Source organism: Dipodomys spectabilis, unplaced genomic scaffold (genome assembly GCF_019054845.1).
Source record: "Dipodomys spectabilis isolate Male_0828 unplaced genomic scaffold, ASM1905484v1 ptg000227l, whole genome shotgun sequence".
Lineage (NCBI taxonomy): Eukaryota > Metazoa > Chordata > Mammalia > Rodentia > Heteromyidae > Dipodomys > Dipodomys spectabilis.
The window spans coordinates 2,128,931-2,201,019 of record NW_024870904.1 but is presented as its reverse complement, the minus strand read 5'-3'; the positions used below and the strand labels follow the sequence as shown (position 1 = coordinate 2,201,019).

The 72,089-nt window shown below is 38.8% G+C and overlaps 2 protein-coding genes, 1 long non-coding RNA gene and 1 pseudogene across 3 annotated transcripts; 1 reads left to right on the top strand and 3 right to left on the bottom strand.

The window, feature by feature from the left end:
- Window positions 1-14,308: 14,308 nt before the first annotated feature.
- LOC122123306 lies at window positions 14,309-68,649 on the bottom strand (annotated as a pseudogene).
- LOC122123255 (SS18-like protein 2) lies at window positions 18,551-18,973 on the top strand. Its single transcript, XM_042697630.1, has one exon. The coding sequence runs from the start codon at window positions 18,585-18,587 to the stop codon at window positions 18,816-18,818; it is 234 nt and encodes a 77-aa protein (XP_042553564.1). The 5' UTR covers window positions 18,551-18,584; the 3' UTR covers window positions 18,819-18,973.
- Window positions 38,380-39,401, bottom strand: LOC122123267. The gene is made up of 3 exons (XR_006150372.1): window positions 39,335-39,401; window positions 38,658-38,662; window positions 38,380-38,491 (listed from the first exon to the last, which is right to left on the bottom strand). It is a non-coding gene; the product is annotated as an uncharacterized LOC122123267 (long non-coding RNA).
- Window positions 55,955-66,317, bottom strand: LOC122123276 (zinc finger protein OZF-like). The gene is given in 4 exon segments (XM_042697640.1): window positions 55,955-56,007; window positions 58,640-58,676; window positions 64,832-64,967; window positions 65,032-66,317. Coding segments are annotated over 4 exon segments (1,512 nt in total).
- Window positions 68,650-72,089: the final 3,440 nt, after the last annotated feature.

Sequence of the window (72,089 nt, the reverse complement as noted above, 5' to 3'; positions counted from 1 at the left end):
CTGAATAGCGTACCATACTTGTACCTTCTACCTCAGCAACTGGAACAGTCAATCATTGAGATGAATGAAGGAAGAGGATATAATATTTGTATAACAAATAATGAGACTTACTCTGTGAGCATTGAACAATTCAAAAATAATGTAGGAAGTGAATTCTATTACTACTAGTACAATGAACATAATACTTAGAAATGAATGTTTGAAAAATGTACCCTTGAACAAAAACTATGTGACATAGCTAGTCTGGGAAGCACCGATTTATACCTGATCTTTACCTCTTTGCCTCTCAGGAACTTTTAACTTTTACAGAAAGAAAGTATTATTTTTCCTTCATATTTTACAGTTGCTCCAAAGTTGACATCTATATAGCCAAATGTGCCTCATGATCTCCATTTTCATGAGGAATAGCTCAGGTCCACTAAAAGAGGCATGGAGAACCCATGCACGGGAGGACTGAATATCAGGCATGAATATTTCCTACACAATCCTTCCCAATCATGATGTGGGGAAAGGATCATCAACAATCACAACAAATCCTTAAGAGAAAAGCTTAGGATGTCTGACATGAGGGAGGGAGGTAAAAGGTTTATTCCACAGTGTAATGGATACAGTTGGAAAGACAATTCTGAGGACCCCTAGCAGGGAGAAACTTCTAGGATCAGAGAGCAGGTAGAAAATCAAAACAACAGGATATGCAAAACAGAAATGTAAAAACAGACTGGTTTGGATCAAGTTATCAAGCTTCACATGAACATAGACCTACCCTGAACTCTATCTCCACCCACATTCACCATGATCACCCTAGACAACCATTTTTGGAAGAGTCTTGGAGGAAGAGTACCATTTTCTTAGAAACCCTGGGAGGAAACTTTTCACTAGTTTCCTGAAGCAATTAAGAAAAGAAAGGCAAGTAGAGCACAGCAAATACTCAGAGACAGTGCCCATGTTCTGAGTTCAAGCCATAGGACCAACAACAAAAGGAGGGAAAAAATATTAAAGGAAAGGCAAATTTCATATGCAAATAACCAAAAACTCCTTAAAATTGCATAGAGGGAATTTGGGAGTTTCTGGAAAAATAATGGGTAGAGTTTGACCAATTTATTTAATTCTAAGATTATAAAGTATGTCTACCTTAAAATTCTGCTATTTTATTCATTTATATGTATATATATATATATATATTATAATATATTAAAATATATATTATATATAATAATACACACACACACACACACACACACACACACACACACACACACACACACACACACACACATATATATATATATATATATATATATATATATATATATATATATATATATATATATATTACAGAAGGGGGAAATGATCCCAGAATCAATCAGCTAAGTGTATGTAAATACCTGATCTTGTGGCTTGAACTCTGGGCCTGAGCAGTATCTGTGAGCTGTTCTGCTGATGGTGAGCTCTACACCACCTGAACCACAAGGCCACTTCCGTATTTTTGGTGGTTAATTGGAGAGAAAGCTCCTGAATGTTCTTGCTCGAGTTGGCTTTGGACCAGCATCCTCAGATCTCAGCATCCTTAGTACATAGGATTACAGGCATGAGCTACTGGCACCCAGATGCAAATACCTTTTTAAAGAGAGAGGGGAGATATTCAAATTTTTAAGGCAAAACAGTGACCTAATTTATATTCAGAGGAAAATACTTTTGAATAAAAACAAAATCAATAAGCATGGAGTCTCATAACCTCAATTACATTAATAAAACTAAGAATTAAAAAGCCAAATTATCTAATGATCCTAATACATTTCTTTGTTTTGGTTGATCTCACAATGATTCAGGAGGTAAACTGATTTTTTCAAGAAGAAACTCACCTTAGTTCCCGCAGTTGGGAGAGAAAGGTCCCCGTGCATCCATGCACACTTAGGACAACGTGTCTGGTGCCAGTCCAAATCCTGTAACAAGCCTACTTCCTCTAGTTGAATGCATCATGTTATGGGAATTGTAGTTTCTATTGAGGTACAGATCCTTTGAAAGAGTGGAGGGGGGCCGGGATAAGGCTCTTGAACCTACTTGGCCACTGTTGGTGTTTTTAGTTTGTAAATTCAAGTTTCTTTCCTTTTGCCTTGCTGCTGGAAGTGCTCTGAAGTACAGCTTTGCATTCCATAGTCAGCCAAAAGGAAGAAGCCCAGTGTCTCTTCTTCAGAGGAACTTGGGAGCTGTAACTTGAAGCAATCTGAATCGCCAGCCAAAGTCTGCCCTTCCCATCTTTCCCCAGTCTGAGGTTGATGATATTCTATGGCCTAATGGAATTGTGCTGCCATTAGCACTTGTTCCTGCAGGTGCAAGAAACTGGCTGAGAATCCTCTGGCTCTCTAGACAAGGAGAGTCTACAGACTGAACCTAGAGATTCTGGTACTCACCCATGTGGCTTTATAAACTTGGTTTTTGTGCTTTGAAGCCAATGAATGGTAAACATTCCTTGAATATGTCTTACATAAACATAGTGATCTTCTTTTCACCCTCTGCACTTCCTATGGTGTTTGAAACTTTCAAAATGCACCTGGCACAGATATACTCCAATGATTGTGTCCTTTCTTGACAAATTACAATTTCTCCATTAATAAAATTAGTCTATTTTACATCACTTAAAATGAGAGAGACTGGCTGGGCAGGTGGTTCAGTGGTAGAGTGCTTGCTTTGCATGAATGAGACCCTGAGTTTGATTCCTCAGAACCACAGAAGCAGGAAAAGCTGGCAGTGCACTGTGGCTCAAGTAGTAGAGTGCTAGCTTTGAGTTTAGGAGCTGAGGAACAGTTCCCAGGCTCAGAGTTCAGGCCCCACAACCAACAAAAATGGAGAGAGAGAGAGACTTCTTATCTATGTATTCCAATTTAATTGTTAAAATATAATTTGAATACAATACAATGACCTTGATATGTGTGGGCTTGTCCTGATACTTGAACTCAAGGTCTGGAAAATGACCATGAAATTATTTGGTTCAATGATAATATTGTACCACTTAAGCCACACCTCCCCTTCCAGCTACTTTGGCTATTTTATTGGAGATTAGTCTCTCAGACGTTGTTTTACCAATGGCTTCATTTTGTGATCCATGTAGAGATCCATCATGTGCATCCCAGGGTACTACAAGCAGGCACAGGAGAAAGATTATTATAAGGTTTAGTAGAAGGACCATATTTCCTAGGAGAGGGAGCACATGCATGTGTCTGTCTTCAGGTAGCAACAGGAGCTGGAGACAAGAAGTTAGGCAGGTACATGCTCAGGTAGGTGTGGGTAGAAGGAGGGAGTGGTCAGCAGTATGGAGGGAACTCTAGGTCTGGGAAGAGCTCAAGTCTTGGTGGGGCTGAAGAGCAAAGGTGGGGATAATATTAACTTTCCTCAGATCTCAGCCTTCTGAGAAGCTAAGATTACAGCCATTAGACATGAGAGCCTAGTTACAATGTCCTCTTTTAAATTCAGATTATATTCTATAATATAAGATGAAATAGAAATAAGATGAAATAGAAAACTTGACAATTTTAAGGCAGATTGTTCAGTCACTAATGTGGATGAGGACAGTCCAAATCCCAAAACACACAGAAAATATCCCACTTTGAAATTTGTAACACTCCTCATCTTAAGTATTGTGAATATGAACACTTAGGCTATAATAAATTCACTTTACATTTTTCTCTTCTTTTTTGGGGTCTAGTCGTGGGGCCTGAAATCTGGGCCTGGGTGCTGTCCCTCAGTTCTTCAGCTCAAGGCTAGCCCTCTACTACTTGAGACACAGTACCACTTCCGGCTTTTTCTTTTTGCTTATGTGGTGCTGAGGTATCCAACCCAGGGCCTCAGGCATGCAAGACTAGCGCTTTACCACTGAGCCACCTTCCCAGCTCCACTTTAATTTTTCAAAGAAAGAAAATATTCTTATGATCTAGAAAAACCCAGTACTAATGTGCAAACACTGCTTTTAAAAGATTCATATTGTGTTTCCTATCAAAAACAACCTCACTGAAGTAAACAGAATAAATTTTCGCTTTTTGTAAATGTCACTGCAAAGTTCATGTATTTTATATTAACAATTACTATTCTGGGTAAATGGGAAAAATAAATTGAACGCTGGATAATAGAATTTCCTGTGTCATCAACCAACAAGTATAAGCAAAAGCACATACCTAAATAAGTTGTGGTTTTTTTCCATTTTATGGATCTACATTTTGGGGTGTATTTTCTGTTAATAGTGTTTAGTAACACATAAGGCTTTAATCTTCTGTGGATTTGTCATTACCGGATACTTTAATATTCTACTTGATTCAGGAATGTTTCTTCTCCCAAAAGAAGGCTTTATGTTTTTCCAACCCACCTATCATGGTCTGACCAGGAACTTCTAGGGTAAAATCACACAGGTTCTTTTCTGACGCTCTCATTTGTCTTCTCTCCTTGCCATGGTTCCGGAATCTTTATTCATTGTCAACAGCAAGAAAGAATGGAAGGATCTCTGATGAGATTCTTTTATTTCTCACTGTTTGACATTCCATTTTATGAACCTAAGGGTGTCCAAGATTGAAGAACAGAAGAAAAAGATTCAGCTTCAGAAACATGTTTCTAAAAAAGCTAAAGATGGCTTGGAGATTTAGCAGATTATCAAAACTTGCCTTCTAAGTTAAGTGCAGGTTTGCTTTAGTTTGTTTCTCATTTTTGAATGTCAGGACAAAGTCGTTCCACTTGTTATGTGATTCAATGACACCTAGGAGGTAACTTCTCATGGAAGTAAAGGTTGGCTAGAAACTGGTCAGACATCACATCCTCATACACAACATTAGACTATCCTAATGAAGTTTTACTGGATTTGCTGAAATAGTGTGTTCAAACATAACTTGATTGCTGTACAGGCCTGAGTGTGTTATAAGTACTTCAATTGTCTCTGTAAATACTCTTGGACTGCCTTGTGGTATTTGTCTTTCTTGAAACTTAGGCTGTATTTTTGATGGTATTTATAGAAATCTCTGTTTTTCTCTAAGGTACGTACAAGTGTAGAAGTGCTGGACCATATTTCTATGTAATTGTATATTTAGTTCTTTTTAGGACTCTTTGTGCCATCTTTGATACTTTTACATACCTGAGAGAAATGCATCAAGGTTCACATTGTTGTCACAACTTTCCTAGCTTTTGTTGGAGTTTGGAAGGATTTTTGGTGTTTGGTTGAAAACTACGGCCATACTAACATGTGTAAAATAGTTATTTTATTGTAATTTTGATTTGGATTATTCTCATGACCATTGATACTACTTTTACATTTTAATCAGCTATTTGTATACGTCCATTTTAGAAACGTCTCTTCAATCTTTTTCCTATTTTAAAATTAGATTTTGTTGTGTGGGGTTACTTGTAGGATTTTCTTTATATTTTCTAATTCAGATTTGTTAGGAATCTATTTAAAGACATATGCAAATATTTTCTCCTACCATGCTTTTGCTTCTTCGTTGATAGTTCTTTTCATTATACAAGGTTTTGATTATGTGCACTTAATCTGGTTTGTTTGTTTTTTGGTTTTGTATTTATTTTTTAATTTTTACTTATGATTTATTTTCTTGGCTTTGTTTTGTTTTCTTTTTTTTGGTCAGTTCTGGGGCCTGAACTATGGGCCTGGGTGCTATCCCTCAGCTATTCAGCTCAAGGCTAGCACTCTACCACTTAAGCCACAGCACCCACTTCCGACTTTTTCTACTTATGTGGTGCTGAGTAATGGAACCCAGGGCCACCATCCCAACCCTTATTCATTAATTTATTTATTGTCAGTCATGGGGCTTGAAATCTTGGTCTGAGCTTGTGCCTCAGCCCATCAGTTCAAGCCTAGCACTCTACCACATGGGCCACTGCACCACTTCTGGCTTTCTGGTGTTTCATTGGAGATAAGATTTCACAGGTTTTCCTGCCCAGGCTGGCTTTGAACCATGATCCTCAGATCTGGTTCTCCTGAGTACTTAGGATTCTAGGTGTGAGCCACCAGAGCCTGGCATTTGTTTGTCTCTTTGTTGCATGAGTCACTTTTGGTGTCTTATTTAAGATTTACTGTCAAATCTAATGCCATAAGGCTTTCTTCCTCTCCTGTCTTCTCCTCCTCCTTTCCCTTTCCCTCTTTTTCCTTTCTCTCCGCTACTCTCTCGTCTCCTCTTCTTCCATCTTTTTCCTGACCTTTGGCTTCCCTTCTCTCCCTCCTCCACTCATTTTCTTTTCTCTTTATGTCTGAGATGAAGACTTGCCAGTTTTCACAACAATTAGGTTTCTAATTTAGAAACACATGTAATACACATACCTCAGACTCCACCATGGCTTTCTAGAGCTACTATTGGTACTTGAACTGCAGGTCTCACAGACAGTCAGCTTCCTCACTCACTGTTGGCACTATCACTTGAGCCTTACCTCTAACCTGTTCATTAGCTGCTTAATTTGAGTTGTCTATCTAGGCTGACTTCCAGACCTCAGTTTCCTCCTTAATAGTTAGGGTAAAATGACAGTCTTGAGCCAGAAGTGCTTGTCTTGTTTTTTTATTACCTCAACATTTAACATTAACACTTAATTGGATACCACAATGAAAGGATTATTGTTACTGGTTTATGTAGAGTTAATATTCAACCTAAACTGAAATAGTTTTTGTTGCAAATTGAGTGCTGTGTTAGATTTCTAAAAATTGCAACTGTTCTTCTAACTGTGGTAGATTTTCATCACCAAGCAAATCGTTTATGCTGGAGGTATTGTTTTATTATTAATGTAATTTAATATTATTATGGAGATGATGCATACAGAAATTAATAAATTCTTTTCATACAGTATCTTCCATTCCTTCACTCTCTCCCAATCCCTCCCTCTTGTCTTTACTCCTGAGTTGTATACTATATTCTCATCACCCTATTTCCCCCAAATTCTGTGGCTCTACCACATCCTCCAGAAGATATTCAAGTGAATACACCATACATAATTCAAAGCACTTTTTATGATTTTACAACTGACCTAAGACAGTTGCTCCCTTTAATATTCTATACATTATAGTAATAGCATACATTTGATACAGATCTATTCTAGTTTCCATCTGTTTTACTGCTAGCTTATGAGAAATATATTATTGAATTTTATTGTGTTTATAACAGATTCCTTTCTCATACTGATTTCTGGACAATTTGTCTTCAGATCTATTCTCAGTGTGTCTGTCTTGGTAAATATAACAACATTGTGCTCTATAAAGAGCATTTAGGTAAAGATAATGCCTTCCACATCTTGTCTGTTTGTTTAGTCATTAAGAGGAGTATTAGAGGCCGGGCACCAATGGCTACCACCTGTAATCCTAGCTACTCAGGAGGCTGAGATATGAGGATCACACTTCAAAGCCAGCATGGGCAGGAAGTCCATGAGACACTTGTTTCCAATAAAGCACTAGAAAACCGGAGGTGTCGCTGTGTCTTAGGGGGTAGATCACTCGCCTTGATCTCAAGAGCTGAGGGATAGTACCCAAGCCCCAAGTTCAAGCCCCACGGCCGACAAAATAAAAGTGGAGTACCAGTTCTCCAATCATAATGATAGATTAAAGAAATCATCATTCTTTGGCCTTTTAACCATGTCTTTGTAGACTTTACTTTTCAGCATAAAATTTTTATTATACAGATTTATGATATACCTGTTATTACCAATGCTCTGTATCTGTGGTAACACAATTTGTGCTGATGTTTATTTCCTCTCATATTATCAGTATTTGTATTTTTCATTATTGATTTTTGCTTAGGGTATCCTTATATTGATTCATTTTGATTTCTTGATAATTAATGTATATCTCCTTGAATAGCTTATTGAGATTTATGAGTGTATTTTCTTCTGTTCAAATCATACAGAACCTGATATATTTACTATTTTTACATTACAATATAAACATGGTTTCATTTTAGTAATTACTTTGCTATTTTTTTGTTTGTCTCATCTGATACTTCTTTCTCAGTTTGCTTTCATGTAACCTGCACACAGCCTACAATACAGTGCAAATCACCTGTTATATAATCTCCAGGCAATCTTCTATACACTCTAAATCACCTCTGATACCTACTACAATTTAAATCCTACTAAATAGTTGTTATACTGCATTGTTATTAGGATAATGCCAGTTTTTTCAAAGACTGCATGTTTACAATAGGTGGCATATTTTTCAAGTATTTTGGTTCTATGGTTTGTTGAATCTGTGAAACAAACAAATAGGTAAGGCCTAATAAACTCCTATGAAAATGCTAGTACAGGGGCTGCAAGGTGGCTCAGTGGTACATTGCTTGCCTTGCATACATGAGGCACTGAGTTCCATTCCTCAGCAACACTTCAGCAGAAAATGAATTGTGACTTATCACCAATTAAATGGGAGAAAACTAGAAGTGACATTCTGGCTGGAAGTGGTAGCATGCTAGCCTTTAGTGAAAAGCTTAGGGAATATGCCAGGCCCTCCCTGAGTTCAAACCCCACAGCCAACAATTAAAAGGAAAAAGAAACAATCCCAAACAAATAAAAACCTCATTACTTACTCATGGCCTTTGTTCCTCTTTTTCTTTCTATTTGTAACTGAATACTTCATGTCATTCCATTTTCAACTTTCTTTCACATTGGGGGTTGAACCTTGGGACTTGCACATGGAAGGTGGATGCTACATACCAACCTATTGTTTCTTCTTTTAACATAATAAAAATCTGCTTATAGGACAGGGAAGTTGGCTAAGTGGTACAGTGCTTGCATCGCAGGAATGAGGAGCTGGGTTCTATTCCTTAGGTCCACATACACAGAAAAAGCCAGAAGTGGTGCTGTGGCTCAAGTGGTAGAGTGCTACCCTTAAGCAAAAGCAACTCAGGGACTGCACCTGAGCCCTGAGATCAAGCCCAAAGACCTGCAAAACAAAAAGTCTGCACATATAAATTAGTCAATGCTTCCTTTGCAATCTAAAAGATATTATTTCCAATCACTTTAGATCACTTTCAACAGTATTGTCTTCCTTTCCAGTGAGTGCAGGAGCCACACACAGAACAGACCTTATGCCTCTGCTGTCACTTATAAACTAGCTGTTGTACAACAGTAAGAATCAAAAGATACATTTCTGCCCTTATTATTTTGAACATAATGGAATTTGTAAGGTTATGTAAAAATTAGTGAAGGAAACCCTTCCTTTTCACTTATTTGTTGTGATTCTCATGGATATATCTTGTTGAACACTCAAGTCCCACACTTGTCATTTGAGTTCTCTCTGAACTACTTTTCAAATTGTTTTCTTCTTAGGATATACACATACACACACATGCTCAAGAATTTTTACTAGGTCATCTAACAATTGTTTTATTACCAATTCTTCTTATCCACAAGCAATTGTATCATCTACCTAGGACAAGAATATTACATTAGGCCACTAACTTCTCTTACAGGTCTCTGTGTCAACAGTCACCCTGCAGGAAACACCTGCACACCTTGGCCCATGGTGCAGGGGCCATGCTGTGTTGGTGGTGGACTGATGGGTAGCACATACCCTGCTCTGGGCTGCTCACTTCTGGCCATGGGGCTTGCATGGTTTGCTGTTGCATAAAGATTTTGGCACTGTCCTCCTCTCCTCAGCTGGCTTCTTACCAAACTTTTCTTTTGTGTACCTTCCATTTTGAGTTCTGGCATAGACCATGAGCCCAACCAACTTTCACTACACCAGATGAAGTCTCCACATCAAACTTTTGGTAACAAATATTTAAGTTAAAATATACATACAAAGTTTTGGCTGCTTTTGTTCAGACTCCATATACAAGTGAGGCAAAGATGTTTGGCTGTGGATGCTCCAGGTAGTCATCTACTCAAAGTACTGAGACCTCTACAACAGGGACTTCATACAAGGGTTTAAGTGATCCAGAAAAATGAAAGACAATTTTCAAAGAACTTCTCAATTCATTGAGGGAACAGAAAAAATGTACACTTAATGTTAAGCTAATTATGGGAGGAAAAATGACCTAGAGCTGGAAAAACATATAGATATAAGTCCTCAACTTAATGCGAGGGGGCCTTGGGTGGTCCCTGAGGGTCTAGTGAAAATCCTATGATAGCTTTGTTCAGTTCCCACTGTGCTCAGTATCCCAGCTTCTTTCCCTTCCAGTCACTCTATGGTGTATCATTCCAGGTTAACCTGAGGAAGAAACAAGGTTTCACCTAACATCATGTTCTCTCATTGGGATCAAGATTGATTGGGAATTGGAGGTTCTTAGTTAAATACTTAGAACTCTGGAGAGCAGACTCTTCAGGGTCCTGACTTTGAATCATATTAACTGCCCCTGCTGATGATATCAGAATTTTCTCTAAAATATATATGACTTTATTTGTATATTTTATCCAGTAACATTCACTGAATGGCTATTGAAAATAATCTAATCTGGAGCTGAAATCTTCATACAAAAGCAGAACTCTTCTAAAGCCTAATTTTGAAAAGGGCTACAGGATGAACCATGTGGTAGGAACCTTGACATTCTGAAAAATTATGTAACTTAACCCACTCTTCATGATTGTGTCTAGGGTGAATATGTACCTAAGTCATGGTTCACCACTTCTCTTCTGAGGACATAACTTTTAGAATGATCTGAAACTCAATATCCTGTCATTCACCCCTGGGAGTGGCCTTGAAATAAAGTGCAATCAGAAAGGGAAAAACAACAAAAATGCTTAAACACATCTGAAGAGCTCAGATTGAAAAGAGGTTTTCTCCTACATCTATGTGCACACAGCACAAGATCACAGTCTTCTCATTCAAATATATTGGTATTCTGGGACCTTAAATCATCACTACTTGATACTTCTTTTCTTATGATACTATTTCAAGTATACTGAAATATTTGGCCACATTTTACATGTTGAGATCTCTCTTTGAAGGTCTCATACTGCACTATACAGACGTGGACCACATTGTCCTGCATAGTATCTTGAACCTCTACAAGGACTTATGAACTAGTCAGAAACATAAAGGTATGTGCATGTGGATTCACTTGACAAAAGAAACCAAAATATTCATACAATCTATCATTCCCCTGGCTTATAAGACATTTCAATATCAACCTCAATTGAGGACAATGACTATACCCTATCGAGGACTTTAGGCTTAAACAAGAATGGTAACTTTTCTGCACAAGGGCCAAAAACCCATTTTACAAAATATCTTCCCTGGCCTTGGAGTTCTTTCTACTCAGGGCCTGGGTACTGTCCCTGAGCTTTGGTAATAAAGGAACAAAAGTGTTGACAGTCTATCAACTTCATTCACAGCACTACTTGTGGGAAATTTGGTGATAATTGGCCATAACACTTTTACAGCTATTCCTACCTAGTTTGCCTTTCAATTGTGATCTTTAAACCTCATGCTCTTGAGCAAGTAAGAATCCCGATGTGAAGCACCAGTGCCCTGTTAGATCAGGAGATCTTAATTACTTGATCCAAACAGGACTCATGGTGTCCACATAACAGGATATAAAATTCATAACATCATATATATAGCCATATGCAAAGGTCCTTTTGAAATCACTTGGTAAAGGACTGTTTACCTATCATTGGGTAAACCACACCCAAATTCTTCCACTAAATATTTGGAAGAATGTATTGGTTACACGTATCTTATTATTGGTCCTCAGGTTGAATTCAGGGGCAAAAATTTGTGAGGCTTCCTTTACCTTCTATGCCAGGTGCCCTTTTGTATCACTGACTTTTCGCATTAGGGTCTTGCATCTCTGCCTGGGCCTTTCAACACACTAATTTTATAATTACATATCACAAGTAGCAAAAAAGATAGGCACATATGCCCAGAGCCATGCTTTTATTGGCTAAGATACCATTTTCATGGAGCTTTTGCATGGGATGGCCTACAAAACTATCTAATTTCAGCTTCCAGAGTAGTTAGGATTCCACACATGAGGGAGTGTAATTGCTCATTTTTAATTGCTGGTCTGAAATTAAAAGAGGAAAGGGTACTTTACCAATTCAGTGAGCATTAAGTCCCTTTAATTGTGAATTCAAGCAAAGTGTTGGCCAAATGATAATAACAAAAATAATACAAAACATTAATAAAATATGTTATCATCAGGCATACTTTTAATGAATGTGGTATGTTGGTTCATAATTTGAGGTATATAACAGGTCTAGGTAGGACTCCAGTCTGTGAACCATCCCTTCTCAGAAAGCATACAGTTTGTAAACATGGGAGAATGAGCGATTTCCAAATGGATAGAGAGTGTGTGTGTGTGTGTGTGTGTGTGTGTGTGTGTGTGTGTGTGGTACAAATAGGAAGGCCAAGGGCACAGGTGCCTCCCAATCTCATTTTTTTTTAACTAGGCCTCTGTAAATAAGCAGAAGGGTATGCCTGGGAAGGTGGCTCTGTGTTAGAGCACTTGCCATGCATGCATGAGGTCCTGGGTTCAATTCCCCAGCACCACATAAGCAAAAAGAAAAAGCTTTTATGGAGGCCAAGATGAGAGAATCTCCTTTGAAGCCAGCTCTGGATGGCTTCAACTCAGTTCCTGAATTCAACACCTCATATTGGCACAAAAACATTCCTTCATGAAAGTGTGAAAGTAGAGCTCTTCATGTAACCAAACAGCTCTGGACATATCTAGAATGATTGGCTTATATAGGAACTGGAGTCTTGGACTTGGTTTATTAATTGAGCACTTTTTGATGTAACAAACATTTTTTTCTAAATGTTTCCAGGATATCTTTAATTACATAACTATACAATGGCATCTATCTTGGCTCTAGAAATTCTAATGTTAGATCAAACTTTGTGTTTCTGTAAAAGAAAACAGTATATTTGTTGGAAGCCACATTATTTTAGATGGAATACTGGAGTCTATTACACAGCTAGCAGTCTACAAGCAGCCTGTTGTAACAAAGACATGCAGTCCACAAATACACTTAGACAGCTTGGAAACAGGACAGAAAGGGGGGGGGGGGGGAATAAAAACAACACCAAGAAACCAATCAGCACCAAGAGAGTGCTGAATAGGGACACTAAGATGACCAGAGACAAGTCAGGAGACGGCACACAGGACATGATTAAAGAGACATGTGGCATGGCATCTGGTGCCACTGCTGGGCCAGCCTAAATAGGGCCTAAGCAGGAGGCAGGTCTACAGGAAATTCCCAGTCCCAGGCACTGGACTATCAGTTTGAGTAACATATCAGCCAAATGCCCATGCCTGCTTGCAGGGATCCAGCCACACCCATCAGTTGGGAGGCAAGTGATGGATGGGTCATTTCCTTCCCCTGCATGAAAACAAGATGCCAGACCCCACCATCTACCATGTGGCCAATAGTGCACCAGCCACACCTGACCTCCTTACTTAATATTACTGAATTAGTAAATCAATTTATAAAATGTTACATCCTCTTTATCATTTTGTAAACATTCAAAAATTTTCTTTTTGTAAAAGCCATATTTCTTGAGCTCCACCTCTGAAACAATAATTCTCACATTCACCAATAATTAAACATTCTTCTTTTGAATAGTTTATTTCTTCCTTCTTCCTCATTCCTTCCCTTCCTCTTTCCTTCTCTCACTTCCCTACTCCTTCCTTCCTTCCTCTCAGGGTCTAGAAGAGATGCTGTAGCTCAAGTGGCAGATGGTTTTATTTCTTTGTTAACTTCAATTTTTGTGAGAGATTGATCAATATCTTTGTGTGCTTGATTATTTCTCCTAATGTCATATCTACTTTGGCCCTCTATGAGATAACATGGGTGTTTTATTATAGAAAACTGGTGTTTTATTATAGCTCACTCAGCAGAACAACTAAATGTGCTAAGAGTGAATCAATCACAAGTTTTTCATCACCAGTGATTAATTAAAGAAAAGTGCAAGCACTGAAGACACTTTGGGGTTCTCCCCCAAGACAAAATGCAGAGATTCTAGTCTTTATTAATCCATCATATTTTTTAAATATATATTTTATTGTAAAGATACAGTATAGATTGGTTATACCATTATATGAGTTAGGTCATGAATACATTTTCTATTGAGCATTGTTACCCCTCCAAGATAGACTTTACTACTGTTATGACTTTTTCTAGAAAACCTTTCCATTTTTTCTACATACGATTTTTCTCCTCTTTGTGTGTGAGGGTGTGTGTGTGTCTGTGTGTTTTATGTGTTCTATGATGAACCCTGAGCTGTGTCTTGTAGTTCGAGGACTCCACATCTGCTGTATCACAAGGTCTCTATCCTGTATTGGTTCTGTATTGCAATTTTAATTTTCTTACAGATCAAAGACTTTCCCCATTTGGTACAATCCTAAGTTATTTCATTTATGTGAAGCAACTTATGTGTGTTAAGCTGTGACCTCCAGGTCTTTCCACACTGGTTGCATTCATAAGGTTTCTCTCCGTGTGTTCTTTGATGGATGTTAAGGTGTGCCTTCCAGGTGAAAGAATTTCCATGCCTGCTACATACATAACATTTCTCTCAGGTGGGTTTTTTTTCTGATGGACAGAAAGGTGTATGTTCTGGATGAAAGACTTTCGACATAGGTTACAATCATAAAATTTCTCTCCTGTGTGTGCTCTCTGGTGGATAGAAAGTTGTAGCTTTTGGCTGAAAATCTTTCCCAAATATGACATTCATAAGGTTTCTTTCCTGTGTGTATTATCTGATGGACATTGACGCTTGACTTCCAAGAGAAGGACTTTCCACACATGTTACATTCATAAGGTCTCTCTAATGTGTGTGTTTTCTGGTTCACAGTAAGGTTTCTCTTATGGGTGAAAGACTTTCTACACAAGTTACATTCATAAGGTTTCTCTCTAGTGTGTGTTCTCTGGTGGACATTAAGATTTGATTTCTTGATGACAGATTTTCCACACATCTTACATTCATAAGGTTTCTCTCCTATGTGTGTTCTCTGGTGCAGAGTAAGATATGCCTTGCAGGAGAAAGACTTTTCACAAATGTTACATTCAAAAGGTTTCTCTTTTGTGTGTCTTCTCTGGTGGCAAGTAAGCTTTGATTTCTCGGTGAAAGAATTTCAAAACACGTTACATTCATAAGATGTCTCTCTAGTATGTGTTCTCTGGTGACGAGTAAAGTTTGATTTCTTGGTGAAAGATTTCCACAGTTGTTACATTCATAAGGTTTCTCTCCTGTGTGTGTTCTCTGGTGGAGAGTAAGATATGGCGTCCAGGAGAAAGACTTTCCACAAATGTTACATTCAAAAGGTTTTTTTGTGTGTGTGTTCTCTGGTGGCGAGTAAGGTGTGTCTTCCAGGGGAAAGACTTTCCACAGTTGTTACATTCATAAGGTTTCTCTCCTGTGTGTGTTCTCTGGTGTCTAGTAACATATGCCTTCCAGGAGAAAGATTTTCCACAAATGTTACATTCAAAAGGTTTCTCTTTTGTGTGTGTTCTCTGGTGAACAGTAAGCTTTGATTTATGGATGAAAGACTTTCCACAAAGGTTACATTCATAAGATTTCTCTCTAGTATGTGTTCTCTGATGGAGAGTAAGCTTTGATTTATGGGTGAAAGACTTTTGACACATGTTACATTCATAAAGTTTCTCTCCTGTGTGTGTTCTCTGAGGGACAACAGGGTGTTTCTTCTCAGTGAAAGACTTTTCACACTGTTTACATTTGTCAACTACAGAAGACACATGAGTACTATGTGCAGCACACATCTTAGCGGGTTCACTGAAAATACCCATGCTCTGACAGCCAGTGACCTTTTCTATCCTTATCCCTAAGGAGTTCCCATTATTCTTAATCAGTTCTGACTTCTGTATGGAGCTCAAATGAAAACTTCTTATAAGTCTCACTTTTTCCTCCCCTTGCTTACTATTCAGGATTGCTACTTCAGAGAGATACTTCTTGTGACTTTCCTGGCAGGTGCTAATCACATCCTCCATTTCTGGGGCATCTAAAATGAATAATAGAAAAATAGACAAAAACATAAATAAGACCCACAAATTCCTTACTATAATGATATTTTCTCAAATTCTGTTACTAGATTTTCAAATATCAAAGCATTGCTTTATACAGAATATATACTTTTCTCTGCAATGTAGTAATTAAGAAAGTAGTACTGACATTTTACAATGGAAAATAATGTTTTTCTGTATTTCAGATTTTTATATTTTTCTCAAGGAAATATTTACTCAAATTATTCATCTCCATACTCTTAATGCTTCCATTCTGAATCTCCCTCTATGACAGCACCACTGATAAGAAATTGTCCTGATCCTATTTTCCTCCTACCTGCAAAATACTAGTTTAAAATAAAATGAGTTCTCCTTACTACATTTCTTATTGTCTTCTTCACTTTATGAATAACTTCTCTACAGATAAAGAGAATTGCTAACATTAACTACGTGGAACATCAAATTCAGTATGTCTCCACGAGAATTCTGGATTGACAATTCCTTGAGACAAAAGATCACCTATTTCTTTTCCATACATGACTCAGGGCACTAGGAATCCTATTGCTTTTACAGCTCAAATAAACAGACCCACTGGGCTCTGGACCCAACATCACTATTCAAGATGCTTTAACTCACCTGTGAAATTCTCTTCTGAGCCTTCTCTTGTCCATGGTTCTGCACCTTGCTCCAGCTTCACAATCAATATAGGTTTAGGAACACAGTGCCCTGTGAATAAGAAATAGTGGAGAACTATTGCTCTTGCAGGGTCATCATTAATGTAATGTTGCAGACATCCTGTTCACTGGGTTGCTCCTAAATCTGGTTTCTCAATTGTTTTATTTTTGGGGAGTGTGATCAGTTGTGAGGCCTGAACTCTGAGCCTGGGAGCTGTATCACACCTCCTAAGCTCAAGGCTAGCACTCTACCACTTGAGCCACAACGCCAAATTCTGTCTTTTTTTCTGCTTTTTTGGTGTTGAGGAATCCAACACAGGGCCACAAGCATGCAAGGCACGGGCTCTACCACTGAGCCACCTTCCCAGCCCATGGTTTCTCAATTCTTAACAGCTCCATGGTGTACTTTCCCCCAGCTTTGGGTTTATTTTGCCCATGTGTGGCTTGAACTCAGCACTTTTGCTCAAATCTAGCATTCTACTAGTTTGTGTCTTGGCTACATTTCTAGTTTTTGAATGGTTAATTGGAGATAAGAGTCTCATGTTCACTTTTCTACAGTTGCTGGCTTCAAACCAAAATCTTCAGATTTCAGCCTATAGAGTATCTAGGATTCCAAGCTTGAAGCAATGAAACCTATGTCAGGTTTGGCTTACAAATACACACTTTCACACTTTCAACTACTGACTTCCAGATTATACTGACAGTAGTAATGTATATTCTATCTAGTCTGTAGATCCAACTATAATAATCACCCCAAGTCTGGGAAGTCAGTTTCCTGTTAGTGGATCATAGTTTAGAACTTTTGTCCAACTACTAATTTGCCTTCTTAACGAATGAGAATAAAATTAGGTCTTGAGTTACATATAATGAAGTTGAAGTTTCCCTTAGAAAGAAATGACACTTCTCATGCACTGGAATCTTTTTTTTTTTTTTAACAAAATGTAATGGTCCAAAGGCTTACACTTGTAACCCTACATTTAGGAGGTCAGATTAGAAGAGGCAGGCTTGAAACCATCCTGGGCATGGAAATTAACAATATATCCCAAAACAAAATCCAAAATGGAGTTGTGTCTCAAGCAGTAGTGTGAAAGGCAAACAATATCAAGCTCCCCAACCTGAATTTGGCTGGCTTTTATACTAGCAGTTTTTCACCTGGGAATGGACTGGAATCTTATACCTAAATACCATAGTCAAATGTCTACTAAAATAAAAACACTTGATCTTACAAATAAAAGTGACCTTTGCTCACCCAAGGACATTAGGTTGCTATAAGTCTCCAGCATCACTTCTCTATGAAGGGCCCTCTGACCAGGATCGAGATCTTGCCACTCCTTCCAGGTGAAGTCCACAGCCACATCATCAAATGACATCAGCTTCTGTAATGGCACATATCCATCAAGAAATTAGATCTGGGTCATGAGAATTCCAACCTGGAATTTCATTATGCTGCAGGTATGCTTTTGTCTTACATTAAATGTTTGCAGCTGGCTATGTTATTTTTTCACAGGGAAAATTAAATGGCAAATTAGAAATATTTGACAATACATAAATGTGGCCATTAAAATACACAGATTTGCAGGGCATTGGTGGCTTATGCCTGTAATCCTAGCTATTGAGGAGGCTGAGGTCTGAGGATCAAGTTTCATGGCCAGCCCAGGCAGGAAAGTCCATGAGACACTTATCTCCAGTAAACCACCAGAAAACTGAAAGTAGCACTGTGACTCAAGTGGTAGAGCACTCACCTTGACCTGAAGAGCTGAGGGACAATAACCAGGCTGAGAATTCAAGCCCCAAGACCAATAAAAATTACAGATTCCCTAATGTATGCAAACACATTTCTGCTGCTAGCAATAGAGACAAGATAAAAATTCTAAGGAGACAATAATCTGGCATGATGACATTAAGTCTAAGGTGGTGTCTAAAAAATTATATTATTGGCAGGGACCGAGCGCGGTTGGGCGGGCTTCTGCCGGGGAGTTCTCGGCGATGTCGGTCATCTTCGCGCCGGACTGGCTGCGAGGGAAGGCCAAGGTGAACCAAGAGACGGTCCAGCGGCTCCTGGAGGAGAATGACCAGTTGGTGCGTTGTATCGTGGAGTATCAGAACAAGGGCCGCGCGAACGAGTGTGTCCAGTACCAGCATGTATTACATAGAAACCTCATTTACTTAGCTACCATCGCCGATGCCAGCCCAAATGGCACTCCAAAAACAATGGAATAATCCTCTCTGGGTTGACTAGTAGGTGGAGTGAGTGGAATAAAATCCATTTCCCATGAAAGGCAGACTGCATCTTCACCACAAGTCTGCTGTGGAAAACACAAATGAAACTTCTGTGGTTTTTTTTTTTTTAACTGTGAAGATAGCTATTAACTTGCCCTCCTTCTCAATGCCATTATTTATTTTAACAGTTAAGTTAGACCTCTCACTAAACTTTGAAGGACTCAAGGCCTAGGACAACTAGCACTATTCTTTCCAATAAAAAGAATGATTTCTTAGTTATTATCTGATGTCACTTTATAATAAATGACGTGCTTTTGCCCATTTAAAAAAAAATTATATTATTATTTTTTATAAAATTTTAGTACATATAAGCGTAACAATGAATTAAACAAATATTTTCTCTTCATTTACATTTACTGCTTCACTGTAAACCCTATTTAGACCTTCTATTAACAAGTACTCTCATAAGCAAGCAGAACACATTCAGGATATCACATGGTATACAGAACATAGAACATTACTAGATCAAAGAAAAGCAGTGTCCACGTGAATATTATAAAACAGTAACAGTACTCCAGAAAGTAGCTAATGATTTATTGGGCCCTTATAAGATTTGATTTAGTTCCCACATAAAAATATCCTAGGTTATCCATGTTTGGTTTAAATACTAAATATTGAAATGTGGTCTTAGATACCCTGATATTTCCTTCCTATGTAAAAAAGAACTGCTACCATGAAGTTTTGTAAACTTTCTCTACATTCTACAATACAAAATATAGGTGGGAGGGGAATAAAATGTTCCTTGAGAAGATTTTCATTTTAATAGGACTTCATGGAAGGTGAAGGCAAATTGATAGAGACTAAAGGAACACTCAAGATGACAAAAATGATAAATATGACCAAATGGTCAAATGTGTTAAATATTCCTGAGTCATTTCTCCAGTAGATCCCTAAAGATATATTTCCACTTTTGTTAGTTAATAGTGAAATTTCTGAGATCAAAATCAATTCCTGAGCAAACATCTGTGAGATTTTGCAACAAATGATATTTCTAATAGAGAAAATCTCATCACTGTATTTTTTTTTTTTTATCAAAACTACCTATCTTATACTGGCAGTGAATGAAAATATTTAAAAGTAGTGGTATGGAAAAAGAAAACTGAGTACCACGACAAATGAAGTTAGAGCAAAGATAACAGAATCAGGTGAAATCAAATTTTCTTGTAGTTTATCAATTGGAGGAAGGACGTCCTTTTCTGTATGGATCTCTGAAGTTGAGCTGAAGGGGGAAAAGGTTTGAAAGGTTGGAATTCCAGCCTGACAGCATTGAGAGCACTAAGAGCTGGCTGCAGAAGGCGTAAAAGAGAATTCTGGAGATGGTTAAGAGACTGGAGGGCAGGCCTTTTCCTTACTGTTGGAAAGATAGCATCTGAAACTGAGCTGCTGTTCACCTTGAAGGCTAGGTAAGGTGAACTTCATGTCTGCATTTTCTCTGGGCACCAGTCTTCTGTCTCAGGAGAATAAGGAAACATGTTTTCCTCACAACCTGTTGTGGCTCAGATTGTAATATTAATATAGATACTTCAATTTTGCATGTTATCAATGGTAATCTTCCCTGTGTGAACTCAAGGAACTATGCTTGCTTGCTGGCAACCAGAGACCAAGTGCCAGAGAGCCTTTAGAACCCTGATTTCCCCTAAGTCTATCTGTTTATGTTTTTGTGTTTCTCTAATTTTCTTTGTTTCTGGAATCCTGTAGAACTCTAGGCAACAATTTTCCTATACAGTGGGTAAGAAAAATGTCAATCTTAAGAGCAATGTCAGCAACATAAAGCTGATCACTAAGAAAAACTAGTTCCCAGATGGATCATTGAAGAAAAAAAAAACTGAGAGACATATGGAGGAAAGAGAGAATGAGAAAAGTAAGAAAAAATGATTCAAAGATAGATACAAAGAGAGAGAAAGAGAAAAATAACCAACACAAGTGAGTAGAAAACCAAAAGTAGAGAGAGATTATAGAGGAAAGAAATCTTGTGAGGATACTTTAGAAAACAAACAAGATTTTGAAAAAAGACCATAAAGTTTAGCAACACATATAGCCTCAGCTTCAAGTAAGACCAAGACCATGAAGTAGTCCAAGAAGTATATATGGAGAGTAATTTAAGCACATATAGGTTAATCATTCCTTAAGAACACACGAAGGTGCGTATGACCACACTATTTCAGCAATTCCATGAAAATTTCATTGACATAGTTGAATGTTACTCATGAGAATGAGATCTGGTTGCAATCTACCCTTCACCTTCCACGAGATGTAACCTGCTCCGGGGCACTACATCACGTAACAGGTATGACTACATGTTATGACAAGATGAAACCTAGACATTCTGAAGCCAATCTGAATTCAATTTAGAAAGAATATAACCATTTAATCTGCTAAACCTACAAGTAATCTTTATCTCCTAATCTACAAGCCATCTTTTTCTGATTTATGAATACATTCCTGAGGCTGAATCTGTGTCGTTGGCATTGTTTGTAATTCTTGGAAATCTTTAGGTTCATATAATGGAATGGAAAAAAAATGAGAAATAAAAAAAAACTCACCAGAGATCCATTCATTCTGTCTTGCTGCTGACAATGAACAGAAGACTCTAGAAGCACGGCTGGGATATAAAGCAAATGACATATTCAGAAATAAATCTGTGAGATTTGGGGTCCAGAATTTTCTCTTGCAAACATGATACATGGGCTGCAAAACCATAAAGTTGTCCTAGAAGAATCTTTAATATCTCAGGCTGAGCATTAAAGTTTCCAAGAAACACAAATGCAGTCCATTTCCTGACAGATAGATATTATTAAACAAACTAATTTCTATGTTTATGTACACATTAAGTTCGAAAAAATGAATGTTCCCACAAATATTATTGAATACTTGAAAGCAAAAACATATCACATTTCCACTAAAAGTATTTATTACTGAATGTACTTCGGTATGTAGGAACTGTTTTTTTTTAATACAACGGTATCCTAGGCATCCATTGGAATTTGTGTTCTACCTCATTCATTTACATATTTTAACACCAGGGAAAGCATGTATGATGTAGTTTTCACACAATTTAGAGAAAAAATGTCTACAGAAGATATTTATTGTGTTATAATTTTTCAACAATGGTTGTCAAATGGCACATTTCACTGTACCCATTGCACACCTATGCAATGACTTGCAATTTCCGTTTAACATGCTTTGGCCAAAGGGACATGAGTAAAGATGAGGTAAACCCAGGTTTGAGAAGTCCCTAATGTTCATTTCCCTAAACAGTCTTAGAAAGAACCTTGACCATCCTAAAGATACAACATAAAATACTCCATATAGGAGTGACACACCTGAAGATAAGCAACACCTACAAAGCATACAACCTTGAGTAAGACATATTACCTCAAGTTTTCTTCTGTGATTTTTCTTTAAAGGCCAAATTTCCCTGACCAATACTTTCTGTACTACCAGGCAAAAACAACCAATAAGAGCTAGCATTAGCAAATCCTTAGATGGGACATTTAACATAAGTTTGCATGATTACATACAATCATAGTGGTAACAGGCTGAATAAATTAGCAAGAAGAGGATTAGGGATTACTACATTAATAGATACTTTGTTATAACAATTACCCCACCATCCCAAACCACAGCCTCAGGTACCCTCTCATAACTTGGCTCTGGTTTATTCCTCAGTCCAGCGCATCACAATTCCTGGAAATTAGTTTAAATCTTGCAACAACACAAAGTGATTGACAGTGGTATAGGAAAGAGTACCACGTGAATCTGGTGCTAAGGGAAGTAGCAACAATTTTTGTAATAGGCAAGGGAAGCTAGCAACATCTTCCCCTTGCTGTGCTTTTCTTCTTCTTCCTTTTAGGGCCTCTCAGAATTGACAAGGTCTGTCCATTTAGGATGGAGATTCCTATTCATAGGGTGCTCTGCTTCAAACATTGCTAGGCTTCATTCCTAAAAATATAGGACAAGCACTCACTACTCCAATATCCCATGTACAACTGTCTCTAGAAACAGGGTCATGTACAAATACTTGTGAGATCCACCCAGGAGATTAAAAACTCAAGCCAAACAGATTAAATTATCTCTAGGAGAAACAACACAGAAGCCCCAAATACAACTGCAATGTAAGAGGACTCAAGGCAGGCATACATCTCACAATTTCACTAGAATACTTCCTGTACTCCTCTTACACCTGGGCAAAGCAAATAAAGTCACATGGGTTAATAGAAGAATCCCTTGGTCTTGGAGTAGAAATGCACAGCTCTTGTGCTCTCCTCGTCTGGACAATGACCCAGCTTGCTCTCAGACATTTGGAAGCCAGGTTCTTACATCTGAAGGCCCAGAGGCTAATGGCAGCACAAACTCCTGAACCTCAAGCAAATTATCAACCCCAGACTGGAGAAAATCCTGGAGAGGGAAGTAGGCACTTTGGCTCAAGTATAAAGCTCTCCCTCTGAGCTGAGGAGCTCAGGAATGCTGCTTGCAGGCCCAAAGTTCATGCCCCACCAAAGAAACAGAAACAGAAAAACAAACAGAAACCAGTGGAGGGGAGATTCCCGCGGCAATCACACATTTCCTACCTGACATCAGTTCCAAAGCCTGAGATTCCTTCAAGTTACAGCTCCCAGGCTCCACTGCACAGAGCTGGGCACCAGCCTCCTGGCTCCCACCTGTGGAAGGCCAAACTGTCCTTCAGGGCACTTCCAGCAGCCAGGCAAAGGAAAAGAATCCGGAAGAGGCAGACTTAAAATGCCCATGGTGGGCGGGAAGGGGGGGGGAGACACATGGGCAAGAGCATCTTCTGCCCCACCTCCACCCTCCAAAAAACAAAAACAACCCAGGACTTTCAAAGAAAATATCCTCCATGGAGACTACAATTCCCACAATGCTCGGTGCCACCCTGCTGCAAACCTGGGAACAAGTGTGCTCTTGTGCATTGGGACTTTTCTCTGCCTGCTGTGGGAGTTAAGCTCAGTTTCTTCTTGAAAACCACTGTTTCCTCTTGAAATACATAAGACCAACCAGAAAATGGATATATATGGGGAGAATTGGATACATTGGATTTTTGATTCTTAGTTCTAATAATGAAATTGAGGTTATGAGACTGCGTTGCTTATTCCTTTCTGTTTATTCAATGCCTGTGTTCTGGTGAATGTAAATTATCTCTGTTTTGTCTTAATTTTTTTTAATATATCCCCTCCTACTTTACAAAGATATTACCGGGCGCCGGTGGCTCAAGCCTGTAATCCTAGCTACTCAGGAGGCTGAGATCTGAGGATCCCTGTTCAAAGCCAGCCCGCCCAGGAGAGACCATGAGACTCCTATCTCCAATAAACCACCAGAAAACCGGAAGTGGTGCTGTAACTACAGTGGTAGAGTGCAGGTCTTGAGCTGAAGAGCTGAGGGAGTAGCGCCCAGGCCCAGACTTCAAGCCCCACAACCGCCAAAAAAAAAAAAAAAAAAAAGATATTCACAACCATAAATTTATACCTGTGTCATTTCCCATTGCTGTAATGAAAACACTGGCATACAATAGTGAGATTGTTAGGTAAGTATGCAGCATAATACTTCTGGTGATTTGGATTTCACAAAATCTAACAATTAATTTTCCAGAAACTCCCCAATTCTATCTATTAAATCAAATGAATTTTTGTTTTTTTCTGAATTTTGCATTTCTTTTAAGGATTTTGTTTTGTTTTGTTGTTGGTCCTATGGCTTGAACTCAGAGCTTGGGCACTGTCTGTGAGCATTTGCTGGGCTCTATTTGCATTCCCTTTAATAATTTCTTCAGGTATCTAGTGAAAAGTTTCCTCACAGGGATTCTTATGAACATGGAACATCACCTCCATTTCCCTTCAAAGAGATAGTGGTTTGGGGGGTCAGGGATGAATGCAGGAGGGATAGAAGAGTGAAGTTTAGGCTAGGCTATGTTGATGTGAAGCTTAATCACTTGCAAACCAGTCTGCTTTTGTCTTTTCATTTTACATGTGAATATCTCTTTAGACTTCTTACCTGTTCTCTGATCCTAACAGTTCCTCTCAGTAGCGTTAGGCTACATATCTAAGGGACCTCGGACTTGTCTTCTCAAACCTTTACCATTAAAATGTGCAATAAATCTTTTGTCTCCTGCCGCAATCCCATCAGAGCACAAGCAAGGCTCTGAGAGCCAATGGGATGATAATTAAGGAGACAGAGTGATGGCTGATGACACAGTTCAGCTATATTTCTCAAATGCTTGAGTAATATTGGTCTAGACCCACTGTGCCCAAAAGTGCAAACAGCACACATCTTTCCTCATTCTATTTCAATACATCTTTTCCACCCAAGCCTCCAGACAGGTAAAGCCCCAGGCCAAAAAGCTAGAACACACACTTCCTCAAACCAATAAAGGGCAAGGACTTGCAGTGCTGAGCGTGGGAGTCAATTGTCCTGAAGCCTTTGCTCACATTTTGTCTGCTCCTGGCAGGCACCCCAGGGTCTACAACAGTTTCCCTCTCTCTTATCAAAGAACCTACCCTTGTCTCTTACATGTTTATTGAGATTTTTTGTAATCCCTTCCATAAAAAATAATTGGGAAAGATTGGATTGGTAACTTTCACTTTTGATTTTAGTTCTCCAGTGTATGGGTTCAACATGTCTCTATTGTGGACCAGAACTATTCCTCATGAAAACGGGAATCAAAGAGCATATTTGAATGTATAGACTTCAACTTAAAAGCACCTCTAACAATATAAAGAAAAAATAATTTCATTCTTTAAAACTAAATTCCTGGGAAGTGGCACTGTGGCTCAAGATGTCGAGCGCTCACTTTGAGCTGAAGAGCTGAGGGATAAGTGCTCAGGCCCAGAGTTCAAGCCCCACAACCAAAAAAAAAAGTCCTCTCTAAAACTAAATTCCTGAGAGACAAAGAGATAAAACTGGGGTGCTTCCAACAGTACCTGTGAAATGTAGTTTTCTTTTCTTTTCTTTTCTTTTTGTTGGTCATGGGGCCTGAACTCTGGGCCTAGGTACTGTTCCTCGGCTCTTCAGCTCAAGGCTAGTGCTCTACCACTTAAGCCACAGTGCCACTTCTGGCTTATTCTGCTTATGTGGTGCTGAAGAATCGAACCCAGGGCCTCATGCATGCAAGGCAAGCACTCTACCACTGAACCATCTTCCCATCCCTGATATATAGTTTTCATTGTTCAAGCCTACATTTGTGATGGATTTCTTTATTCCTTTATCCTTTTGTTTTGTTTGGTTTTGTTTTTGGTTATGCTACTTGAACTGTGAGCCTAGGAACCATCCCTTAGCCCTTCAGCTCAAGCCAAGTGTTCTACATTGTGAGCTAAAGCACCAATTCTGGTTTTCTGGTTTTTATTGGAGATAAGTGTCTCACAGACATTGCTGCCCAGGCTGACTTTGGACTGCAATCCTCAGGTTTCAGCCTTTTGAATAGATAGGATTAAAGACATGAGGTACCAGCACCCAGCTTGCATTTCTTTTCTTTTATGTCCCAGCCTTGGGGCTTGAACTCAGTGCGTGGACACTGTCCCTAAATTTTTGCTCCAAACTAGCACCCTAGTACTGGAGCCACAATTCCACATTCGGCTTTTTCTATGTATGTGGTACTGAGGACTTGAACCAGAGCTTCATACATGTTAGGTAAGTACTCTACCACTGTTGTGGGACAGCCACAACACCAACAGTGTTTTGGAAGGGCAATGGGATGATAATGGAACAGACTGAGAGAAGGCCAATGATGAATCTCTCTTTATTCCAGCAATAACCTTAGCTATAGACACTTTCCAGATCGGTCCAGTGCTTGCATCACATTGTTCTAGTACTCACTGAGTCAACAAGTGCATACCATATGCATCTTTCCTCATTCTAGTTCAACCTTTGTCCAACAAACTCCTAGAGGTAAGCTCCTAGGCCCAGAAGCTAAAAGGAACACTCCCTCCTACAAAAAGGGCAAGTACTTATAGCCCTGAAGGTTGGAGTCTGTGGTTGGGGAGCTTTTGCTCACACCTTGCCAGCTCCTGGCACCTCAGGGTCTGCACCACTTCTCCCTTTTTCATTTTGTAAATTGAGCAAGTGTCTATCAGCCTGAACCTGGAAAATCAGCAGATCATACATCTCAGGAAGAATGGAAGAAAAAAGAAATACCAAAACAATAAACAGGAAAATGCCTAAGAAATAACAAAAAGAGTGCTATTTCCCCAGGTGAATCCCTTCAGGTAATGGAGAACTGATACAACTAAGCCTGCGTGGTAGAGTGACCAATACCAGATATCTGACCCTGAAGATGCATAATATCTAAGCTTATATTATCAGAGGGCAAGATTCTTCAAATATGTCACTGGATATGGGTCCAAATCATATTTCCATCATATTCAAGATGGATAACACAGATGTACTGACAATTAGCATGACACATTATTTTTAACTTTGTCTTTAGCAGGTCTATGTGATTATCAACATACATTATTGCTGTTTCCAAATCATAAAACATATCACAATCATTTTATCTACAACCACCTGCATATCAAGGGTACCAGAAACATTTCAAACTAAAGTATTAACATGTTGTTCTGTATATATGGTTTCTACAATGATCACAGGAGAAGCAGGAGCCCTAGCAAAACAGTCAGGATAGCAATAATGATGGCAACCAATATTCCCCAAAATCTGCACCAATGGCTAAGAGTCCTCTGAACCTCAATAGCAAACCGAGACCCAAACTTATTATACCATGGTTCTATCAACTGAACATGCAATGTAAGTTAAGGGGATTGCATAGTAAGCTAGGATTACTCATGCAGTTAGTGAGAACACAATTGTTCCTGCAAGAGGCATGAAATACCACCCCACCCTTGAAAACCATACCCAGCCCAACTACTAGCATATATGGATACATAACACAAGCTTGCACAGTAAATGATACACAACTGTGAAACAGGACAGGTCTCTGAAACAGAGGTATGGGATGGTGAGAGGCATTAGTTCAAATAGGCCTCATGGCAGCAGCCAGGCTCAAGATGTCAGGGTGAGCTTGTCCACACAAACTGACAAACATGGGAGCAAGCAAGGTACCACTGATCATGTCACTCCTCTGAGACCAGTCCTGCCTTACATACTGGGAGACTCCTACCACCAGAACTGTGGACAAGGTGTGAAATCCAGAGGCCCTCAGGGCGATGGATCATCACAACCATGGGAATCGCTGGGCATAGGGGAAGCCAAGAGGGATGCACCACATCTCCTGCTAAAGGAATTCTACAGGTGTTCCGCTTAAGCTCCAACTTTTTCCATTGGTTCACCTTTTCCTCCAGAGGAAGTCAGAACCATGATCTATCCCTGAATACCTTACCATACTTGTACCTTCTACCTCAGGATCTGCAATAGTCAATAACTGTGATCAATGAAGTAAGAGGATATAAGTAAGAGGATATTTGTATAATAATGAGACTTACATCTGTGAGCAATGAACAATTCAAACATAATGTAGTAAGTAAATTCTATTTTACAAGTATGTAACCAAGAACAATGACAACTATGGGACACAGCTAGTCTAGGAAGCACCCATTTTTATCTGATCCTTATGTCCTTGCCTCTCAGGAACTTACTTTTAACTTTTACAGAAAGGAAGAATTATTTTTCCTTCATATTTTATAGGTGCTCCCATGTTGCCGTCTATCCATCCAAATGTGCCTCAGGATCTCCATTTTGATGAGGAATATATAAAGTCCACTAAAAGAGGGATGGAAAAACCTTACATTGGAAGACTGAGTATCAGGCATGAAAATTTCCTACACAATCCTTCCCAATCATGATGTGGGGAAAGGATCATCAACAATCACAACAAACCCTTAAGAGGCAAGCTTACCATATCTTATATGAGGTAGGGAGGCAAAAGATTTATTGCACAGTGTAATGGATACAGTCTGGGAAGACAAGTCTTAGGTCCCCTAGATATGTGACCTAGACTTGCTGACAGGAACTTCTAGGGTCAGAGAAGAGGTAGAAAATCAAAACAAAATAGGATATGCAAAACAGAAAAGTAAAAACAGACTGGTTTGGAGCAAGTAATCAAGCTTCACATGAACATAGACCTGCCCTGAACTCTACCTCCTCCCACATTCATACTGATCTACCTAGACAACCATTTTTTTTTTGAAAAGTCTTGGAGGAGGAGTACCATTTTCTAAGAAACTCCTGGGAGGAAACTTTTCACTCGTCTCCTGAAGCAATTAGTAAAAGAATGGCAAGTACAGCACAGCAAATGCTCACAGACAGTGCCCAAGCTCTGAGTTCAAGCCAACAACAAAATGAGGGAAAAACTTTATAAGGAAAGGTAAATTTCAGACACAAATAACCAAAAACTTCTTACAATTTCGTACATGAAATTTGGGAGTTTCTGGGAAAGTAATGAGTAAAATTTGACAAATCAATTTAATTCATAGATTATAAAGTATATCTGTCTTTAAATTCTGTTATTTTATTGCAGTATATATATTAGAGCAGGGGAAGACGATGCCAGAATCAATCAGTTTACTGTCTGCAAGTACTTTTTTTTTTAATGTACTCAAAGTGAGTACATTAAAAATTGAACCAAAGGAATACTTCCAACATTTTTGCTTATGTGGTGCTGAGGATTCAAACACAGGGCCTCATGTATGCTAAGCAAGCACTCTACCACTGAGCAATCTTCCCAGACAAGTTACTGTCAAATCTGATGCCATGAAGTATTCCTCCCCTTCTCTCTTCTCTTCTTTTCCCTTTCCCTCTGTTCCCCTCCTCTCCACCACTCTCTTCTTCCTTCTTTTCCCTAACCTTTTGCTTCCCTTCCCCACCTTCTCCACTCATCTTCTTTTCCCTTTATATCTGAGATGAAGATGTGCTAGTATCACTACAGTTAGGTTTCTAACTTAGAAACACATGTAATACACATACTTCATGGGTTTCTTGAGCTACTATTGGAGCTTGAACTGCAGGTCTCACAGTCAGTCAACTTCCTCACTCACTGTTGGTACTATCACTTGAGCCATACCTCTAACCTGTTCATTAGCTGCTTAGTTTGAGTTGTCTATCCAGGCTGGCTTCCAGAATTCAGTTTCCTCCTTAGTAGCTAGGCTAAAATGACAGTATTGAGCAAGAAGTACTTGTCTTGATTTTTCTTACCTCAACATTTAACATTAACACTTAATTGGATACTACAATGAAACACTTTATTGTTACTGGTTTATGTAGAATTAATATTCAACCTAAACTGAAATAGTTTATCTTTCAAATTAAGTGTTGTAATGTGTTTCTAACAATTGTAACTGTTCTAACTGCAGTATATTTCTTCACTAAGCAAATCATTTATGCTGGAGGCATTGTTTTATAATTAATGTAATTTAATGTTATTGTGGAGGTGATGTATAGAGAGATATAATGACATGAGTGAGGTAAAAAATACCCTTCCTTTCATACAGTGTCTTCCATGCCTTCATTCTCTACCAATCTCTCCCTCCTACCTCTAATCTTGAGTTGTATATTTCACTTTCATCACCCTATTTCCCTCACATTCTATGGCTCTGCCGTACACACCAGAAGATATACACGTGAAAACACCATACATAATTGAAAACAATTGTTTTTATTTCACAAGTGAAATAAGAAAGTAGCTCCCTTTAATATTGAATAAATCACAATGAGAGCATACATATATTTTTACATATTCATTCTAGTTTCCTTCTGTTTGTTTTACTGTTAGATTATTAGCAACATATTGTTGGATTTCTTTGTACTTATATCATAGATTTATTTGTCATACTGATTTCAAGACAATTTGTCTTCAGATCTATTCTCAGTGTGTCTGTCTTGGTAAATATAACTGAATAGTGCTTTATAAACAGCATTTTGTAAAGATAATGCCATCCATGTGTGTATTTCTATTGACCGTTTGTCTAGTTATTCAGTCATTAAGAGGAGTATTAGTTCTCCAATTATAATGATAGATTAAAGAAATTAACATTCTTTGTCCTTTTAATCATGTCTTTGTAGACATTACTTTTCAGAATAGAACTTTTGTTATACAGATTTATAATTTGCCTGTTATTATCAATGCTCTGTATCTGTGGTAACACAATTTGTGCTGAGGTTCTTTTCCTTTCCTATCAAGACTACTTGTATTTTTCAGTATTGATTGTTGCTTATGGTATGTTTATAATGATTTACTTTTATTTCTCAATAATTAATGTATGCCTCTTTGGCTTATTGAGTTTTTTGAGTATGTTTTCTTCTGTTCAAATCAGACAGTACCTGATATATTTACTATTTTTATCTTACAATATTAACATGGTTTCATGTTAGTGATTACTTTGCTATTTATTATGTTTGTCTCATCTGATGTGTATTTCTTAGTTTGCTTTCATGTAACCTGCACACATCGTTCTACACAGTGCAAATCACCTCTAATATAATTTCTAGGGAATATATTATATACACTGTAAATCACCTCTGATACCTATTACAATTTAAATTCTACTAAATAGTTGTTACAATGCATTGTTCATCGGATAATGACAGTTTTTTCAAAGGCTGCACGTTTACTATAGGTACCATACTTTGTCAATTCTTTGGGTTCTATGGTTTGTTGAATCTGTGCAACAAACAAATATGGAAGGCCTAATATATTCCTTTGAAAATGCTACTGTAGGGGCTGGAAAGGTGGCTCAGTGGAAAGTGCTTACCTTGCATGCATGAGGCCTTCGGTTAGGTTGCTCAGCACCACATAAACAGAAGAATCTGAAAGTGGTGCTGTGGGTCCAGTAGTAGAGCATGAGCCTTGAGCTGAAGAGCTGAGGGACAGAGCCCAGGCCCAGAGATCAAACCTCATGAATGATGAAAAGAAAAAACATACCACAAATAACATAGTGTATATAATAATATTTAAAGGTGCTGGACACAAGTGTCTCATGGTAGCAAACCTGAGACCCAAGGATTGAGATTTCATCCAGCCCTTTCAGAAAAGTCAATGAAACTCTTATCTACAATTAATCACCTAAAAATCCAGGGGTAGAAATTGATAGATGGATCCAGTGATAGATCCTTAAGATAAAATGGTCAGGGACAGCACCCAGACAATGAGATCAATACCTAATATTGGTATATTTTACTGTGTTATATGGAAATAAACGCTGCTTTCCAAAGGAGATGGAATTGTGCAAAATGCATTTCGTTCAACAAGTTATGAAAACAATGAAATCAAGTGAGTAATCAATCAAGTAATGAAATCAATACCTGGCTTATGGAACTTTAACATACATATATACCTCTCTCTCTCTCTATATATATACACACACACACACACCTATGTATATATACTTAGGTGTATATATGTATATATACATAGTGGTATATGTATACACACATATGTATATATACATAGATGTAAATATGTATGATATACATACATATGTATATGTATGTACATACATATGTATATATAGACATACAGATATATGTATGTACAGATGTATATATATATATATATATATATATATATATATATATCACCTTTACAATAATTTTTTTTGGGGGGTCTGGTCGTGGGGCTTGAACTCGGGTCCTGGACCATGTCCCTCAGGTCTTCAGCTCAAGGCTAGCACTCTACCACTTGAGCCACAGCGCCATTTTCAGCTTTTTATTTTCTTTTTGCTTATGTGGTACTGAGGAATTGAACCCAGGGCCTCAGGCATTCAAGGCAAGCACTCTACCACTGAGCCACCTTCCCAGCCCCCACAATAATTTTTATAAGAATGCAAAAACAACAGAAACATACAATAAGTTCTCCTATGGATGTAGGTAGCATTTGGAGCCCAGAGGGTGAGCACACACAGTAAAGGAGGTGAATATGGTTTTAAAAAAAAAGTGTGTGTGTGTGTGTGTGTGTGTGTGTGTGTGTGTCTGTGTGTGGTGTTTATCAATGAAACTTGCTGACACTGGGTTTTTTGTTTTCATTTGCTCATTTGTTGCTGTTGTTTGACATTCCTGGGGCTTGAACTCAAGGTGTGGGAACTGTTCCTGAATTTCAATATTCTGAAGGCTACCACTCTCCCACTTGAGCTACAACACCAGTGCTTCTAGGGGTGTTTGGTAGCTTTTGTTGTTTGTTAGGTATTGAGATATCAAACTTAGTGCTCCATGCATGGTAGGCAAGCATTTTATCACTAAGCCACATTGCCAGCCCCAACCACACTATTTTCAGAAAGGATGCAGGGCTGGGAGTGTGGCTCAGTGGTAGAGTGCTTGCCTTGCATACATGAGGCACTGGGTTCCACTCCTCAGCACCCCATCAGCAGAAAATTCATTGTGACTTATCATCAATTAAATGCCAGAAAACTAGAAGTGACATTCTGGCTGGAAGTGGTAGCATGCCAGCCTTTAGTGAAAAGCCTAGCGAATATGCCAGGCCCTCCCTGAGTTTAAACCCCACAGCCAACAATTAAAAGGAAAAAGAAACAATTATGAACAAACAAAAACCCTAAAAACTTGCTCATTGCCTTTGTTCTTCTATTTTTCTTTGTTCTTGTATCTGTATACTTCATATCATTCCATTTTCTACTTTCTTCCTTTCACTTTGGGGGATTGAACCTTGGGAATTGCACATGGAAGGTGGATACTCCATACCAACCTATTCTTTCTTCTTTTAACATAAAAAGTCTACTTATAGTACAAGCAAGGTAGCAAAGTGGTATAGTGCTTGCATCGCATGAATGAGGAGCTGGGTTCTATTCCTCAGGTCCACATGCACAGAAAAACCTGGAAGTGGTGCTGTGGCTCAAGTGGTAGAATGCTACACTTTAGCAAAAGCAGCTCAGGGACAGCACCTGGCCTCTGAGGTCAAGCCTAAGGACCAGCAAAACAAAAAGTCTGCTCATTTAAATTAGTCAATGCTTCCCTGCAATTTAAAAGACAAACTTACAAGTGACTTTATTTCACTTTCAATACTACTGTCCTCCTTTCCAGTGAGTGCAGGGCCGCACACAGAAGAGACTTATGCCTCTGCTGTCACTTGTAAACTAGCTGTTGTACAACAGTAAGCATCAACACATACATTTCTGTTCTTATTATCTTGAACACAATGGTCTTTGTGAAGGTAGGTAAAAATAAGTGAAGGAAACCTTTCCTTTTCACTTATTGGTTGTGATTGTAAAGGATCCATCTTGCTGAGGAATTAAGTCTGACACTCTTGTCATTTGAGTTCTCTCTGAACTACTTTTCAATTTTTTTTTAGGACACACACACACACACACACACACACACACACACACACACACACACACAAATATCCTGAAGAATTTTAACTAGCTCATCAGACAACAGTTTTACTACCAATTCTTCTTGTCCACAGCAATTGTATCATCTACATAAGACAAGACAATTACATTAGGCCACTGGCTTAACTTGACTAACAGGTCCCTGTGTCAACAGTCAGCCCTCCTGAAACCTGGGCACACCATGTCCCATGCTGGAGGTGCCATGTGGTGCTGGTGGTGTACTGAATGGTAGCACAGGCCCTCTTCTGGGCTCCTCACTCCTGTCCCAAGGGGCTTGCCAGGCTTGCATATTGCATGAAGACTTTGGCACTGTGCTCCTTTCCTTGGCTGTCTCCTCACCAATCTTTTCTTTCCTGTACCTTGCATTATGAGACCAAACAACTTCCAACACACCTGATGAAGTCTCTACATCAAACTTTTGGTAACAAACATTTAAGTTAGAATGCACATATAAAGATTTGGCTTGGTTTTGCTCAGACCCCATGGACAAGTGAAGAAAAGATGGTTAGCTGTGGATGCTCCAAGTAGTGATTTTCTCAAAGTACTGACAACTTTATAACAGGGACTTCATACAAGGATGTTTCTGATCCAGAAACATGAACAAAAAAAATTTAAAAGAACCTCAGAATTCATTGAGGAAACAGAAAAGAGAGGTTAGGGTAAGATGTTTCTCAAAGGAGCAGGAAAAATGTACACTTAATACTCTGCTAATTATGGGAGGAAAAATGACCTAGAGGTGGACAACACTAAAGATATAAGTGCTCAAGGTAAAGGAAGGAGGCCTTGGGTGGGACCTGAGGTTCTAGTGAAAATTCTATGAGAGCCTTGTTCAGTACCCACTGTGCTCAGTATCCCAGGTTCTGTCCCTTCCAGTCACGGTGAGATGCATCATTCCAGGTTAACCTCAGGAAGAAACAAGGATTCACCTAAAATCCTGCTCTATCATTGGGATCAAGATTGCTTGGGAACTGGAGGTTTTGGGTTAAACACTTAGATCTCTGGAGAGCAGACTCTTCAGGGTCATGACTTTGGGTCATATGAACTTCCCCTGCTGATGATATCACAACGTTCTGTAACATAGAAGTGACTATGTTTGTATACTTTATCCAGTAACATTCAATGAATGGCTATTGAAAATAATCCAATTTAGAGTTGAAATCTTTGAACAAAGGCAGACCTCTTCTAAAGCCTAACTTTGGATATTGCTACAGGATGAACCTTGTGGTAGGACCATTGACATTCTGAAAAATTACATAACTTAACCCACTCTTAGTGGTTAGGTCTAGGGTGGATATGTACCCAAATCATGGTTCACCACTTTTCTTCTCAGGACATAGGAGTTTTTAGAATGAGCTGAAACTAAACATCCTGTCATTCACCCCTGGGAGTGGCCGTGAAATAAAGTGCAATCCATAAGGGAAGAACAACAAAATTGCTTCTACACATCTGGACAGAATAGACTGAAAAGATTCTTTCTCCTACATCTGTGTGCACACATTAGAAGACCATTGTTTTCTCATTCAAATATATTGGTATTCTGGGATCTTAAATGATCACTATTGACTCCTTCTTTTCTTATGATACTGTTTCAAGTATATTGAAATATTTGGCCACATTTTATATGTTGAGATCTCTCTTGGAATGTCTAATTCCTACAGATGTGGACCACATTGTCCTACATAGTAACTTGAACCTCTGCAAGGACGTATGAACTAGTCAGAAATATAAAGGTATAGGTATGTCTATTCACATGACAAAAGATACCAAACTATGTGTGACAATTTATCATTACCCAGGCTTTAAGACATTTCAATATCAACTTCAATTGACGGACAATGACTATACCCTATGGAGTATTTCAGATTCCTATAGGAGTGGAAACTTTCCTGCATGAAAGCCAAAGAACCCATTTTAAAAAATATCTTCCCCGGCCTTGAAGTTCTTTCTACTCAGGGCCTGGGTACTGTCCCTGAGATTTTGTAATAAAGGAACAAAAGTGATGACAGTCTATCAACATGATTCACAGCATTACTTGTGGGAAATTAGGTGAAAACAGTTTCAGAGCATTTCCTACCTAGTTGGCCTTTCAATTGTGATTTTAAAACTCATACTCTTGAGCAATTAAGAATTCCAATGTGAACCACCAGTGCCCTGTTAGATCAGGATATCTTAACTACTTGATCCAAGCAGGACTCATGGTTTCCACAGAATAGGATAAAAAATTCATATAGACATATGCAAAGGTCCTTTTGCAATCTCAGTAAAGGTCTGTTTACCTATCATTCTGTAAACCACATCCAAATTCTTCCACTAAATAATTGGAAGAATGCATTGTTTGCACAGATCATATTAGCGGTCCTCAGGTTGAATTCAGGGACAAAATTTGTGAGGCTTCCTTCACCTTCTATACCAGATGCCTTTTTGTATCACTGATTTTTCACCTTAGAGACTTGCTTCTTTGTCTGGGCCTTTCAACACACTAATTTTATACTTACATATCACAAGTAGCAAACAAGATAGGCACATATGACCAGATCCATCCTTTTATTGGCTAAGAAACCATATTCATGAAGCTTTTGCATTGGATGGCCTACAAATACTACCTTTCTAATTTCAGCCTCCTGAGTAGCTAACATTCCACACATGAGGGAATGTCATTGCTCATTTTAATTGCAGGTTTTAAATTAAAAGAAAGAAAGGGTACTTTACCAACTCAGTGAGCAGTAAGTCCCTTACATTTTGAGCTCAAGCAAAAGTATTTGCCAAATGATAATATTGAATGACACCATCCCCACTCAACAGGATGAGAGGATGAGAAATGTTGGCTCAAAGAAAGCTGAAGAGTGAAGAATGGTTTCCCTTCACACCCAGCTTACCTCTGCCATGAAGGATTTCTCTGTATAATTTACAGAGGTTTTCTGACAAAGATTTTCCTACATTGGGCTTCTTTCCTGGGTGAATGTTCTAATACTTGCTGAAGGTTGGCTTCTGGTTGAAAGACTTCCTCTCATGTTTATATTTACAGAGATTCTGTCATGTGTCCAGGTCTCTGATACCTGTACAGATGGGACTTCGGGCAAAATGTTTTCTATACTCATAATTTCTTTCCTGTCTCTGCTCTCACATATGCTGAATACTCAGTTCTGATTGAAAGTCATTTCACATATGTTCTATGCACTACTTTCTTTTCTCCTATGTGAGTCAGTTCTCTGATAAACATGAGGTATTTCTTTCTGATCAAAGGATTTCCACATTTTTGATATTTTTCATTTTATTTTATTTTTTTGTGAACATACTTACAGAGGGGTTACAATTACATGGGCAAGATAATGAGTACATTTCTTATCAAGCATTGCAGCCTCCTCCTTTGTTTACCCTTCACATCCCTTCCCAGCCTCCCCCTGCCCCACCACCCTATTCTCCCCCCCCCACCAAAGTTGTAAAGTTCATGTTCGACATGACAACTTGTACTTCTCATTGTTGCAACAGGTCCACCTGTATGCTTAAATGACTTGTTTTTCCCCTTCTCCTCCAGAAATTATACTGACATCAAATATAGTGAAAGCAGGGCTTATACTGTGGGGGAGGGACATACAAAGCAACAAAGAAATAATCTTATAAATGCATTAGAAAGAAATGCATGAAAGAAAAAAACAACATTTAAATACATAGCTAAGGGTTCATTTTCCTAACACCACATTATCTGACCTTTTCTGCTTGACTCATACATATACTTGATATTGCAAAAAATAGGTCCCATGGTTTCCCTTATTCACATTTGTCATATTTTTAAGATTACTCCGCTGTGTGTGTCCTATGAACTTGGATCCATGAATACTTGCTAAAGGACTTTCCACAATTGTTACATTTTTATTTTCTCGCCTGTGTCTGTTCTCTGATGCAAACTGAGTTAGGACTTTTTCTTGAAAACCTTTCCATTTATTTTCCCTACATAGGATTTATCCCCTCTTTGTGTGTGAGGGTGTGTGTGTGTCTGTGTGTCTCTGTGTTTTGTGTGTTTTATGATGAACCCTGAGCTGTGTCTTACAAGTCAAAGACTTTCCCATTTGGTACAATCCTAAGTTATTTCATTTGTGTGAATCAACTTATGTGTGTTAAGCTGTGATCTCCAGGTCTTTCCACACTGGTTGCATTCATAAGGTTTCTCTCCTTGTTTTCTGTGATGGATGTTAAGTTGTGCCTTCCAGGTGAAAGAATTTCCGTGCCTGCTACATGCATAACATTTCTCTCTGGTGGGTTTTTTTTCTGATGGAGAGAAAGGTGTATGTTCTGGGTGAAAGCCTTTCCACATAGCTTACATTCATAAAATTTCTCTCCTGTGTGTGCTCTCTGGTTGACAGTAACATATATATCTTGGCTGATAAACTTTCAACACATATGACATTCATAAGGTTTCTTTCCTGTGTGTTTTCTGATGGGCAGTAAGGTATGACTTCTTGGTGAAAGACTTTCCACACACGTTACCTTCATAAGGTTTCTCTCCTGTGTGTGTTCTCTCGTGGACAGTAAAGTGTATCTTCTGGGTGAAAGACTTTCCACACACGTTACATTCATAAGGTTTCTTTCCTGTGTGTGTTCCCTGGTGGACAGTAAAGTGTAGCTTCTGGGTGAAAGAATTTCCACACATGTTGCATTCATAAGATTTATCTCCTGTGTGTGTTCCCTGGTGGACAGTAAAGTGCAGCTTCTGGGTGAAAGACTTTTCACATACATTACATTCATAAGATTTGTTTCCTATGTGTTTTCTCTGGTGAACATTAAGGGGTGACTTATGTGTGAAAGACTTTCCACACATATTACATTCATAAGGTTTCTCTCCTGTGTGTGTTCTCTGGTGGTCAGTAAGGTTTGACTTCTTGGTGAAAGACTTTTCACACATGTTACATTCATAAGGTTTCTCGCCTGTGTGTCTTCTCTGGTGGACAGTGACAGTTGTCTTCTGGGTGAAAGACTTTCCACACACATTACATTCATAAGGTTTCTTTCCTATGTGTATTCTCTGGTGGACAGTGAGGTGTGACTTCTGGGTAAAAGACTTTCCACACATGTTACATTCATAAGGTTTCTTTCCTGTGTGTATTCTCTGATGGACAGTGAGAGGTGACTTCTTGGTGAAAGACTTCCCACACATATTACATTCATAAGGTTTCTCTCCTGTGTGTGTTCTCTGTTGTACAGTAAGGTTTGACTTCTTGGTGAAAGACTTTCCACACATGTTACATTCATAAGGTTTCTCTCCTGTGTATGTTCTCTGGTGGTCAGTAAGATATGTCTTGCAGGTGAAAGACTTTCCACAAATGTTACATTCAAAAGGTTTCTCTTCTGTGTGTGTTCTCTGGTGGACAGTAAGGTATGCCTTACTGGTGAAAATCTTTCCACACATTTTACTTTCATATGGTTTCTCTCCTGTATGTGTTCTCTGAGGGACAATAGGGTGTGTCTTCTCAGTGAAAGACCTTTTACATTGTTTATATTCTTCAACTACAGAAGACACCTGGGGACTATGTACAGCACACATCTTACCAGGTTCACTGAAAACATCCATGTTCTGACACCCAGTGACCTTTTCTGTCCTCATCCCTAAGGAGTTCCCATTATTCTTAATCAGTTCTGACTTCTGTTTTGAGCTCAAATTAAAACTTCTTATAAGTCTCACTTTTTCCTCTTCTGGGTTTTTATTCCTGACTGCTACTTCAGAGAGATACTTATTGTGACTTTTCTGACAGGTGCTAATCACATCCTCCATTTGTGGGACATCTAAAATGCATAACAGAAAAATAGGCAAAAACATAAATGAGATCCACACATTCCTTACTGTAAAGGTATTTTCTCACATTTTAACTGTGACAAGATTTTCAAATATCAAAGCATTGTTTTATGCAGAATATAAACTTTTCTCTGCAACGTACTAACTATGAATGTAGTACTGACATTTTAAAATGGAAAATAATGTTTTTCTGTATTTCAGATTTTTCTATTTTTTTTCTAGGAAATATTTACTGAAATTATTCATCAACATACTCTTAATGCTTCCATTCTGAATGTCACTCTATGCCCAGCACAACTCATAAGCTATTGTCCTGATCAGAGAATAGCAGCACTACCATTCTCCTATTTTCCTCCTACCTGCATAATACTAGTTTAAAAGAAAATGGGATCTCCTTTTGTACATTTCTTATTGTCTTTTTCTCTTAAAGAATGACTTCTGCCGGGGGCTGGTGGCTCACGCCTGTAATCCTAGCTGCTCAGGAGGCTGAGTTCTGAGGATCGCGGTTCAAAGCCAGCCCGGGCAGGAGAGACCGTGAGACTCCTATCTCCAATAAACCACCAGAAAACTGGAAGTGGCGCTGTAGCTCAAGTGGTAGAGCGCTTGCCTTGAGCTGAAGAGCTGAGGGACAGCACCCAGGCCCAGAGTTCAAGTCCCACGACCAAAAAAAAAAAAAAAAAAAAAAGAATGACTTCTCTACAGACAAAGAATTCCTAACATTAAATACACTGGCACACCAAATTCAGCTTGCCTCCATGTGAATTCTGGATTGACAATTCCTTGAGACAAAGGATCACCTAGTTCTCTGCCACACATGACTCAGGGGCACTAGGAATACTATTGCTCTGTACAGCTCAAGGTAAACAGACCAACTGGGCTCTGGACCCATCATCACCATTCAAGATGCTTTAACTGACCTGTGAAATTCTTGTCTGAGGCTTCTCTTATCCAAGGATCTGCACCTTGTTCCAGCATCACAATCAATTTAGGTTTAGGAACACCGTGTCCTATGATTAAGAAATAGTGGAGAATTATTGCTCTTGCTAGGTCATCAATAACGAAAGGTCGCAGACATCCTGTTCACAAGGTTGCTCCTAATTCTGATTCCTCAATTGTTTTTTGGGGGTTGGGGGTCCAGTTCTGGGGCCTAAACTCTGGTTCTGGGCACTGTCTGGCAGATCTTCAGCTCAAGGCTAGCACTGTATCACATGAGCCACATAGCCAAATCTGGCTTTTTTTTTTTCTGCTTATGTGGTGCTGGGGAATCCAACACAGGGCCTCATGTATGGAAGGCAATTCCTCTGCCACTGAGCCACCTTCCCAGCCCATGGTTTCTCAATTCTTTTTTTTTTTTTTTTTTTTGGTCCAGTCGTGGGGCCTGAACTCTGGGCCTGGGCGCTTGCTGTCCCTCAGCTCTTCAGTTCAAGGCTAGAGCTCTACCACTTGAGCCACAGCGCCATTTCTGGCTTTTTTCTTTTTGCTTATGTGGTGCTGAGGAATAGATCCCAGGGCCTTGAGCATGCAAGGCAAGCACTCTACCACTGAGCCACGTTCCCAGCCCAGTTTCTCAATTCTTAACAGCTCCATGGTGGAGTAGCATACAGCTTTGGTTTATTTTACTAACTGTGTGGCTTGAACTCAGCTCTTTTGCTAAAAGATAGCGTTCTACTAGTTTGAGTCTTCTCTACATTTCTAGCTTTTGAATGGTTAATTGGAGATAAGAGTCATGGTCATTTTTCTACACTGCTGGTTTCAAACTGAAATCTTCAGATGTTAGCCTCCAGAGTATCTAGGATTGGTAGCTTGAAGCACTAAACCCTGTAGCAGGTTTGGCTTACAAATACACACTTTTACTTATTGATTTCCAGAGCATACTGTCAGTAGTAATCTATGTTCTATTGTAGACCGTAGATCCACCTATAATAATTACCCAACTCTGGGAAGTAAGTCTCCTATTAGTGGATCATAGCTTAGAACTTTTGTCCAACTATTGATTTGCCTTCCTAAATAACGAGAATAAAATTAACTCTTGTGTTACATATAATGAAGTTGAAGTTTCCCTTAGAAAAAAATAACAATTCCCATGGCCTGGAATCTTTTTTTTTTAGAAATTGTAATGGTCCAAATGCTTACACCTGTAATCCTACAGTTAGGAGGTGAGATCAGAAGAGGCAGGCTTGAAACCAACCTGGGCATGGAAACTCAGAATATGCCCCAAAACAAAAGTGAAAATAGAATTGTGGCTCAAGCACTAGTGTGAAAGACAAACAACACCAAGCTCTCAGACTCAAATTTGACTGGCTTATATACTAGCAGTTTTTTACCTGGGAATGGACTGGAATCATCTCCCTAAATAACATAGTCTAATGTCTACTAAAATAAAAGCACTTGATCTTCCAAGTAAAAATAACCTTTGCTCACCCAAGGACATGAGGTTGCTATAGGTCTCCAGCATTACATCTCTATGAAGGGTCCTCTGACCAGAATCCAGATCCTGCCACTCCTTCCAGGTGAAGTTCACAGCCACATCATCAAATGACATCAGCTTCTGTAATGGCACATTTCCATCAAGAAATTAGACTGGGTTTTGAGAATTCCAACCTGGAATTTCATTATGTTGCAGGTATGCTTTTGTTTTACATAAAATGTTTGCAGCTAGCTTTGTTAACTATTCACTGGGAAAATTAAATAGCAATTTAGAAACATTTGACAATACATAAACCTGGTCATTAAAATACACAGATTTGCAGGGCACTGGTGGCTTATGCCTGTAATCCTAGCTATTCAGGAGGCTGAGGTCTGAGGATCAAGGTTCAAGGCCAGCCCAGGCAGGAAAGTCCATGAGACACTTATCTCCAATAAACTACCAGAAAATGAAAGTAGCACTGTCACTCAATTGGTAGCACTCACCTTAACCTGAAGAGCTGAGGGAAAACAAACAGACCCAGAATTCAAGCCCCAAGACCAATAAAAAATTACAGTTTCCATAATGCACACAAACATATTTCTGCTGCTAGCAGTAGAGAGAAGATAAAAACTCTAAGGAGACAATAATGTGGCATGATAACATTAAGTCTAAGGAGGTGTCTGAAAAATTATATTATCATTTTTGATAAAATTTCAGTACACACCAGGGTAAAAATGAATTAAATCAATATTTTTCCTGTTTGACACATACTGCTTCACCATAAATTCTATTTAGACCTTCTCTCAAAAGCAAGCAGCACACATTCAGGATATCACATGGAATACAGAACATAGAACATTGCTAGATCTATGAAAAGCAGTGTCCACATGAATATTAAAAAAAAAAAAAAAACAGTAACTGTACTCCAGAAAGTAACTAATATTTGATTAGGCCCTTATAAGATTTAATTGAGTTCCCACATAAAAATATCCGTGGTTTATCATGTTTGGTTTAAATGCTAAATATTGAAATATGGTCATAGATACCCTGATATTTCCTTCCCATGTAAAAAAGAACTGCTACCATGAAATTTTGTAAACTTTGCCTACATTTTACAATACAAAATAAAGGTGGAGGGAAAAAATGTTCCTTACAAGGTTTTCATTTTAATAGCCCTTCATGGAAGGTGAAGGCAAATATAGAGAGGCTCAAGGAACACTCAAGATGACAAAAATGATAAATATGACCAAATGCTCAAATGCGTTACATATTCCTGAGTCCTTTCTCCAGTAGATCTCTAAGCTTATATTTTCACTTGTGCTGGTTAATAGTGAAATACCTCAGAGATCAAAATCAATTAGTGAGCAAACATCTGTGAGATGTTGTGACAGTGATATTTCTAATAGAGAACATCTCATCACTGTATTATTTTTTTTTCAACACTCGTTCCAATCTTATACTGGCAGTGAATTAAAATATTCAAAAGTAGTGGGAAGGAAAAACAAAACTGAATAGCACATCAAATGAAGTTAGACCAACACAAAATCAGGAGAAAACAGATTTTCTTGTAGTGTATCAATTGGTAGAAGGAAGTACTTTTCTGTAGGGAACTCTGAAGTTGAGCTGAAGGGGAAAAGGTTTGAGAGGTTGGAATTCCAGCCTGACAGCACAGAGAGAACTGAGAGGTGCCCGCAAAAGGCTTAAAAGAGAATTCTGGAGAGTGTTAAGAGACTGGAGTACAGGCCTTTTCCATACTGTTGGAAAGATAGCATCTGAAACGGAGGTGCTGTTGACCTTGAAGGCTAGGTAAAGTGAACTCCATGTCTGCATTTTCTCTGGGCGACAGTCTTCTGTCTCAGGAGAATAAGGACATATGCTTTCCTCACAACCTGTTTTGGCTCTGATTGTACTATTACTATAGATACTTCATTTTTGCATGTTATCAATGGTAATCTTCCCTGTGTGAACTCAAGGAACTATGCTAGCTTGCTGGCACCCAGGGACAAAGTGCCAGAGAGCCTTCGGAACCCTGGTTTCCCCTAAGTCTATCTGTTTATGTTTTTGTGTTTCTCTAATTTTCTTTGTTTCTGGAATCCTTTAGAACTCTCTAGGCAACAATGTTCCTATATTATGGGTAAGAAAAATGTCAATCCTAAGAGCCATGTCAGCAACATAAAGCTGATCACTAAGAAAATCTTGTTCCAGATAGATCATTTGAAGAAAAGAAACAACTGAGACACATATGGAGGAAAGAGGGATTGAAAAAAGAAAAACATGATAAAAGATAGATACAAAGAGAGAGTAAGAAAAATAACCAACACTAGTGAGTAGAAAATCAAAAATGGAAAGAGAAAATAGAGGAAAGAAATCTTGTGAGAATATTTAGAAAACAAACAGGAATGTGTAGAATGACCATAAAGCTTAGCAACAAATACAGGCTAAGTTTCAAGTAAGACCAAGACCATGAATCAGTGCAAGAACTATATATGGAGAGTAATTTAAGTACATATAGGTTAATCATGCCTTAAGAACACATGAAGGTGTGCATGACCATACTATTTCAGTAATTCCAGGAAAATTTCATTGAGATAGTTTAATGTTACTCATGAGGAAGTGATCTGGTGGCAATCTATCCTTTACCTTCCATGAGAAGTAACCTGCTTGGTGTCATTACATCACATAACAGGTATGACTACATTTTATGACAAGATGAAACCTAGACATTCTGAAGCCAATCTGAATTCAACTTAGAATATAACCATTCAATCTGCTAAACCTACAAGCAATCTTTATCTCCTAATTTACAAGCCTTCTTTATCTGATTTATGAATATATTCCTGAGGCTGAATCTGTGTGGTTGGTATTGTTTTTAATTCTTGGACATCTTTAGGTTGATACAGTGGAATGGAAAACAAATGAAAAATTAAAAAAATCAACTCACCAGACATCCATTCATTCTGTCTTGCTGCTGACAATGAGCAGAAGATTCTGGAAGCATGGCTGGGATTCAAGGGAAATGATGCATTCAGAAATGAATCTGTGAGATTTTGGGCCCAGAATTTCCTCTTGCAAACATGATACATGGACTGGAAAACTGTAAAGCCTTCTTTTATTAATATTTATTTATTTTTTTATTGTGAAAACGTAAAGCCTTCCTATAAGCGAAGAATTTTTGATGTCTTAGGCAGAGCATTAAAGTGTCAATAAACAAAAATCCAGCCCATTTCCTGATAAATAGATGTTATTAAATCTACTAATTTATATATTTATGTACACACTAAATTGGAAAAAATGAATGTTCCCACTGAAATTATTGAATAATTGAAAGCAAAAACATATATTTCCACTAAAAGTCATTCGTTATTACTGAATATACTTCAGGATGTATGACCTGCTTTTTTTTCCTTTTTTTTTTTTTGCCAGTCCTGGTGCCTGAACTCTGGGCCTGGGTACTGTCCCTCAGCTCTTCAGCTCAAGGCTAGAGCTCTACCACTTCAGCCACAGCACCACTTCCAGCCTTTTCTGCTTATGTGCTGCTGAGGAATCGAGCCCAAGCCCTCATGCATGCAAGGCAAGCACTCTACCACTGAGCCACCTTTCCAGCCCATTAACTGCTTTTTTAATGCAAAAGCATCCTAGGAATCCATTGGATTTTGTGTTCTACCTCATTCATTTACATATTTAAACACCATGGAAAGCATGTATGATGTAACTCACTAATTTTCACCCAAAGTTACATAAAAAATGTATATAGAATATATTTCTTATGTTATACTATTTCAATAGTGGGTGTCAAATGGCACATTTCACTCTAACCATTGCACACATATGCAATGATTAGCAATTTGCCATTTAAAATGCTTTGGCCAAAGGGACATGAGTAAAGATGAGGTAAACCCAGGTTTGAGAAGTCCCTAACGTTCATTTCCCGACACAGTCATGGGAAGATCCTTGGCCATCCTAAAGATACAACATAAAATAATCGATATAGGCATGACACACCTGAAGATAAGTGGCACCTACAAAGCATACAATCTTAAGTAAGACATATTACCTCAAGTTTTCTTCTGTGAATTTTCTTTTTAGGCCACATGTCCCAGACCAACACTTTCCATACTACCAGGCACAACCAACTGATTAGAGCTAGCATTAGCAAATCCATAGATTGCACACTTAATGTAAGTTTGCATGATGACATACTAAAAATAATTGTTAACAGGCTGAATAAATTAGCAAGAAGAGGATTAGGGATTACTACATGAATAGATACTTTCAGTCATAACAATTATTCCAACATCCCAAACCACAGCCTCAGATATCCTTTGATAATTATGCTCTGGCTTATTCCTCAATCCAGCTCATCATGACCCTCGAAATTAGTTTAAATCTTGCAAGAACACAAAGTGATTGAGAGTGGTGTAGGAAAGAGTACCACGTGAATCTGGTGCTCAGGGAAGTAGCAACAATTTTGGCATAAAGCAAAGGAAGCTAGCAACATCTTCCCCTTCCTGTGCTTTTCTGTTTTTCTCTTTAGGGCTTCTCAGAATTGACAGGGTCTGTCCATTTATGATGGAGATTCCTATTCATAGGGTGCTCTGCTTCAAACATTGCTAGGCTTCATTCCTAAAAATACAGGACCAATATCCAATATCCCATGTACAACTGTCTCTAGAAACCGAATCAAATACAAACAGGTGTGAAATCAAGCCAGGAGATTAAAAACTCAAGCCAAACAGACTAAAATATCTCTAGGAGAAACAACACAAAAGCAATAAATTCAACTTCAATGTAAGAAGACTCAAGGCAGTCACACACCTCACAATTTCACTAGAATTCTCCCTGTACTCCTCTTACACCTAGGCAAAACAAATAAAGTCATATGGGTTAATAGAAGAATCCCTTGGTCTTGGAGGACAAATGCACAACTCTTGGGCTCTCTCATCTGCAGAATCACCCAGCTTGCTCTCAGATATTTGGGAACCAGGTTCTTGCACCTCAGGGCCCAGAAGCTAATGACAGCACAAACTCCTGAACCTCAAGCAAATTACCAACTCCAGACTGGAGAAAAGTGTGGAGGGGGCAGTAGGAGCTTTAACTGAAGCATAATGCTCTCGCTTTGAGCTGACAAGCTCAGGAATGGTGCTTGCAGGCCCAGAGTTTCAGAAACACCAAGCACCAAACAGAAACAGAAAAAGAAAAAGATATCTATGGAGGGGAGACTCCCGCAGCAATCGCACAGTACCTACCTGACATCAGTTCCAAAGCCTGAGATTCCTTCAAGTTACAGATTCCAAGCTACACTGCCCATAGCTGAGTGCCGGCCTCGTGGCTGCTACCTATGGAAGTCCAAACTTTACTTCAGGGCACTTCCAGCAGCAAGGCAAAGGGAAAGAACCCAGAAGAAGCCGACTTAAAATGCCCGTGGTGGGAGGGGAGACGCGTGGGCGGGGAGACGCATGAGCAAAACGATCTTCTGCCCCACCTCTGCCCTCCAAAACAACAAAAACAACCCAGGACTTTCAAAGAAAATGTCCTTCTTGGAGACTACAATTCCCACAATGCCCGGCACCACCCTGGTCACAAGAGTGCTTGAATGCAATGGGACTTTTCTCTCCCTGCTGTAGGAGCTAAGCTGAATTTTACTTGAAAAACACTATTTCCTTCCTGAAACCCGCCACAAAAGATAAATACATGGGGACAAGTGCATGCATTGACTGTTTGGTTCTTAGTTCTAATAATGAAATTGAGTTTATGTGACTGTGTTGCTCACACATTTCTTCTTGTTCCATTCCTGTGTTCTGCTGAATGTAAATTATATCTCTGTTTTGGCTTAACTTGTTTACTACCTCCCCTCTCATCTTACAAAGGTACTCACAGACACTGAACTTATACCAGGTCAATTCCCATTGCTGTACTGTACACAAGGGCTTAGAATAGGAGGATGGTTAAGTGGATATGCAGCATAATCCTTCTGTTGATTTGGATTTCGTAAAAATCTAACAATTAATTTTCCAGAAAATCCCCAATTCTACCTATTAAATCAAAAGGACTTTTAGATTGTTTCTGAAGTTTGCTTTCCATCTAAGGGTGTTATGATTGTTTTTGCTATTGTTCCTGTGGCTTGAACTCAGAGCTTGTGCACTACCTGTGACCATTTGCTGTGCTCTATTTGCATGTCCTTTAATAATTTCTTCAGGTAAGTAGTGAAAAGTTTCCTCACAGGGATTCTTAAGTACATGGCACATTACCCTGATTTTCCTACAAAGAGAGTGATTTGGGGGTCAGAATGAATGCAGGTGTGTAGAAGAGTGAAGTTTAGGGTAGGTCTATGTTGATGTGAAGCTTAATCACTTGCAAACCAGTCTGATTTTGTCTTTTCATATTTGCATGTGAAAATCTCTTTAATATTCTTACCTCCTCTCTGAAACTTAAAGTTCCTCTCAGTAGCTTTAGGCTACATATCTAGGGGACCTCAGACTTGTCTTCTCAAATCTTATCCATTAAGCTGTGGAATAAATCTTTTGTGTCCTGCCGCAGTCTCATCAGAGCACAAGCAAGACTTCTGTGGTCCAATGGGATGATAATTAAGGAGACAGAGAGTGGGCTGATGGCACAATTCTGCTATGTCTCTCAAATGCTTGTGTAATATTGGTCTAAGCCCACTCTGTCAATAAGGGCAAACAGCACACTTCTTTCCTCATTCTATTTCAATCTATGTTTTCAACCAAAGCTTCCCTTCACTTAAAGCCCAAGGCCAATCAGCTAGAACACACACTTCCTCAAACCATAAAGGGCAAGGACTTGCAGTCCTGAAGGTGGGAGTCAATGGCCCTGAAGCTTTTGCTCACATTTTGCCTGCTCCTGTAGGCACCCCAGGGTCTGGAAGTCTCTCTCTCTCTCTCTCTCTCTCTCTCTCTCTCTCTCTCTCTCTCTCTTCTCTCATAATCTGAGATCTTATACTTGTCTCCTAAAGTTTATTGTGATTTTTGGTGATCCTTTACAAACAACATAATTGGGATGGATTGGATTGGAAACTTTCTTACCTGATTTTATTTCTCCAGTGTATGGGTTTTGCATGTCCATTTTGTGGAGCTGAACTATTCCTCATGAAAAATGGGAATCAAAGGCCATATTTGGATTATAGACTTCAACTTAAAAGAACCTCTAATAATATAAAGAAAACCTAATTTCATTCTGTAAAAGTTAATTCCTAAGAGGCAAGGAGAAAAGGATCAGAAAACACTGGAGTGCTTCCAAGACTATCTGTGAAGTGTAGTTTTCACTTTTTAAGCCTATATTTCTGATGCATTTATTTATACTTTTATCCTTTTTTTGTTTGTTGTTTGGTCATGGCACTTGTACTGTGAGCCTGGGAACCATCACTTAGCTCAAGTGCTCTACCATGTGAGCCACAACACACTTCCGGATTTTTAGTGGTCACTGGAGATAAGTGTCTCACACATGTTGCTGGCCAGTCTGACTTTGAACTGGGATCCTCAGTTTCAGCCTATTGAAAAGTGAGGATTACAGACATGAGGCTCCAGCACCCAGCACACACATTTCTTGTGTTTTATGTCCCAACCCTGGGCTTGAACTTAGTGCATGGACACTGTCACTGAACTTCTTTTGCTCAAGACTAGCACCCTACTACTGAGCCACATTTCCACATTCTGCTTTTTCTCTGTATGTGGTACTGAGGACTTGAACCCAGGGCTTCATGCATGCTAGGTAAGCATACTACCACTGCTGGGGCCAGCCACAACTCCATCAGTGCTCCAGAAGAACAAGGGGATGATAATGGAAGAGACAGAGACAAGACCAATGATGAATTTCTCTTTATTCTAGCAATGACCTTAGCTATAGACATTTTCTCTATGTGCACAATGCTTGCATCACATTTTTCTAGGACCCAATGTGCCAGCAAGTGCAGATCATATGCATCCTTCCTCATTCTAGTTCAACCTTTGTCCACCAAATTTCTACAGGTAAGCCTGCAAGGCCAGAAGTAATAGGGAAACTTCCTCCTATGAATAGGGCAGTGGTTGTGGAGATTTTGCTCACACCTTGACAGCTCCTGGCACCTCTAGGTCTCCAATGTCTCTCCTTTATCATTTTGTAAATTGAGCAAGTGTCTATCAGCCTGAACCTTGAAAAAGCAGCAGATCATATATCTCAGGAAGAATGGAAGAAAAGGGCATACGAAAAGAAGAAAGAGCAAAATACCTAAGATATAACAAAAGGTGTGTTATTATCCAGGTTGAATCCCTGCAGGTAATGGAGAAGTGATGCAGCTAATTCTGGGGGTGTGCTACCTATAGGGTGGAGTGACCAATATCAGATATCTGACCCTGAAGCTGCATAATGTCTAAGCTTAAATTATCAACGGATCAGATTCCTCAAATATGTCACTGGATAGTGGTCCAAGTCATATTTCCATCATATTTAAGAAGAACAACACAGATGTACTGACCATTAGCCTGACACATCATTTTTAACCACATCGTTAGCAGGTACACCTGATTATCAACATATATCATTGCTGTTTCCAAATCATAAAACATATCACAATCTTTTTATCTACTCCATCTGCATCCCAGGGCACCAGAAATTTATCAAGCTAAAGAATTAACATGTTGTGCTGTATATATGGTTTGCATAAGGTTCACAGCAGAAGTAGTAGCACTAGCAAGAAGAGTTGGGGTACAATAAGGTTGGCAACCAATATTCCCAAAAATTGGCAGCAATGGCTAAGAGGCCTCTAAAGCTCAATAGCAAACAGAGACCCAAACTTAATCTACCATCATTGTTCTATCAACTAAACAGGCAACATAAGTTAAGGTAATTGAATAGTAATCTCAGAGGATTTATAAGGTTAGTGAAACTACAATTGTTCCTTCAAGAGGCATGAAACAACAGCCCATCCTTGAAAATAATACGCAGCTCAACTACCAGCCTGTACAGATACATAACACAAGCTTGCACTGTAAGTGATCAAGGAATCATGAAACAAAACAGGTCTCTGAAGCAGAGGTATGGAATCGGGACAGGTATTCATGCAAATAGGCCTCAAGGCAGCATCCAGTCTACAATGTCAGGGTGAGCTTGTCCACACAGGCTGACAAACATGAGGTCCAGTAAGTTACCACTGATCACGTCACTCCTCTGAAAGCAGTCCTGCAGTGAATATTGGGATGCTCCTAACACCAGAACAGTGGACAAGAAGTGAAGTCCACAGGCCCTCCATGGTGGTGGATCATTACCAACAAAGGAATCTCTAGGAATACTGGAACCCAAGTGGGAAGCACCACATCTCCTGACAAATGAATTCTACAAGTGCTATGCATAAGCTCACATTTTTCCATTCATTCACCTTTGCTTCCAGAGGAAGTCAGAGCCATAATCTATCCCTGAATACCTTTCCATACTTGTACCTTCTACCTCAGGATCTACAACACTCAATAATTGAGATCAATGCAAGAAGAGGACATAATATTTGTATAACAAATAGTGAGACAAGTCTTTGAGCAATGAACAATTCAAAAATAATGTAGGAAGTAAATTCTATTTATACTAGTACAATAAACATAATACTTAGAAATGAGTGTTTGAAAAATGTAACCTTGAACAATGAAAACTATGTGACACAGTTAGTTTAGGAAGCAGCCATTTTTACCTGATCCTTATCTCCTTGCCTCTCAGGAACTTACTTTTAACTTTTACAGAAAGAAAGAATTCTTTTTGCTTCATATTTTATAGGTGCTCCAATGTTGCCATCTATACATCCAAATGTGCCTCATTATCTCCATTTTTATGAGGAACAACTCAGGTCCACTAAAAGAGGCATGGAGAACCTATGCACTGGAGGACTGAATATCAGGCATCAATATTTCCTACACCATCATTCCCAGTCATGATGTGGGGAAAGGATCATTAACAATCACAACAAATCATTCAGAGACAGCTTAGGATGTCTGATATGAGGGAGAGAGGCAAAAGGTTTATTCCACAGTGTAATGGACATAGTCTGGGAAGACAAGTCTGAGGACCCCCAGATATGTAGCCTACAGTTGCTTCAGAAACTTCTAGGATCAGAGAAGAGGTAGAAAATCAAAACAAAATGGGGTATGCAAAACAGAAAAGTAAAAACAGACTGGTTTGGAGCAAGTAATCAAGCTTCACATGAACATAGACCTGCCCTAAACTCTACCTCCACCCACATTCAACCTAACCTCCCTAGACAAGCATTTTTTGAAGTCTTGGGAAGGAGTACCATTTTCTAAGAAACCCTGGGAGGAAACTTTTCACTAGTTCACTGAAGCAATTGATAAAAGAAAGGCAAGTAGAGCATAGCAAATGCTCACAGACAGTGCCCATGCTCTGAGTTCAAGCCACAGGACCAACAACAAAACCAGGGAAAAAAACTTTTTCAGGAAAGGAAAACTTCAGACACAAATAACCAAAAACTCCTTGAAATTTCATAGATGGAATTTGAGAGTTTCTGGGAAAGTAATGAGGAGAGTTTGACAAATCAATTTAATTCAAAGATTATAAAGTATGTCTACCTTAAAATCCTGCTATCTTATTTCAGTATATATATATATATATATATATATATATATATATATATATATATATATATATATATATATATATATATATATATATATATATATATATATATATATTAGAGCAGGGGGAAATGATCCCAGAATCAATCGGTTAAATGGCTGTAAATATCTGATTGTGTGACTTGAACCCCTGGCCTGAGCACTATCCCTGATCCCTTCAGATCAAGGTGAGCTCTACACCAATTGAGCAGCAAGGCCACTTCCATTTTTCTGGTGGTTTAATGGAGAGAAAGCTCATGAACTTTCCTGCTCGAGCTGGCTTTGGACCAGCATCCTTAGATCTCAACCTCCTGAGTCCCTAGGATTACAGGCATGAGCCACTGGCACATAGGTACAAATACGCTTTTAATGTGAGAAGGGAGATATTCAAAATTTTAAGGCAAAAGGGACGTAATTTATATGTACCATATCACACATTTTTAACAATAATAAAAACAAAACCATGGGGTCTCATAACTTCAATTACATTAATAGAACTAAGAATTAAAAGTCCAAAATATCTAATGCTCCTAATACATTTCTTTCTTTTGGTTGATCTCACAAAGTTTCAGGAGGTAAACTGATTTTTCAAGGAGAAACTCACCTTAGTTCCCGTAGATGGGAGAGAGAGTTCCCCATGCATCCATGCACATTTAGGACCAAGTGTCTGGAGCCAGTGAAAACCCTGTAGCAGGCCCACTTCCTCTAGGTGAATGCATCCCATTATGGGAATTGTAGTTTCTATCAGGACACAGATCATTTGAAAATGTGTTTGCAGGAAAGGGAAGAAAAGAGGCCAATGCCTCCTTGCTCACTGTTGGTGTTTTTAGTTTGCAAATTCGGGTTTCTTTCCTTTTGCCTTGCTGCTGGACTTGCTCTTAAGTACAGTTTTGCATTCCATGGTCAGAGCCAAGAGGTAGAAGCCCAGCTTGTCTTCTTGGGAGGTGTAACTTGAAGCCATCTGAGGATCCTAGGGAGAGTCTTTCCCCAGTCTGGTTTTGATGATACCTTATGGGCTCATAGGTTTGTGCTGCCATTAGCACTTGTTCCTCCAGGTACCAGAAACTGGCTGACAAACCTCTGGTCCTCTAGACAAGGAGAGTCAGGAGTTGTGCGCTTATACTCCTGAACCTAGAGATTCTGGTACATACCCATGTGACTTTATAAACTTGCTTTTTGTGAATTGGAGCCAATGAATCTTAAACATTCCTTGAAAATGTCTTATATAAACATATTCATCCTCTTTTAACCCTCTGCACTTCCTATGGCTTTTGAAACTTTCAAAATGTTGCTCCCACAGATATACTTTACATGTCTATTCTGACACATTACAATTTTTCCACTGATATAATTAGCCTATTCTCCATCGCTTAAAATAAGAGAGACTGTCGGGGCAAGTGATTCAGTAGTAGAGTGCTTGCCTGCATGAATAAGTCCCAGGTTTGATTCCTCAGAACCACATAAGTAAAAAAAAGCTTGCAGTGCACTGTGGCTCAACTTGTAGAGTGCTAGCTTTGAGTTTAGGAGCTGAGGAACAGTTCCCAGACTCAGAGTTCAGGCCCCATGTCCGACCAAAAAAATAAAAGAGAGACTTCCTGTGTATGTGTTCCTAATCAATTGATAAAATATAATTTGAATACAATACAATGCCCTAGATATGTGTGTGCTTGTCCTGATTCTTGAACTCAAGGTCTGGAAAATGACCATGAAATTATTTGGTTCAATGATAATGTTGTACCACGTAAGCCACATCTCGACATCCAGCTACTTTGGGTACTTCATTGGAGATAAGTGTCTCAGACATCCATTTACACATGGATTTATTTTGTGATCCTTGTAGGGATCCTTCATGTGTATCCCAGGGGCCACAAGCAGGCACAGGACAAAGATTATTATAGAGTTTACTAGAAGGACTATATTTCCCAGGAGACAGAGCACATGCATCTGTCTTTCTTCAGGTAGCCAGAGGAGCTGGGGAGCAGGAAGTTAGGTAGGTGCATGCTCAGATAGGTGTGGGTAGAGAGAGGGGTGGTCAGCAGTATGGAGGAAAAATCTAGGTGTGGGAGGAGCTGAGGAGCAAAAGAGGGGATAATACTAACTTTCCTCAGATCTCAGCCTACTAAGTAGCTAAGATTACAGCCATTAGACATGAGAGCCCAGTTACAATGTCCTCTTTGAAATTCAGATTATATCCTAAAAAATAATATGAAATAGAAAACTTGAAAATTTTAAGGCAAGATATTCAGTCGCTAATATGGATATGGACAGTTCAAATCCCAGAATAAACAGAAAATACCCAACCTTGAATGTTGTAACACTCCTCATCTTAAATATTGTGAATGTGAACACTTAGCCTATAATAAATTCTCTTTAAGTTTCTCAAAGTAAGAAAACATTCTTGTGAATTAGAAAAACCCAGTACTAATGTGCAAACACTGCTTTTAAAGGATTCATATTGTCGTTCCTATCAAAAACACCTTACTGAAGTAAACAGAATTGATTTTCTCTTTTTGTGAATGTCACTGCAAAGTTCATGCATTTTATATTAACAATTACCATTGTGGGTAAGTGTAAGAAAAACCAGAATCCTGGATCAAAGAATTTCCTGTGTAATCAACCAACAAGTATAAGCAAAAGCACATACCTATATAAGTTCTTTTACATTTTATGGATCTACATTTTGGAGTGTATTTTCTGTTAATATTGTTTAGTAATACATAAGACTTCACTCTTCTGTGGATTTCTCTTTAGTGGAGACTTTAATGCTCTACTTGATTCAGGAATGTTTCTTCTCCCATAAGAAGGCTTTATGCTTTTCCAGCCCACCTATCATGTTCTGACCAGAAACTTCTAGGGTAAAATCACACAGGTTCTTTTCTGACTCTCTCATCTGGCTTCTCTCCAAGCCATGGTTCCAGAATCTTTACTTGTTGTCTAAAGCAAGAAAGAATGAAAGGATCTCTGATGAGATTCTTTTATTTCTCACTCTGTTTGACATTCCATGTTATGAACCTAATTGTGTCCAAGACTGAAAAACAGAAAAAAAAAAAGATTCAGCTTTAGGAACATGTTTCTAAAAAAGCTAAAGATGGCTTGTAGATTTAGCAGATGATCAAATCTTGCCTTCTAAGTTAAGTGCAGAATTGCTTTAGTTTGCTTCTCATTTTTTAATTTGACCACAATGTTGCCTCACTTTTTTGGGATTCAATGACACCTAGGAGGTAAGTTCTCATGGATGGTAAAGGTTGCCTAGAATCTTGTCAGACATCACATCCACAAAAATAACATTAGACTATCCTAATGAAGTTTTAATGGATTTGCTGAAAAAGTGTGGTCAAACATAATTTTGACTGCTGTACAGGACTGAGTGTGTTATAAGTAGTTCAATTAATCTCTGTAAATACTCTTGGACTTCTTTGTGGTATTTGTCTTTCTTGAAACTTAGTCCATATTTGATGGTATTTATAGAAATCTTTGTTTTTCCCTAAGTTATGTACAAGTGTAGAAGTACTGGACAATATTTCTGTGTAATTCTATATTCAGTTCTTTTTAGGACTTTTTGTCCCATCTTTGATAGTTTTACATACCGGAGAGAAATGCACCAAGTTCACATTGTTGTCACATCTTTCCTAGATTTTGTTAGACTTTGGAAGGATTTTTGTTGTTTTGTTTAAAACTATGGCCACACTAACATGTATAAAATGGTTATTTTATTGTACTTTTGATTGGAACTTTTCTCATGACTATTGATACTACTTTTATATTTTAATCTTCACAATAAATTTTTTTAAGAATGCAAAAACAAGAGAAACACAGAGTAAGTTCTCCAGTGGATGTAGGTAGCCGTTAGTGCAGGGAGGGTGAGCAGACATGGTAAAGGAGAGGAATATGGTTTGATAAAAGTCTATTTGTGTATGTGTGTCTATGTGTGTGGTTGTGTGTTGTGTTTATCAATGAAACTTGCTGACTTTGGGTTTTTTTTGTTTTCATTTGCTCATTTCATCTTGTTTTTGTTGCTCTTGTTTGACATTCCTAGGGCTAGAATTCAGGGCTTGAAAACTGTTTCTGAAATTCATTATGCTGAAGGCTACCACTCTACCATTTCAGCTACAGCACCAGTGCTTCTAGAGGTATTTGGGTGCTGTTGTTGTTTATTAGGTACTGAGATATCAAACTTAGTGCTCCATGCATGCTACGCAAGCACTTTATCACTAATCCACATTGCCAGCCCCAACCACACTGTTTTAAGGAGACACGGCTGCGAGTGTGGCTCAATGGTAGAGGGCTTGCCTTGCATACATGAGGCACTGGGTTCCATTCCTCAGCACCACATCAGCAGAAAATTCATTGTGACTTATCACCAATGAAATGCCAGAAAACTAGAAGTGACATTCTGGCTGGAAGTGGTAGCATGCCAGCCTTCAGTGAAAAGCATAGGGAATATACCAGGCCCTCCCTGAGTTTAAACCCCACAGCTAACAATTGAAAGAAAAAAGAAACAATCCCAAACAAAAACCTAATTACTGTCTCATTGCTTTTGTTCTTCTACTTTTCTTTGTAGTTGTAACTGTATGCTTCCTGTCATTCCATTTTCTACTGTCTTCCTTTCACTTGAGGGGTTGAACCTTCAGACTTGGACATGGAAAGTGGATACTACATACCAACCTATTCTTTCTTCTTTTAACATAAAAAGTCTGTTTATAGGACAGGGAAGTTAGCTAAGTGGTACAGTGCTTGTATCGCAGGAAAGAGGAGCTGGGTTCTATTCCTCAGGTTCTCATACACAGAAAAAGCCAGAAGTGGTGCTGTGGCTCAAGTGGTAGAGTTCTACCCTTGAGCAAATGCAGCTCAGGGACAGCACCTGACCCCTGGGTTCAAGCTTAAAGACCAGCAAAACAAAAAGTCTGCTCATTTAAATTAATCAATGCTTCCTCTGGAATTTAAAAGACAAACTTACAAGTGACATAAGTTCACTTTGAATAGTATTGTCCTCCTTTCCAGAGAGTTCACGGACCGCACACAAAACTCTGCTGTCATTTATAAACTAGCTGTTGTACAACATTAAGCATCAACACATACATTTCTGTTATTATTTTGAACACAATGGGATTTGTAAGGGTTGGTAAAAATAAGTGAAGAAAACCCTTCTTTTTTACCTATTTGTTGTGATAGTAATGGATCTATTTTCCTGTACACTCAAGTCACACACTTGTCATTGAAGTTCTCTCTGAACTATTTTCAATTTCTTTTCTTCTTAGGGCACACACATTCATACACATCCTGAAGAATTTTTACTAGTTCATCTAACAATGTTTTACTACCAATTCTCCTAGTCCACAAGTAATTGTATCATCTACATAGGACAAGACTATTACATTAGGCCACTGACTTCTCTGATAGGTCCGTGTGTCAACAGTCAGCACTACAGGAAACACGTGTGCACCTTGGCCCACGCTGCAGGTGCCATGCTGTGCTGGTGGTGGACTGATGGGTAGCACATACCCTGCTCTGGGCTTCTCACTCCTGTCCCAAGGGGCTTGCCAGGCTTGCCTATTGCATGAAGACTTTGGCACTGCCCTCCTCTCCTCAGCTGGCTCCTTACCAAACTTTTCTTTCCTGTGCCTTCCATTTTGAGTTCTGGCCTAGACCATGAGCCTTACCAACTTCCACCGCATCAGATGAAGTCTGCACATCAAACTTTTGGTAACAAACATTTAAGTTAGAATGCACATATAAAGTTTTGGCTGGGTTTTTCTCAGGTCCCATATACAAGTGAGGCAAAGATGGTTGGCTGTGGATGCTCCAGGTAGTCATCTACTCAAAGTACTGAGACCTCTATAACAGGGACTTCATACAAGGGTGTAAGTGATCCAGAAAAATGAAAGAGAATTTTAAAAGAACTTCTCAATTCATTGAGCAAACAGAAAAATATGTACACTTAATGTTAAGCTAATTATTGGAGGAATAATGACCTAGAGCTGGACAAACATGAAGATATAAGTGCTCAAGGTAAAGCAAGGGGGCCTTGGGTGGTGCCTGAGGATCTAGTGAAAATCCTATGATAGCCTTGTTCAGTACCCACTATGCTCAGTATCCCTGCTTCTTTCCCTTGCAGTCACTCTGAGGTGCATCATTCCAGGTTAACCTGAGGAAGAAACAAGGGTTCGCCTAACAACTTGTTCTCTCATTAGCATGGAGATTGCTTGGGAATTGGAGGTTCTTGGTTAACTATTTAGATCTCTGGAGAACAGACTCTTCTGGGTCCTGACTTTGAGTCATATTAACTGCCCCTGCTGATGATATCAGAATTTTCTCTAAAATAAATATGATTTTATTTGTATACTTTATCCAGCAACATTCACTGAATGGCTATTGAAAATAATCTAATTTAGAGCTGAAATCTTCATACAAAGGCAGAACTCTTAAAAAGCCTAATTTTGAAAAGGGCTACAGGATGAACTGTGTGGTAGGACTCTTGACATTCTGAAAACTTGTGTAACTTAACCCACTCTTATTGATTATGTCTAGGGTGAATATGTACCCATCATGGCTGACCACTTCTCTTCTGAGGACATAGCTTTTAGAATGAGCTGAAACTGAATAACCTGTCATTCACCCCTGTGAGTGGCCTTGAAATAAAGTGCAATCAGAAAGGGTAAAACAACAAAAATGCTTAAACACATCTGAACAGCTCAGACTGAAAAGAGGTTTTCCTCCTACATCTATGTACACACAGCACGAGACCACAGTCTTCTCGTTCAAATATAATGATATTCTGGGACCTTAAATCACCACTACTTGATTCCTTCTTTTCATATGATACTGTTTCAAGTATACGGAAATATTTGACCACATTTTATATGTTGAGTTCTTTCTTTGAAGGTCTCATTCCGCACTATACAGACGTAGACCACATTTCCTGCATAGTAACTTGAACCTCTGCAAGGACCTATAAACTAGTCAGAAACATAAAGGTAAGTGTATGTGAATTCACATGACAAAAGATACCAAACTATTCCTGACATTCTATCATTACCCTGGCTTATAAGACATTTGAAAATCAACTTCAATTGAGCACAATGACTATACCCTATGGAGGACTTTAGGCTTATACAAGAATGGTAACTTTTCTGCACGAGGGCCAAAAATCCATTTTACAAAATATCTTCCCTGGCCTTGGAGTGCTTTCTACTCAGGGCCTGGGTACTGTCCCTGGGCTTCGGTAATAAAGGGACAAAATTGTTGACAGTCTATCAACTTGATTCACGGCACTACTTGTAAGAAATTTGATGATAATGGGCCATAACACTCTCACAGCAAATCCTACCTCATTTGCCTTTCAATTGTGATCTTTAAACTTCATACTCTTTAGCAAGTAAGAATTCTGATGTGAAGCACCAGTGCCCTGTTAGATCAGGAGATCTTAATTACTTGATCCAAGCAGGACTCATGGTGTCCACACTACAGGATGCAGGTCCTTTTGCAATCACTTGGTAAAGGATTGTTTACTTATCATTCTGTAAACCATATCCAAATTCTTCCACTAAATATTTGGAAGAATGTATTGTTTACACAGATCATATTATTGGTCCTCAGGTTGAATTCAGGGGCCAAAATTTGTGAGGCTTCCTTTACCTTCTATACCAGATGCCCTTTTGTATCACTGATTTTTCACCTTAGGGTCTTGCTTCTCTGCCTGGTCCTTTCCACACACTAATTTTATAATTACCTTTCATAGGTAGTAAAAAAAAGATAGGCACATATGACCAGAGCCATGCTTTTATTGGCTAACATACCATTTTCATGAAGATTTTGCATGGGATAGCCTACTAATACTATTAATTTCAGCTTCCTGAGTAGCTAGGATTCCACACATGAGGGAGTTTAATTGCTCATTTTTAATTACTGGTCTTAAATTAAAAGAAGGAAAGAGTATTTTACCCATTCAGTGAGTATTAAGTCCCTTAAATTCTGAGTTCAAACAAAGTGTTGGCCAAATGATAATAACAAAAATAATACAAAACATTAATATTATCATCAGGCATACTTTAAATGAATGTGGTATGTTGGTTCATAATTTGAGCTATATAACAGGCCTAGGTAGGACTCCAGTCTGTGAACCATCCCTTCTCAGAAAGCATAGTTTGTAAACATGAGAGAATGAGCGATTTCCAAATTGATGGTGTGTGTGTGTGTGTGTGTGTGTGTGGTACAAGTAGGAAGGCCAAAGGCACACACAGGTGCCTCCCAATCCCCCTATTTATTTTTACTAGGCCTCTGTAGATAAGTAGAAGTGTTGGGCTGGGAAGTTGGTTCAATGTTAGAGCACTTGCCTTTCATGCATGAGGTCCAGGGATCAATTCCCCAGCACCACAAAAACAAAAAGAAAAAGAAAGCTGGAAGTGGCCCTGTGACTCAAGTGGTAGAGTGCTAGCCTTGAGCTGAAGAGCTGAGGGACAGCACCCATGCCCAGAGTTCAGGCCACAAGACTGGACCTCCCCACTCCACCCCCTCAAAAAAAAAAAGCAGAAGGGTAAATAGTGTGAGGGAAGAGGTTAAGGGAGCAACTAGCTAAATCTTACAATGTGAAGTCCACTGTCCTTATCTTGTAAATGGAATCATAGGCAAGATTTAAGGATTCTTTTTTTATTGTGAAAATACTGTAAAGAGGAGTTTTATTTTTGAACAATTGAAATACTGAAATTGTTGAAGCCACAAGCCTCCTGTTCCCAGAGGGAGATTTCTTCAGGACAGCCCACCGGGCTCATGCTTTGATTCCTAGCTTTAATGGAGGCCAAGATGAGAGAATCTCCATTGAAGCCAGCTCCCGCCGGCTTCAACTCAGTTCCTGAGTTCAACACCTGATATTGGAACAAAAAAAATTCCTTCATGAAAGTGTGAAAGTAGAGCTCTTCATGTAACCAAACAGCTCTGGACATATGTAGAATTATTGGCTTATATAGGATCTGGAGTCTTGGTATTTGTTTACTAATTAAGCACTTTCTGATGTAACAGACATTTTTTCTAAATGCTTCCAAGATATCTTTAATTGCATAACTATACAATGGCATCTATCTTGGCTCCAGAAATTCTAATGTTAGGTCAACTTTTGTGTTTCTGTAAAAGAAGACAGTATATTTGTTGGAAGCCACATTATGGAAGATGGAATACTGGAGTCTATTACACAGCTAACAGTCTGCAAGCAGCCTGTTGTAACAAAGACTTGCAGTCCACAAATACACTTAGACAGCTTGGAAACAGAACAGAAAGGAAAAAAAAGAATAATAACTACACCAAGAAACCAATCAGCACCAAGAGAGTGATGAATTGGGACACTAGGATGACCAGAGACAAGCCAGGAGACAGGACACAGGACATGATCACAGAGACATGTGGCATGGCATCTAGTGTCACTGCTGCTCCAGCCTAAATAGGGCCTAAGCAGGAGGCAGGGCTACAGGAAATTCCCAGTTCCACAAACTGATTGAGTAACATATCAGACAAATGTCCATGCCTGCTTCCAGGGATCCAGCCACACCCATCATTTGGGAGGCAAGTGATGGATGGGGCATTTCCTTCCCCCTGCATGAAGACAAGATGCCAGACCTCACTGTCCACCATGTGGCCAATAAGGCACCAGCCACACCTGACCTCCTTACTTAATATTACTGAATATTAAATCAATTTATAAAATGATACATCCTCTTTATCGTTTTGTAAACAATTCAAGAATTTGCTTTTTGTAAAAGCCATTTTTCTTGAGCCCCACCTCTGAAAGAATAATTCTCCCATTCACCAAAAATTAAACATTCTTCTTTTGAATAGTTTATTTCTTACTTCTTCCTCATTCTTTCCCTTCCTCTTTCCCTTTCTCACTTCTCTCCTTCCTTCTTTCCTTCCTCTCAGGGCCTAGAAGTGATGCTGTAGCTCAAGTGGCAGATAGTATTTATTTCAATTTTTGTGAGATTAATATCTTTGTGTGCTTGATTATTTCCACTAATGTCATATCTTACATTGGCCATCTATGAGATAACACAGTTGCGACACACCATTCACACTGGTGTTTTATTATAGCTCACTCAGCAGAACAACTAAATGGGCTAAGAGTGAATCAATCACCAGTGATTGTTCATCACCAGTGATTAATTAAATAAAACAGCAAGCACTGAAGATATTTTGAAGTTTTCCCCCAAGTCAAAATGCTGAGACTCTTGTCTTTATAAATCCACCATATTTTTATAATATATATTTTATTGTAAAGATACTGTACAAATTGGTTATACAATTATATGAATTAGGTCATGAATACATTTCCTATCGAGCATTGTTACCCCTCCGAGAAAAAATTTGCTACTATGTATGTACTGCAATAAGGACTAATATCTTCCAGTAGATCTTCCATTCAATAACTGAATGTTAGTCATTTGTACAGTAATGCTGGATCACACAAATAGAGGGGGACTTAAGGGAGCAATAGAAAAAATGTTGCTCTCATGTTCTTGCCTCCAATCATAACAGTCTTCACTCAACTATTGTTCCCCTAACCATGTTGGAGATGATCTGAATCCAGTCCCAAAGGGAAAGACCTCATATTTCTTAGAAGAGATTATCAAATTACCCTAATATACCATTCCTTATTATAAAAGATGCAAGTTAATAACTTCAATCTCTGAATTACTTGTTATAACTGGTCATTTCCACATGTTTGGATAATATTGAATGACACTATCCCCACTCAACACGATGAAAATGTGAGAAATGTTGGCTCAAAAAGAGTTGAAGAGTGAAGAATGGTTTTCCATCACACCTAGCTTATCTCTGCGATGAAGGATTTCTCTGTATAATTTACACAGGTTTTCTGACAAAGATTTTCCTACAATGGGTTTCTTTCCTGGGTGAATGTTCTAATACTTGCTGAGGGTTGTCTTCTGGTTGAAAGACTTCCTCTCATGTTTATATTTACAGAGATTCTGTCATGTGTCCAGGTCTCTAATACCTGTTCAGATTTGACTCCTGGCAAAATGTTTTCTATACTCATAATTTCTTACCTGTCTATGCTCTCACATATGCTGAGGACTCAGTTCTGATTGAAAGTCATTTCACGTATGATCTATGCACTACTTTCTTTTCTCCTATGTGAGTCAGTTCTCTGATGAACATGAGGTATTCCTTTCTGATCAAAGGATTTCCACATTTGTAATATTTTTAAGATTACTCTGCTGTGTGTCCTATGAACTTGGATCCATGAATACTTGGTAAAGGACTTTCCACAATTGTTACATTTGTATTTTCTCACCTGTGTCTGTTCTCTGATGCAAACTGAGTTAGGACTGTTTCTTGAAAACCTTTCCATTAATTTTTGCTACATAGGATTTCTCTCCTCTTTGAGTGTGAGGTTGTGTGTTTGTGTGTGTGTGTGTCTGTGTGTTCTATGATGAACCCTGAGTTGTATCTTGTAGTTAGAGGACTCCACATGTGCTATATCATAAGGTCTCTATCCTGTATAGGTTCTGTATTGCAATTTTAATTTTCTTACAGATCAAAGACTTTCCCATTTGGTACAATCCTAAGTTATTTCATTTGTGTGAATCAACTTATGTGTGTTAAGCTATGACCTCCAGGTCTTTCCACACTGGTTGCATTCATAAGGTTTCTCTCCTTGTGTTCTGTGATGGATGTTATGGTGTGCCTTCCAGGTGAAAGAATTTCCATGCCTGCTATATACATAACATTTCTCTCTGGTGGGTTTTTTTCTGATGGACAGAAAGGTGTATGTTTTGGGTGAAAGACTTTCCACATAGCTTACATTCATAAAATTTCTCTCTTGTGTGTGCTCCCTGATGGAAAGTAACTTGGAGCTCTTGGCTGAAATATTTTCCACACATATGACATTCATAAGGTTTCGTTCCTGTGTTTGTTTTCTGATGGACAGTAAGGTTTGATTTCTTGGTGAAAGACTTTCCACACATGTTACATTCATAATGTTCTCTCCTGTATGTGTTCTCTAATCGACAGTAATGTGTACCTTCTGGGTGAAAGACTTTCCATACACGTTACATGATAAGGTTTCTTTCCTGTGTGTGTTCTCTGTTGGACAGTAAAGTGTAGCTTCTGGGTGAAAGACTTTCCACACACATTATATTCATAAGGTTTCTTTCCTGTGTGTGTTCTCTGGTGGACAGTAAGGTTTGGCTTCCAGGTAAAAGACCTTTCACACATGTTACATTCATAAGGTTTCTTTCCTGTGTGTGTTCTCTGGTGGACAGTAAGGTGTGCCTTCTGGGTGAAAGACTTTCCACACACGTTACATTCATAAGGTTTCTTTCCTGTGTGTGTTCTCTGGTGGACAGTAAGGTTTGACTTCTTGGTGAAAGAATTTCCACACATGTTACATTCATAAGGTTTCTTTCCAGTGTGTGTTCTCTGGTGGACAATAAGGTGTGACTTCTGAGTGAAAGACTTTCCACACAGGTTACATTCATAAGGTTTCTTTCCTGTGTGTGTTCTCTGGTGGACAGTAAGGCTTGATTTCCAGGCAAAAGACATTTTACACATATTACATTAAAAAGGTTCCTCGCCTGTGTGTCTTTTCTGGTGGACAGTAAGCTCTGACTTCTGGATGAAAGACTTTCCACACATGTTACATTCATAAGGTTTCTTTCCTGTGTGTATTCTCTGATGGACAGTGAGAGTTGACTTCTGGGTGAAAGACTTAACACACATGTTACATTCAAAAGGTTTGTCTTTTGTGTGTGTTCTCTGGTGGACAGTAAGCTTTGATTTCTGGGTGAAAGACTTACCACAGATGTTACATTCAAAACGTTTCTCTCTAGTATGTGTTCTCTGGTGGATAGTAAGCCATGCCTTTTTGGCGAAAGACTTTCCACACATGTTACATTCATAAGTTTTCTCTTCTGTGTGTGTTCTCTCATGGATAGTGAGGTTTGACTTCCAGGTGAAAGACTTTCCACAAATGTTACATTCATAAGGATTCTTTCTTGTGTGCGTTCTCTGGTGGAGAGTTAGGTTTGACTTCAAGGTAAAAGACATTTCACACATGTTACATTCAAAAAGATTCTCATTTTGGTGTCTTCTCTCATGGACAGTAAGATATGCCTTACTGGTGAAAATCTTTCCACACATTTTACTTTCATATGGTTTCTTTCCTGTGTATGTTCTCTGAGGGACAATAGGGTGTGTCTTCTCGGTGAAAGACCTTTTATATTGTTTATATTCTTCAACTATAGAAGACAAATGAGGACTATATACAGCACACATCTTACCAGGTTCACTGAAAACACTCATGTTCTGATTCCCAGTGACCTTTTCTGTCCTCATTCCTAAGGAGTTCACATTATTCTTAATCAGTTCTGACTTCTGTTTTGAGCTCAAATTAAAACTTTTTATAAGTCTCACTTTTTCCTCCCCTGGGTTACTATTCATGACTGCTACTTCAGAGAGATATTTATTGTGACTTTCCTGACAGGTGCTAATCACATCCTCCATTTGTGGGACATCTAAAATGCATAACAGAAAAATAGACAAAAACATAAATGAAGTCCATAAATTCCTTACTGTAAAGGTATTTTCTCACATTTTAAGTGTTACAAGATTTTCAAATATCAAAGCATTGTTTTCTGCAGAATATAAACTTTTCTCTGCAACATACTAACTATGAATGTAGTACTGACATTTTACAATGGAAAATAATGTTTTTCTGTATTTCAGATTTTTCTATTTTTTTCTAGGAAATATTTACTCAAATTGTTCATCTACATACTCTTAATGCTTCCATTCTGAATGTCACTCTATGCCCAGCACAACTCATAAGCTATTGTCCTGATGAGAGAATAGCAGCACTACCATTCTCCTATTTTCCTCCTACCTGCATAATACTAGTTTAAAAGAAAATGAGATCTCCTTTTGTACATGTCCTATTGTCTTTTTCTGTTAAACAATGACTTCTCTACAGACAAAGAGAGTTGCTAATATTAACTACAATGGCACACCAAATTCAGTTTGTCCCCAGTGAATTCTGGATTGACAAGAATACTATTGCTCTGTACAGCTCAAGATAAACAGATCAACTGGGCTCTGGACCCATCATTAGCATTGTAGATGCATTAACTCACCTGTGAAATTCTTGTCTGAGGCTTCTCTTATCCATGGTTCTGAACCTTGCTCCAGCCTCACAATCAATTCTGGTTTAGGTACACAGAGCCCTATGAATAAGAAACAGTGGAGAACAATTTGTCGTGCTGGGTCATCATTAACATAAGGTCGCAGACATCCTGTTCACAAGGTTGCTCCTAAATGTGGTTCCTCAATTGTTGTTGTGGGGGCAGTCTTGTTGTGGGACCTGAACTCTGGTCCTGGGCACTGTCCAGCAGATCTTCAGCTCAAGACTAACACTGTATCACATGAGCCATAATGCCAATTCCGGCTTTTATTTTCTGCTTATGTGCTGCTGAAGAATTGAACACAGGGACTCATGCATGGAAGGCAATTCCTCTACCACTGAGCCAACTTCCAAGCCCATGGTTTCTCAATTCTTAACTGCTCCATTGTGGAGTAGAATCCACCTTTGGGTTTATTTTGCCAACTGCATGGCTTGAACTCAGCTCTTTTGCTAAAAGCTAGCATTCTACTAGTTTGAGTCTTCACTACGTTTCTAGTTTTTGAATGGTTAATTGGAGATAAGAGTCTCTTGGTCAATTTTTTACAGCTGCTGGTTTCAAACTGAAACCTTCAGATGTCAGCCTCCGGAGTATCTAGGATTTGTAGCTTGAACCACTAAACCCTGTATCAGGTTTGGTTTACAAATACACACTTTCACCTACTGATTTCCAGAGCATACTGTCAGTAGTAATGTATGTTCTATTCTAGACTCTAGATCCACCTATAATAATTACCCAAGTCTAAGAAGTCAGTCTCCTATTAGTAGATCAGAGCTTAGAACTATTGTCCAAATACTGATTTGCCTTCTTAAAAAACGAGAATAAAATTAGCTCTTGTGTTACATATAATGAAGTTGAAGTTTCCCTTAGAAAAAAATGACACTTCCCATGGCCTGCAATCTTTTTTTTGAAAATGTAATGGTCCAAAGGCTTACACCTGTAATCCTATATTTAGGAGGTGAGATCACAAGAGGCAGGTTTGAAACCAACCTGGGCACGGAAACACAGAATATACCCCCAAACAAAAGTGAAAATAGAATTGTGGCTCAAGCACTAGTGTGAAAGACAAACAACACCAAGCTCTCAGACTCAAATTTGACTGGCTTTTATACCAGCAGTTTTTTACCTGGGAATGGACTGGAATCTTCTCCCTAAATAACATAGTCTAATGTCTACTAAAAAAAAAGCACTCGGGGCTGGGAAGGTGGCTCAGTGGTAGAGCGCTTGCCTTGCATGCATGAGGCCCTGGGTTCGATTCCTCAGCATCACATAAGCAAAAAGAAAAAATCCGGAAGTGGCGCTGTGGCTAAAGTGGTAAAGCGCTAGCCTTGAGCTGAAGAGCTGAGGGACAGTGCCCAGGCCCAGAGTTCAGGCCCCACGACCGGACCCAAAAAATAAAAAATAAAAATAAATAAAATAAAAGCACTTGATCTTCCAAGTAAAAATAGCCTTTGCTCACCCAAGAACATGAGGTTGCTATAGGTCTCCAGCATTACATCTCTATGAAGGGTCCTCTGACCAGGATCCAGATCCTGCCACTCCTTCCAGGTGAAGTCCACAGTCACATCATCAAATGACACCAGCTTCTGTAATGGCACATTTCCATCAAGAAATTAGACCTGGGTTATGAGAATTCCAACCTGGAATTTCATTATGCTGCATGTATACTTTTGTCTTACATAAAATGTTTGCAGCTACCTTTGTTATCTATTCATTGGGAGAATTAAATACCAAACTAGAAATATTTGACAATACATAAACCTGGTCATTAAAATACTCAGATTTGTGGGGCGCTGGTGGCTTATACCTGCAATCCTAGCTATTCAGGAGGCTGAGGTCTGAGGATCAAGGTTCAAGGCCAGCCCAGGCAGGAAAGTCCATGAGACACTTATCTCCAATAAACCACCAGAAAATGAAAGTAGCACCGTCACTCAAGTGGTAGCACTCACCTTGACTTGAAGAGCTGAGGGAAAACAACCAGACCCAGAATTCAAGCCCCAAGACCAATCAAAAATTACAGTTTCCATAATGCATGCAATCACATTTCTGCTGCTAGCAGTAGAGACAAGATAAAAACTCTAAGGAGACAATAATCTGGCATGATAACATTAAGTCTAAGGAGGTGTCTGAAAAGTTATATTATCATTTTTGATAAAATTTCAGTACATACCAGGGTAAAAATGAATTAAACCAATATTTTTCCTGCATTTACACATACTGCTTCACCATAAATCCTATTTAGACCTTCTATTAACAAGTACTCTCAAAAGCAAGCAGCACACATTCAGAATATCACATGGAATACAGAACATAGAGCATTGCTAGATCTATGAAAAGCAGTGTCCACATGAATGTTCAAAAAACAGTAACAGTACTCCAGAAAGTAACTAATGATTGATTAGGCCCTTATAAGATTTAATTGAGTTCCCACATAAAAACATCCGTGGTTTACCATGTTTGGTTTAAATGCTAAATATTGAAATGTGGTCATAGATACCCTGATATTTCCTTCTTATGTAGAAAAGAACTGCTACCATGAAATTTTGTGAACTTTGCCTACATTCTACAATACAAAATATAGGTGGGAGGGAAAAAAATGTTCCTTGACAAAGTTTTCATTTTAATAGGCCTTCATGGAAGGTGAAGGCAAATATAGAGAGGCTCAAGGAACACTCAAGATGACAAGAATGATAAATATGACCAAATGCTCAAACGCATCACATATTCTTGAATCCTTTCTCCAGAGTATCTCTAAGGATATATTTTCATTTGTGTTAGTTAATAGTGAAATACCTCAGAGATCAAAATCAATTAGTGAGCAAACATCTGTGAGATTTTGCGGCAAGTGATATTTCTAATTGAGAACATCTTGTCACTGTATTATTTTTTTTTCAACACTAGTTCCAATCTTATACTGGCAGTGAATTAAAATATTCAACAGTAGTGGGATGGAAAAACAAAATTAAATACCACATCAAATGAAGTTAGAGCAACACAAAATCAGGAGAAAACAGATTTTCTTGTAGTGTATCAATTGGTAGAAGGAAGTACTTTTCTGTAGGGAACTCTGAAGTTGGCTGAAGGGAAAAAGGTTTGAGAAGTTGGAATTCCAGCCTGACAGCACTGAGACAAGTGAGAGCTGGCTGCAGAAGGCTTAAAAGAGAAATCTGGAGAGGGTTAAGAGACTGGAGTGCAGGCATTTTCCTTACTGTTGGAAAGATAGCATCTGAAACTGAGGTGCTGTTGACCTTGAAGGCTAGGTAAGGTGACCTCCATGTCTGCATTTTCTCTGGGCGACAGTCTTCTGTCTCAGGAGAATAAGGAAACATGTTTTCCTCACAACCTGTTATGGCTCTGATTGTACTATTAATATAGATACTTCTTTTTTATTTTGTTTGTCGGCCGTGGGGCTTGAACTCTGGGGCTGGGCACTGTCCCTTAGCTCTTCAAGGCGAGTGCTCTACCACTTGAGCCACAGCGCCACTTCCAGTTTTCTGGTGGTTATTTGGACATAGGAGTCTCACAGTCTCTCCTGCCCGGGCTGGCTTTGAACCGCGATTCTCAGATCTCAGCCTCCTGAGTAGCTAGGATTACAGGCGTGAGCCACCAGCACCTGGCAGATACTTCATTTTTGCATGTTATCAAAGGTAATCTTCCCAGTGTGCACTCAAGGAACTATAGGAGCTTTCTGGCGCCCAGGGACAAAGTGCCAGAGAGCCTTTGGAACCCTGGTTTCCCGTACGTCTATCTGTTTGTGTTTTTGTGTGTCTCTACTTTTCTTTGTTTCTGGAATCCTGTAGAACTCTCTAGGCAATAATTTTCCTATACTACTGGTAAGAAAAATGTCAATCCTAAGAGGCATGTCAGCAACTTAAAGTTGATCACTATGAAAATCTTGTTCCAGATAGATCATTTGAAGAAAAGAAACAACTGAGACACATAAGGAGGAAAGAGGGAACGAAAAAAGAAAAAAATGATAGAAAGCTAGATACAAAGAGAGAGAAAGAGAAAAATAACCAACACTAGCGAGTAGAAAATCAAAAATAGAGTTCTGAGGATCGCAGTTCAAAGCCAGCCGGGGCAGGAGAGACCGTGAGACTCCTATCTCCAATAAACCACCAGAAAACCAGAAGTTGCACTGTAGCTCAAGTGGTAGAGCGCTCGCCTTGAGCTGCAGAGCTGAGGGACAGCACCCAGGCCCAGAGTTCAAGCCCCACGACCGACAAAAAAAACAACAAAAAAAAGAAAATAAAAAATAGAGAGAGAAAATAGAGGAAAGAAATCTTTTCAGAATACTTTAGAAAACAAACAGGAATGTGTAGAAAGACCATAAAGCTTAGCAACAAATACAGGCGAAGTTTCAAGTAAGACCAAGACCATGAAGCAGTCCAAGAACTATATATGCAGAGTAATGTAAGTACATTTAGGTTAATCATTCCTTAAGAACACATGAAGGTATGTATGACCACACTATTTCAGCAATTCCAAGAAAATTTCATTGAGATAGTTTAATGTTACTCATGAGGAAGTGATCTGGTGGCAATCTATCCTTCACTTTCCATGAGAAGTAACCTGCTTGGTGTCATTACATCACATAACAGGTAGGACTACATTTTATGACAAGATGAAACCTAGACATTCTGAAGCTAATCTGAATTCAACTTAGAATATAACCATTTGATCTGCTAAACCTACAAGCAATCCTTATCTGCTAATTTACAAGCCTTCTTTATCTGATTTATGAAAATGGTACTGAGGCTGAATCTGTGTGGTTGGTATTGTTTTTAATTCTTGGACATCTTTAGGTTCATATAATGGAATGGAAAACAAATGAAAAATAATAAAACTACTTACCAGAGATCCATTCATTCTGTCTTGCTGCTGACAACGAGCAGAAGATTCTGGAAACATGGCTGGAATATAAGGGAAATGA

What these genes read in the sequence shown, in the direction of transcription:
- LOC122123255 (XM_042697630.1), top strand. Translation starts at nt 18,585, where the DNA reads ATGTCGGTCATCTTCGCGCCGGACTGGCTGCGAGGGAAGGCCAAGGTG.